Source organism: Triticum aestivum, chromosome 5B, assembly GCF_018294505.1.
Source record: "Triticum aestivum cultivar Chinese Spring chromosome 5B, IWGSC CS RefSeq v2.1, whole genome shotgun sequence".
NCBI lineage: Eukaryota > Viridiplantae > Streptophyta > Magnoliopsida > Poales > Poaceae > Triticum > Triticum aestivum.
In genome coordinates this window covers 35,631,073-35,703,161 of record NC_057807.1, presented here as the reverse complement: position 1 = coordinate 35,703,161, position 72,089 = coordinate 35,631,073, and positions in this window count along the sequence as shown.

The window sequence follows — 72,089 nt, the reverse complement described above, 5'->3', positions numbered from 1 at the left end:
TCCTGCCGATGGAGCTCCGGGGGGCAAGATAACCGGTAGGACCTCTCGCACCCACCCCAGCAAGCACACCTCTTTGGAGTGTTGTGCTCTCGCAGAGGACGTGCCAGAGAGCTCCACCGGCAAGAGCAAGAAGTCCAGAGTTGCACCACCAGAGACCAGGAAGGTGCCCTTCAAGGAGGACGGCACGGGAGGGGCTTTCACCATAAGCTCCTCCCTTGATAGCAAATAGGAAGGCGAGCTCGTCGCTTTCCTACGGGCGAATGTTGATGTATTTGCATGGCAAGCCTCCGACATCCCCGGCGTTCCCAGTGAAGTGATTGAGCAACATCTTTTTGTCTGTCCTCATGCGCGGCCCGTCAAGCAGAAGGTCAGGAAGCAAGCTCTTGAAAGGCAAGAATTCATCACGGAAGAGATCAGAAAGCTAGAACAGCAGGCTTGGTGAGGGGGGTACTCCACACGACGTGGTTGGCCAATCCAGTAGTGGTGCGCAAGGCAAATGGGAAGTGGAGGTTGTGTATTTATTACACGGTATCAATAAGGCATGTCCAAAAGACCCTTTCCCGTTACCGCGCATCGACCAAATTGTTAACTCCACGGCCGGGTGTGACCTGTTGTCCTTCCTCGACGCCTACTCCGGATATCATCAGATCTTCATGTCAAAAGAAGATGAAGAGAAGATGGCATTCATCACCCCATGTGGTACGTATTGCTTTTTGCGGATGCATTTCGGGTTGAAGAGTGCTGGCTCGACTTTTGCAAGGGCGGTCCAAATTGGAGCCCCAGCTCCATAGAAATATGAGGCCTATATGGATGATATAGTAGTCAAAACTAAGGACAAGGCAACACAGGTGCAGGATTTGGAGGAAACATTCACGAACATCCTTTAGTTCCTCGCCCAGCTGGGTGTTTGCATCTTGGAGAATATTCTTCTCTTGCCTCACCCTCGTAAGCATGCTCTCGGCGGCCTTTAACCGGCGCAAGAGTTGTTGCTTGTCCGGATCCACTCCGGCGCCATCTGCAATGTTATTGTCAGATTTGCACACATGCCGCACTTCACAAACAGACTTATCTTTCGAAGCATATATTACCAGAGGGGGTCTCCTAGGCCTCCCCTGCCGCGGCTACTGCGGCCTCAAGTTGGGCTTTGCACTCTTCCAGCTCCTGGAACAGTTGGGTATTATTTTCTGTATGATCCTGCATAACAAATGATCCTTAAATCAGTTATTCTAACTGTTTCAAGTCTCGGGGGCTACTGACATATATAACCATCAAATTTTCTCACCCGTATGTCTTTTACATACTGCTCTGTGGCTCTGGCTAGACCATTTTGAGTGGCACGGAGGTACGCATCTCCCGTATTGAAGGCATCCAATGCCTCTTGGGAGATACAAGCGTCACGAAGAACCGTCCGACGACGCCTGTGGTTCATGGCACTCTCCACCTCGGAATTGGTGGCAGACAGCCCGTCCGCATCCTCTGTCGGAGGAGCGTCCGGTGCGCGCCTCGTGTTCACCTCCGCTTTCGGACCTGGCCTTGGAGCCTGGCTGGTGGAGGCGTGATCGGCAACCTCTCTGGATATAGTCCGACGAGCGCTCTTTTTCCTGAAGAGAGCACAAGCGTTAGTATGCCTTGAGGGAATAAAACCTGGGAATAAAATGGCACGCCATACCATTGCGCCGGCATCTCAATCCGGACCACACTTCTTTTCAGCCTGCCGGGCCTTGATGCGCCTTGTTGGCTATCCACCGCAGGCTCGGCCCTCCGCCTCAAGGACTTCCCCTGCAAAAACGCCATTGGTATACGGTGATAAAAAATAAGCACGGATGGATCATCTTAAAAGTACTGGGACTTCGGTCTTGGTTACTTGTGAGGCTGGAAGTAGTCCGGGATAATCGGCCGTAATGGCCACTGAGGTGTTGTCCTTGCTCAATTGATGAAACACCCCATCGATCAGCTCCACAGATAAGTCCGGGTCCTCTTCGGAGTCCGGGTCGAAGGACCGTTCCAGGTCCTCGGGTTGTGGAGGAGGGTTGTTTATCTCCTTTATAGCCTGGCGTAGCTCCTGCGCTGAAATTGCTAGACTGAATACTTAACTATGGGAATATGAAACGTATGGGCGAGTGAATGTGTCCGCTTACCCAGCTTGGAGGATTGTACATAGAAAATCCGTCCCATGGGTTGACGTGGAGGAATTCCTCCTCTTCTCCCATGTACAAAGTGGACAAGATCTTTATTAGAGCGGCAACCGATTCCGGCCCCTTATGGCCGCACCGGGTGGCGTCATCCTCCCCTTTGAAATCCCACATGGGGTGGCCTCTATACTGAAGCGGCTGCACCCCCCGCATAATGCATGTGGCCATGACCCTGATCATGGTTAGTCCGGAATGAGCTAACAACCTTATCCGGCTCATCAGGTAAAGGACGTCCTTGTCATTTTCCTTCTAAGGGCTCCGTGGACGCCAGCTTAGGCGCTTCTTCAAAGGAGCATAATCGAACTCAGGGAGGCCGATCCGAACAGGGTCCGGCAGGGGGACATCTTCTATATAAAACCATTCTGAAGGCCAGTCTTCGGACGCCTTCTTTGGGGTTCCGGACAGATATCCGGTCCCGGCGATGCGCCATAGTTCGGCTCTGCCCACTTGATATATCGACCCCTCCTGAGAACGGGGCACAAGGCAAAACAGTTTCTTCCACAGCGCGAAATGGGCCTCGATGCCCAAAAATAGATCGCAAAGGGCTACGAAGCCCGCAATATGCAATATGGAGGCAGGTGTAAGGTTGTGCAACTGGAGGCCGTAGAACTCCAGGAGCCCCAGGAGAAACGGATGAATTGGAAATCCAAGCCCTCTTATCAAATAAGGGACAAGGCATACCCGCTCTCCTTTGGAGGGATTGGGGACGCTCTCTGCTTGCTCTCTGCCATTATAGGTGGCAAGCCCGGCTCAAACCGGGACCATGTAGGCTGGGGGGAGAAACCCCTTGGCTTGGAGCGCCACTAGCTCGCTGTGCGGGACGGAGCATCTCTCCCAATCTCCAGGCTCAGGGCTGGGGGGGGGTGAGAGGAGGAGTTGCGTCGACTGGCCATGATGGAATGGATCTCTGTCGAATGCGCTCCGATGAATGCTCGTTGAGCGAAGATGGTGTGATTTGGATCTAAATCCCCGTCTCTTCTATAGGCGGCTCATTTGCGCACCTAGGGGGGTAAATGAAAAAACACCCTGGCTTTTCGCATTCGTTTGACACGTGGAAGATGGCCATTATTGGGCGCAGAAGCCAAGGAGCGCAACATTCACCAGAAGCCGGACACTATTCAACAGGTATATGGAATTTGGGGAAGAACCCGCCTTGCAATGCCGAAGACAAATCTGCGCGCCGGACTCATCGTCATTGAAGCCTGGTTCGGGGGCTACTGAGATAGTCCCGGATTAGGGGGTGTCCGGATGACCGGACTATAACCTTTGGCCGGACTCCTGGACTATGAAGATACAAGATTGAAGACTTTGTCCCGTGTCCGGATGGGACTTTCCTTGGCGTGGAAGGCAAGCTTGGCGATACGGATATGTAGATCTCCTCCCATTGTAACCGACTCTGTGTAACCCTAGCCCTCTCCGGTGTCTATATAAACCGGAGAGTTTTAGTCCGTAGGATGAACAACAATCATACCATAGGCTAGCTTCTAGGGTTTAGCCTCTCTAATCTCGTGGTAGATCTACTCTTGTACTACCGATATCATCAATATTAATCAAGAAGGAGTAGGGTTTTACCTCCATTGAGAGGGCCCGAACCTTGGTAAAAAACATCGTGTCCCCTGTCTCCTGTTACCATCCGCCTAGATGCACAGTTCGGGACCCCCTATCCGAGATCCGCCGGTTTTGACACCGACAGTGTGCGAAGCCGTCGACCGCACTCCCCGCCTAATTTAAGGCGCGTGGGTATCGACCCACGCACGCACGTCTTCCCTTGTTCTGTGTGCCTGTCACTCACCCCACGCCGTGCATGCAGCGTACGTGGCGCGGGGGACGGGCATAATGGGACGCGTGGAGCGACGGTTCACAGGTACGGAGAGTAAATGAGAAGCAGCGCTGCGGTCTCAAAGAGACACGCAAGCCGCCTCTTTTCTGTTTACCGCGAATGACGCCGGCATGCTTCGATCACCTGCGCGCGTAACCCCCATGTCACGCATTCAACGAGGGTTGTGGGGAAGCGCAGCGGGAAAAAAGTTACTACGGTAAAAACCGCCCCGCCTGCCCGCGCACCGTTCAGGGCCCAACCCAACAACGCGTGGCGCTTATGTGTGGCCTAGGCCCGGGGGCTCTTGTCGGTGTACTGGAGTAGGGGAACTACTTTGTACCCCTTACTAGGTGCACGGGCAGTCAGAGCCGCGCGGCCACAACCACACCAAGCAGGGCAAGAGGAGGGGTTAAAGCCGCAGAACAGTCAACACAGCGCCAAGACCAGAAGACCAAGAGGGCAAGGCGATCATCCCCGGCAAGAGCCTTGCCAGGGCGGCTTCTGCGGCCCCAGCAAGAGCCTTGCCGGGGCAACTTGCCCAGCCCCATGCCAGCAGAACGCGCCACCCTTGAGCCCAGGGTTTCCAACTTCATTGGAACCAGGGCTCGGGAAGCACTTATGTGGTGGCATGCAGATCTTTGTGAAGACAAGAGACACTCCAAATCAGAGGAGGAATAGAAGGCAACGAACCTCGGCAAGATCCTTGCCAAGGAAGCACACAAGACCTCCGGCAACATCCTTGCCGGGGATGACTATGATGCCGCGACAAGACACTTGCCGGGGCCCCGGCAAGGCCCTTGTCGAGGACGTCTGTAACATACACAGTTGAGCCCGCGCCTGCCATGGTCCCGCCACCACTCCCCATGCAGCTGCCAGCCCACAGCTAGGCAGGCACCTGCGTGTCAACAGGAGGCTTCTAGGCCAAATCAGCAACGCCTACGTGGTGACATGCATATCTTCGTGAAGACTTCTCCACCGCGCCACCTCAGCTCCCTGCCAGCCTACATGGAGCCACCTCAGCTGCCTGCCAGCCTACATGGAGCCACCTCAGCTGCCTGCCAGCCTACATGGCACCACGCGCCCTATTGGCTCGGACGCGTGTCGAAGCAGGGTGGAGCGGCGACGGACGGGATGGGGGTTCACATTTAATGTGCCTTGTTCCATATGGTTAATGATAGGCTTAACTACAGTACCTCGATGCCACCTCTTGTGTGCCACTGTGGCGATCCCCTTGCCTATAAAAGGAGGCCCAAGGCATCCAGGAGAGGCATTCGGACCCCTGAGCAAGTGACTCGTTGTAGCTAGCTCAAGAACAGCAAGAACACTCAAATAGATATTCTAGGTAGGAGTAGGGTATTACGCATGACGCGGCCCGAACCTGGGTAAAGGACCAGTGTGCTTTGAATTGGCGACCGATCCTGCTCTCCTCTCAACCCTGCGCCCCTCAACCGCAGTAGGGATCCTGTCTTAATCCCATAGGTGTCATCTCCATCGACACCATGTTCTGTCGATTTTTCTCCATTGTGACCCGTCAGCGGGTGCTCTCAACTTCCCGTCTTTCTTACGGTCCTCTTTGTGCCATCACATCAACTTGGCATGCTCTTTGTTTCTGAACTAATGTTTCAACCGTGGTATTATAGGAGCATAGCACATCACGTTGGTAGGAACCCTCTTCCTGGGGTGCTCACCCTCAACATAACCATGGTCATCTCGTCTGATCTTATACCGCAATGCACCGCATATCGGGCATGCATTCAAATCCTCATACGCACCGCGGTAGAGGATGCAGTCATTAGGGCATGCATGTATCTTCTGCACCTCCAATCCTAGAGGGCATAGAACCTTCTTTGCTCCGTACGTACTGTCAGGAAATTCGTTATCCTTTGGAAGCTTCTTTAATATTTTCAGTACCTTCTCAAACCCGTCGTTAGATACACTATTGTCTGCCTTCCATTGCAGCAATTCCACTGTGGTACCGAGCTTTGTGTTGCCATCTTTGCAATTTGGGTACAACCCTTTTTTGTGATCCTCTAACATGTGATCGAACTTCAACTTCTCCCTTTCACTTTGGCATTGTCTCTTTGCATCAACAATGACCCGGCGAAGATCATCATCGGGCACATCATCTGGTTCCACTTGATCTTCAGCTTCCCCTGTTGCAGCATCACCGTATTCAGGGGGCGGATAGTTGTCATCATCCTCTTCTTCTTTGTTGTCTTCCATCATAACCCATCTTTCTCCGTGCTTGGTCGAAACATTATAGTGTGGCATGAAACCCTTGTCAAGCAGGTGGATGTGAAGGGTTTTCGAGTCAGAGTAAGACTTTATATTCCCAAAGATAGGGCATGGAAAACACATAAAACCATTCTGCTTGTTTGCCTCAGCCACTTCGAGAAAATTATGCACACCCTTAATGTACTCGGAGGTGCGTCTGTCACCATACATCCATTGTCGGTTCATCTGTGTGCATTATATATGACTAAGTGTGTCAAAAACCATTACAGAACATCATGAATAGAGAACTCACCAAATTAATAGAAGTTCATCATCACATTAAAACCAAAGTACAGTAGTGATCAAATGTTATTACTAAAAAAATAAATACATAAAGTTCATACATAGTTCTCATTGAACAACATATAGCTCTCTAGAGCATCTAATTAAACCATATATTAAAACTATCTAAAACATTTCAATGCAACAACAAATGCGATCATAATCGCAACTAAGGTAACAATTGATCCAACGACATAATGATACCAGCCTTAGTACGAATAGCATATTTTCTAATCTTTCTAATCTTCAAGCGCATTGGATCCATCTTGATCTTGTGATCATCAACGACATCCGCAACATGCAATTCCAATTTCATCTTCTCCTCCTCAATTCTTTTCAATTTTTTCTTCAAGTATTTTTTTTCTTTTTCAACTAAATTTAACCTCTCGACAAGAGGGTCTAATAGAATTTCTGGTTCACATACCTCCTAGATAAAAACATATATATCACGTTGGTCGGCATAATTGTCATAAACACTAAATGAAACAAATAGTTATAAAAGACAATATATACCACATCCGAATCATAGACACGATGAGGGCCGACGGGGCGGATACCAAAACCATCGCACTATATAATAACAAACAATAATAAAAGTAAGAAAATTATACAAGTATCTATCTATATCATTCAAGTAAGAATTTTTTCTTTTAGAAAGAAGATAAGAACAAGAGGCTCACTATGGTGGTGCCGGCGACGAGATCGGCACGGGCGATCAACGATAGTGAGGACGGGGACGGGACAGGATGGACCGCCAAACCTAGAGAAATCTTCAGGAAACTGGAGCTTGGACAAGGAGCTTGGAGAGGATAAAGCTTAAGTGTGGCTCAGGCATTTCATCAAACACCTCATGTGCATAGGAGGTGAGCTAGAGGAACACACACCTCTCCCACGGCCGGCAAATAATAACAGAGGAGTGGCTCTGTTCGCGGGCAGGGGCGGAGGTATATATAGGGATTCTCTTTAGTTCTGGTTGGTGGCTACAATCAGGACTAAAGGACAACATTTGGTCCCGGTTCCAGCCACCAACCAGGACTAAAGGTGTTGGGCCAGGAGCGAGGCCCATTGGTCCCAGTTTGTGTCTGGAACCGGGACCAATGGCCCTCGAGGCCCGGCCGACGCCTTGGCCTCACGAACTGAGACTGATGCACCCTTTGGTCCCGGTTCATGAGTGAATCGGGATTAATGCCCTTACTGAGGCCTCAACCAAAGTTGTGTTTTCTATTTGTGACAAAAGATGATCAGTAGTTAGGCATTTGTTTTGGACTCGAAGCCAACAATGGAATTTGCAATGCCCCTGATTCAAAGCCAACCCTAGCATTCCAGATCACACCCGGTTCAAGTTGGTCGATCATCCCCCCCAAACTATTAGTTGCGGGCCGAGAAGGCAGAGTAGAGGCCGTCTGAAGCGGGGAATAATGAGATGGAGTGGCACACCCAAACAAACACCACCTGCTAAATCAAATGCCAAACTCAAAAAACTAATAAAGTTCAAAGGCCGAGGACAAGTTCTGCAGGCTTTTCATCCAATCACCAATGTCAAGAGCATCCCAAACATAGTCGCTTGCCCTGAGCTAGAGCAAAAAAATTGGGTGCGAGTAGGGGCAAAGCTAGAAAATAGTTTGATGGGGTCATGTCTATGACAGGGGAGCCATATTCCTTACATGAACAACGATTTACTAAATTAGTGAAGGATTTTCTAATTTCATTGAGGTTAATTCACCCCAATGCACACAAGGCAGTTCTGTCCCTGGGTGCGAGCACTCTTGGACATAGGCTATTAAGCCATGCATGCTTCCGGAATGAGACCTTGGAGCCATCTCCAAGGTGAATCCTGATGCAAGTAGGGAACAACTCTTAGTCGAATTCATCAGTCGGAAGTGTAGTGCCCAACCAAGGCCGGTTGATAACATGCCATTGAAAATATTGCCAATAATGGCACATTACTCTACTGAACACGACAAGGTTCTTGACACCCATCCACCAAAGGTCTTTAGGGTACAAACTTGTTGCCAGTTTACCATGCAGCTATCACCAATAGCCTTATCCCCCCTTCTAGAGGAAATTACATCTAATCTTATCCATCTGCTTAATTGTCCATTTGTATAAAGGGAAGATGGTGATGAAGTAAGGCGTAGTTCTCGAGAGGATAACATTAACACGGCTCAATCTACAAGCCTTGGAGAGCAAGTGTCCCTTACAGTCCAACAACAGGCTGGACTTCAACATGACTGGGGCGTCCAACGCTAGGGGTGTTGGGAAACGTAGGATGCAATTTCAAAAAAATTCCTATGCTCACGCAAGATCTATCTAGGAGATGCATCGCAACGAGAGGGGGAGAATGTGTCCACGTACCCTCGTAGACCGAAAGCAGAAGAATTTGTTAACACAGTTGATGTAGTCAAACATATTCTCGTTCCGACCGATCAAGCACCGAACGTACGACACCTCCGAGTTCTACACACGTTCATCTCGATGACATCACTCGAACTATTGATCCAGCAAAGTGTCAAGGGAGAGTTGCATCAGCACGAAGGTGTGCTGACGGTGATGGTGAAGTGATCCATGCAGGGCTTCGCCTAAGCACTACGTGAATAAGACCGGAGGCGTAAACTGTGGAGCGGGCACCACACATGGCTAGGAATCAATATTGTGTCTTCTAGCGGTGCCCCCCACATATATATAGGTGGGAGAGGGAGAGGGGCAGCAAGGGGCGCCCCAAGTAGCAAGGATCTGTTGGGAAACGCATTAATTTCAAAACAATCCTAGGATCACGCAAAATCTATCTATGTGATGCATAGCAACGAGAGGGGAGAGTGTGTCGACGTACCCTCGTAGACCGAAAGCGGAAGCATTTAGTTAACGCGGTTGATGTAGTTGAACGTCTTCGCAATCCAACCGATCCACTTACCGAACGTACGGCACCTCCGAGTTCAGCACACAATCAGCTTAATGACATCCCTCGTACTCTTGATCCAGTTGAGGCTAAGGAAGAGTTTCGTCAGCACGACGGCGTGGCGATGGTGATGATGAAGTTACCGGCGCAGGGCTTCGCCTAAGCACTACGACGATATGACCGAGGTGTGTAACTATGGAGAGGGGCACCGCACATGGCTAAAACATCAATTTGTGTGTCCTTGGGGTGCTCCCCTCCCCCGTATATAAATGAGGGAGGGAGGAAGCGGCCGTCCTAGGGGGCACGCCAAGCATAGGGAGTCCTACTAGGACTCTCAAGTCCTAGTAGGATTCCCTTTCCTATTCGGAGTAGTAGAGAAGGAAAGAGAGGGAGAGGGAGAGGGAGAAGGAAATGGGGGCTACGCCCCCAACCCTTCTCCAATACGGTTTGGGCAGGGGGAGGCGCGCACCACCTCTTGGCCCTTCTCCCCTCTCTCCACTAAAGCCGAATAATGCCCATTACTTCTCCCGATGAATTCCCGTAACTCCCCGGTACTCCAAAAAATACCCGAATCACTCGGAACCTTTCTGATGTCCGAATATAGCCTTCCAATATATCGATCTTTACGTCTCGACCATTTTGAGACTCCTCGTCACATCCGTGATCTCATCTGGGACTCCGAACAAACTTCGGTCATCAAATCAAATAACTCATAATACAAATCGTCATCGAACATTAAGCGTGCGAACCCTATGGGTTCGAGAACTATGTAGACATAACCGAGTCACATCTCCGGTCAATAACCAATAGTGGTACCTGGATGCTCATATTAGTTCCTATATATTCTACGAAGATCTTTATTGGTCAAACCGCATAACAACATATGTTGTTCCCTTTGTCATCGGTATGTTACTTGCCCGAGATTCTATCGTCGGTATCATCATACCTAGTTCAATCTCGTTACCGGCAAGTCTCTTTACTCATTCTGTAATGCTTCATCGCGCAACTAAAACATTAGTCATATTGCTTGCAAGGCTTATAGTGACGAGCATTACCGAGAGGGCCCAGAGATACCTCTCCGAAACACAGAGTGACAAATCCTAATCTCGATCTATGACAACCCAACAAACACCTTCGGAGACACCTATAGAGCATCTTTATAATCACCCATTTACGTTGTGATGTTTGATAGCACACAAGGTGTTCTTCCGGTATTCGGGAATTGCATAATCTCATAGTTCGAGGAACATGTATAAGACATGAAGAAAGAAGTAGCAATAAAAGTGTAACGATCATGATGCTAAGCTAACGGATGGGTCATGTCCATCACATCATTCTCCTAATGATGTGATCCTTCTCATCAAATGATAACACATGTCTATGGTCAGGAAACATAACCATATTTGATTAACGAGCTAGTCAAGTAGAAGCATACTAGGGACACTATGTTTTGTCTATGTATTCACATATGTACTAAGTTTCCGGTTAATACAAATCTAGCATGAATAATAAACATTTAGCATGAAATAAGTAAATAAATAATAACTTTATTATTGCCTCTAGGGCATATTACCTTCAGTCTCCCACTTGCACTAGAGTCAATAATCTAGTTCACATCACCATGTGATTTAACACCAATAGTTCATATCTATATGTGATGAACACCATAGTTCACATCGCCATGTGACCAACACCCAAAGGGTTTACTAGAGTCAATAATCTAGTTCACATCGCTATGTGATTAACACCCAAAGAGTACTAAGGTGTGATCATGTTTTGCTTGTGAGAGAAGTTTAGTCAACGGGTCTATCACATTCAAAGCCGTATGTATTTTGCAAATATTCTATGTCTACAATGCTTTGCATGGAGCTACTCTAGCTAATTGCTCCCACTTTCAATATGTATCCATATCACATTTATATTGGTGTAAAAGCTTGCATCGATGTAACTCTTTACGACAAACTATTTATCACTCCCATAATCGAGAAACATTTGCTTAGTCCTCACTAAGGATAATTTTGACAGCTGTCCAGTAATCTACTTCTAGATCACTATTGTACCGCCTTGCCAAACTCATGGCAAGGCACATAATAGGTCTGGTACAAAACATAGTGTACTTCATAGAACCTATGGCTGAAGCATAGGGAATGACTTTCATTCTCTTTCTATCTTTGCTGTGGTCGGGCTTTGAGTCTCACTCAATTTTACACCTTCTAATACAGACAAGAACTCCTTCTTTGACTGGTCCATTTTGAACTCTTTCAAAAACTTGTCAAGGTATATACTCATTGAAAAGTCTTATCAAGCATCTTGATATATCTTGATGCCCAATACGTAAGCAGCTTCACCGAGGTCTTTCATTGAAAACTCTTATTCAAGTATACCTTTATGCTATCCAGAAATTCTATATTATTTCCAATCAACAATATGGCATCCACATATAATATTAGAATTGCTACAGAGCTCCCACTCACTTTCTTGTAAATACAGGCTTCTCCAAAAGTCTGTATAAAACCATATGCTTTGATCACACTATCAAAGCGTTTATTCCAACTCCAAGAGGCTGGCACCAGTCCATAAATGGATCGCTGGAGCTTGCACACTTTGTTAGCACCCTTTGGATCGACAAAACCTTCTAGTTGCATCATATACAACTCTTCTTCCAGAAAACCATCCAGTAATGCAGTTTTGACATCCATCTGCCAAATTTCATTGGGCAAGTCCACCAAATTCCACATACTTTGTTCTCATACATGGATCCCATCTCAGATTTCATGGCCTCAAGCAATTTCATGGAATCTCGGCTCATCATCGCTTCCTCATAGATTGTAGGTTCATCATGGTCTAGTAACATGATTTCCAGAACAGGATTACCGTACCACTCTGGTGCGGACCGTACTCTGGAAGACCTACGAGGTTCTGTAGTAACTTGATCTGAAGTTTCATGATCATCATCATTAGCTTCCTCACTAATTGGTGTAGGTATCACCGGAACTGATTTCTGTGATACACTACTTTCCAATTTGGGAGAATGTACAATTACCTCATCAAGTTCTACTTTCCTCCCACTCACTTCTTTCGAGAGAAACTCCTTCTCTAGAAAGGATCAATTCTTAGCAACGATTTTGCTTTCGGATCTGTGATAGAAGGTGTACCCAACAGTTTCCTTTGGGTATCCTATGAAGACGTATTTCTCCGATTTGGGTTCGAGCTTTATCAGGTTGAAACTTTTTCACATAAGCATCACAGCCTCAAACTTTAAGAAACGACAACTTTGGTTTCTTGCCAAACCATAGTTCATAAGGCGTCGTCTCAACGGATTTTGATGGTGCCCTATTTAAGGTGAATGCAGCTATTTCTAATGCATAATAACCCCAAAACGATAGTGGTAAATTGGTAAGAGACATCATAGATTGCATCATATCTAATAAAGTGCGGTTACGACATTCGGACACACCATTACGCCGTGGTGTTCCAGGTGGCATCAGTTGTGAAACTATTCCACATTGTTTCAAATGAAAACCAAACTCGTAACTCAAATATTCTCCTCCACGGTCAGATCATAGAAACTTTATTTTCTTGTTACAATGACTTTCCACTTCACTCTGAAATTCTTTTAACTTTTCAAATGTTTCAGACTTATGCTTCATTAAGTAGATATAACCATATCTGCTCAAATCATATGTGAAGGTAAGAAAATAATGATACCTGCCACGAGCCTCAACACTCATCGAACCGCATACATTGGTATGTATTATTTCCACTAAGTCATTTAGCTCGTTCCCTTGTTCCGGAGAACAGAGTTTTAGTCATCTTGCCAATAAGGCACAGTTCACAAGTATCAAATGATTCATAATGAAGTGATTCCAAGAAGTCCATCTTTATGGAGTTTCTTCATGCGCTTTACACCGATATGACCCAAACAGCAGTGCCACAAATACGTTGCACTATCATTATTAACTCTGCATCTTTTGGCATCAATATTATGAATATGTGTATTATCACGATCGAGATTCAATAAACCATCAACATTGGGTGTATGACCATAGAAGGTTTTATTCATGTAAACAGAATAACAATTATTCTCTATCTTAAATGAATAGCCGTATTGCAATAAACACGATCTAATCATATTCATGCTCAACGCAAACACCAAATAACATTTATTTAGTTCAACACTAATACCTAAAGTATAGGGAGTGTGTGATGATGATCATATCAATCTTGGAACCACTTCCAACACACATCGTTACTTCACCCTCAACTAGTCTCTATTTATTCAGTAACTCCTGTTTGGAGTTACTAATCTTAGCAACCGAACAAGTATCAAATACCCAAGGGCTACTATGAACACTAGTAAGGTACACATCAATAACCTGTATATCAAATATACCTTTGTTCACTTTGCCATCCTGCTTATACACCAAAATATTTGGGGTAACTCCGCTTCTAGTGACTATTTCCTTTGCAGTAGAAGCACTTAGTTTTAGGCTTAGGTCCAGCTTTGGGCTTCTTCACGCGAGTGACAACTTGCTTGCCATTCTTCTTGAAGTTACCTTTCTTTCCCTTTTGTCCTTTTCTTGAAACTAGCGATCTTGTCAATCATCAACACTTGATGCTCTTTCTTGATTTCTACCTTCGTCGATTTCAGCATCACGAAGAGCTCGGGAATCGATTTCGTCATCCCTTGCATACTATAGTTCATCATGAAGTTCCAGTAACTTGGTGATGGAGACTAGAGAACTCTGTCAATCACTATCTTATATGGAAGATTAACTCCCACTTGATTCAAGCGATTGTAGTACCTAGACATTCTGAGCACATGCTCACTAGCTGAGCAATTCTCCTCCATCTTTTTAGGCGAAGTATTTGCCTGAGGTCTCATACCTCTCGGCATGGGCATGAGTATGAAATACCTATTTCAGCTCTTGGAACATCTCATATGCTCCATGGCATTCCAAAACATTTTTGAAGTCCGGTACTAAGTTGTAAAGCATGGTGCACTAAACTATTAATTTGTCATCATATTGAGCTAGCCAAACATTTATAACGTCTGCATCTGCTCCTGCAATAGGTCTGTCACCTAGCGGTGCATCAAGGATATAATTCTTCTATGCAGCAATGAGGATACACCTCAGATCATAGACCCAGTCCGTATCATTGCTACTATCATCTTTCAACTTAGTTTAATCTAGGATCATATAAAAAACATAGGGAAGCTACAACGTGAGTGATGTCTACTACACAACATTCTTCTTGTAGACGTTGTTGGGCCTGCAAGTGCACAGGTTTGAAGGACGGTAGCAAATTTCCCTCAAGTGGATGACCTAAGGTTTATCAATCCGTAGGAGGCGTAGGATGAAGATGGTCTCTTTCAGGCAACCCTGCAACCAAATAACAAAGAGTCTCTTGTGTCCCCAACACACCCAATACAATGGTAAATAGTATAGGTGCACTAGTTCAGCGAATAGATGAAGATACAAGTGCAAAATAGATAGTAGATATGGGTTTTTGTAATCTGAAATAATAAAAAAAGCAAGGTAACAAGTGGTAAAAGTGAGCATAAACGGTATTGCAATGGTAGGAAACAAGGCCTAGGGTTCATACTTTCACTAGTGCAAGTTCTGTCAACAATAATAACGTAGATAGATCATATAACAAGCCCTCAACATGCAACAAAGAGTCACTCCAAAGCCACTAATAGCGTAGAACAAATGTAGAGATTATGGTAGGGTATGAAACCACCTCAAAGTTATCCTTTCTGTTCTATCTATCTCAAGAGTTCGTAGTAAAATAACATAAAGCTATTCTTTTCGCTCAATCCATCATAGAGTTCATACTAGGATAACACCTTAAGACACAAATCAACCAAAACCCTAATGTCACCTAGATACTCCATTGTCACCTCAAGTATCCGTGGGCATGATTATACGATATGCGTCACACAATCTTAGATTCATCCAACCAACATAAAAGTATTTCAAAGAGTGCCCCAAAGATTCTACCGGAGAGTCAAGAACGTGTTCCAACCCCTATGCATAGGTTCATGGGCAGAACCCGCAAGGTTGTCACCAAAACATACATCAAGTGGCACGTGATATCCCATTGTCACCACAGATAATCACGGCGAGACATACATCAAGTGTTCTCATAAAGACTCAATCTGATAAGATAACTTCAAAGGGGAAACTCAATTCATCACAAGAGAGTAGAGGGGGAGAAACATCATAAGATTCAACTACAATAGCAAAGCTCGGGATACATCAAGATCGTGCCATAGAGGGAACACGAGAGACAACACGAGAGAGAGAGGTCAAACACATAGCTACTGGTACATACCCTCAGCCCTGAGGGTGAACTACTCCCTCCTCATCATGGATAGCGCCGGGATGATGAAGATGGCCTCCGGTGATGGAATCCCCCTCTGGCAGGGTGCCGGAATAGGGTCCCGATTGGTTTTTGGTGGCTACAGAGGCTTGCGGCGGTGGAACTCCCGATCTATCTTCTGTTCTAGAAGTTTTAGGGTACAAGAGTATATATGGGTACAGAGGGTATGTCGGAGGAGCTACGCGGGCCCCACGAGGCAGGGGGCGTGCCCAGGGGTGGTGGGCGCGCCCCCCACCCTCGTCGGCAGCCCGTATCTCCCCTGACGTGCACTCCAAGTTCCCTGGGTTCATTTCCTTCCAAAAATAACTTCTCCAGTTGATTTCGTTCCGTTTTGACTCCGTCTGATATTCCTTTTCCTCGAAACACTGAAATAGGCATAAAACAACAAATCTGGGCTGGGCCTCCGGTTAATAGGTTAGTCCCAAAAATAATATAAAAGTGGATAATAAAGCCCAATATTGCCTAAAACAGTAGATAAAGTAGCATGGAGCAATCAAATATTATAGATACGTTGGAGACGTATCAAGCACCCCCAAGCTTAATTCCTGCTCGTCCTCGAGTAGGTAAATGATAAAAAAGAATTTTTTATGCGGAGTGATACTTTGGCATAATTTCAATGTCATTCTTCTTAATTGTGGCTTGAATATTCAGATCCGAAAGATTCAAGACAAAAGTTCATATTAACATAAAGGTAATAATACTTCAAGCGTACTAATCAAAGCAATCATGTCTTCTCAAAATAGCATGGTTAAAGAAAGTTATCCCTACAGAATCATATAGTCTGGCTATGCTCTATCTTCATCACACAAAGTATTTAATCATGCACAACCCCGATGACGAGCCAAGAAGTTGTTTCACACTTTAGTAATCTCAAACTTTTTCAACTTTCACGCAATACATGAGCGTGAGCCATGGACATAGCACTATAGGTGGAATAGAATGGTGGTTGTGGAGAAGACAAAAAAGGAGAAGATGGTATCACATCAGCTAGGCGTATCAATGGGCTATGGAGATGCCCATCAATAGATATTGATGTGAGTGAGTAGGGATTGCCATGCAACGGATGCACTAGAGCTATAAGCATATGAAAGCTCAACAAAAGAAACTAAGGGGGTGTGCATCCAACTTGCTTGCTCACGAAGACCTAGGGCACTTTTGAGGAAGCCCATCATTGGAATATACAAGCCAAGTTCTATAATGAAAAATTCCCACTAGTATATGAAAGTGACAACATATGAGACTCTCTATCATGAAGATCATGGTGCTACTTTGAAGCACAAGTGTGGTAAAAGGATAGTAGCATTGTCCCTTCTCTCTTTTTCTCTCATTTTTTTATTTTTTTATTTTTGGTGGGCTTCTTTGGCCTTTTTTTTTCTTTTTTTTATTTGGGCTTCTTTGGCCTCTTTTATTTTTCATAAAGTCCGGAGTCTCATCCCGACTTATGGGGGAATCATAGTCTCGACCATCCTTTCCTCACTGGGACAATGCTCTAATAATGATGATCATCACACTTTTATTTTTTTCTTACAACTCAACAATTACAACTCGATACTAGAACAAAATATGACTCTATATGAATGCCTCCGGCGGTGTACCAGGATATGCAATGAATCAAGATTGACATGTATGAAAGAATTATGAACGGTGGCTTTGCCACAAATACAATGTCAACTACATGTTCATGCAAAAAGCAATATGACAAAAGTAATGTGTGTCATATAAATGGAATGGTGGAAAGTTGCATGGAAATATATCTCAGAATGGCTATGGAAATGCCATGATAGGTAGGTATGGTGGCTGTTTTGAGGAAGGTATATGGTGGGTGTATGATACCGGCGAAAAGTGCGCGGTATTAGAGAGGCTAGGAATGGTGGAAGGGTGAGAGTGCGTATAATTCATGGACTCAACATTAATTAAAAGAACTCATGCACTTGTTGCAAAAATTTTGAAGTCATCAAAAACCAAAGCATTACACGCATACTCCTAGGGGGATAGATTGGTAGGAAAAGACCATTGCTCGTCCCCGACTGCCACTCATAAGGAAGACAATCAATAAATAAAATTGTGCTCCGACTTCATCACAAAGCGGTTCACCATACGTGCATGCTACGGAATCACAAACTTCAACACAAGCATTCTTTAAATTCATAATCACCCCAACTAGCATTGCTTTTATATTATCACCTCCATATCTCAGAACAATTATCAAGCATCAAACTTATCTTAGTATTCGACACACTCAAAAGAAAGTTTCACATATCTTGAATACCAAGTATATTAATATTAAGCAAATTACCATGATATTTAAGACTCTCAAAATAATCTAAGTGAAGCATGAGAGATCAATAGCTTCTATAAAACAAATCCACCAACATGCTCTAAAAGATATAAGTGAAGTACTATAGCAAATGACAAACTACTCCAAAAGATATAAGTGAAGATCAGAGAGTAGCTAAATGATTATGCAACTATGTGAAGACTCTCCCATTTAATAATTTCAGATCTTGATACTTTATTCAAATAGCAAGCAAAGCTAAAGAAAACTACAATGCAAGGATAGCACAACTCATGTGAAGAAGCAAAAACTTAGGCTCAACCGATACTAACCGATGATTGTTGAAATATTATCTTGGGGTGCCTTGGTCATCCCCAAGCTTGAGCTTTCGTGTCTCCTTAATTCCTCTCATATCATGGTTTCTCTTTTTATCAAAAGCTTCATTCACAACAAACTCAACAAGAACTCGTGAGATAGGTTAGTATAAACCAATGCAAAACCTTATCATTTTCTAATGTAACAAATCACTTAAATTATTATTCAACATTGCATACTAAATGCCTCTGTATATTTAATACCCCTATCCTCAAATAGAATCATTAAACAAGCAAACATATGCAAACAATGTAACCATAACAGCAATCTGCCAAAACAGTACAGTCTGTAAAGAATGCAAGAGTATCAATACTTCCCTCACTCCAAAAATTATTAACTAAAATTACCACTGTAATAAATTTATTAGAGCTCAATATGCAAAAAGATTCAATGTTATACCATTCTCTGACTTTTCTAGGGAATTTTTGCAATAGCGGTAAACTTTCTGTTTTCAAACAGCAACATGTATACAAGCAAAATAAGCATGGCAAAGGCTATCCTTGACTTTTTTATTGAAACCAAAGATTAAAAACATTATTCTAACTAACATCAAGCAAAAACTAACAAAATAAAATGACGCTCCAAGCAAAACACATACCATGTGGTGAATAAAAATATAGCTCCAAGTAAAGTTACCGATGAACGAAGACGAAAGAGGGGATGCCTTCCGGGGCATCCCCAAGCTTAGTTGCTTGGTTGTCCTTGAATTTTACCTTGGGGTGCCTTGGGAATCCCCAATCTTAGGCTCTTTCCACTCGTTATTCCATAGTCCAACGAATCTTTACCCAAAACTTGAAAACTTCAACCACACAAAACTCAAAACAAAACTCGTAAGCTCCGTTAGTATAAGAAAATTAAACCACCACTTAGGTAGTGTAATGAACTCATTCTAAATTCATATTGGTGTAATATCTACTGTATTCTAACATCTCTATGGTTCATACCACTTAATACTAGCCATAGATGCATCAAAATAAGCAAACAACACATAGAAAACAGAATCTGTCAAAAACAGAACAGTCTGTATTAATCTGTATAAAACGTATACTTCTGGAACCCCAAAAATTATGAAATAAATTGATGGACCTGAGAAATTTGTCTATTAATCATCTTAAAAAAGAATCAACCTAAAATTTCTCTCCAGTAAAAAATGGCAGCTATTCTCGTGAGCGCTAAAGTTTCTCGTTTTCACAACAAGATCATATAAACTTCACCCGATTCTTCCCAAAGGTTCTACTTGTCACTTTACATTAGCATAATCATGTGGACACACAAAAACAGTAAGGGTAAATATTGGGTTGTCTCCCAACAAGCGCTTTTCTTTAATGCCTTTTTAGCTAGGCATGATGATGACAATGATGCTCACATAAAAGATAAGAATTGAAACATAACGGGAGCATCATGAAGAATATGCTAGCACATTTAAGTCTAACCCACTTCCTATGCATAGGGATTTTGTGAGCAAACAACTTATGGGAACAATAATCAACTAGCATAGGAAGGTAACACAAGCATAGCTTCAAGAATTTAAGCACATAGGGAGGAAACTTGATAATATTGCAATTCCTACAAGCATATGTTCCTCTCTCATAATAATTTTCAGTAGCATCATGAATAAATTCAACAATATAACCAGCACCTAAAGAATTCTTTTCATGATCTACAAACATAGAAAATTTACTACTCTCCATATAAGCAAAATTCTTCTCATGAATAATAGTGGGAGCAAACTCAACAAAATAACTATCATGTGAGGCATAATCCAATTGAAAACTAAAATCATGATGACAAGTTTCATGGTTATTGTTATTCCTAATAGCATACAAGTCATCACAATAATCATCACAGATAGCAACTTTGTTCTCATAATCAATTGTAACCTCTTCCGAAATAGTGGAATCATCACTAAATAAAGTTGACACTCTTCCAAATCCACTTTCATGTTCATCACAATAAGATTCAACATCCTCCAAAATAGTGGGATCACTATTTCCTAAAGTTGACACTCTTCCAAACCCACTTTCATCAATATAATCATCATAAATAGGAGGCATGCTTTCATCATAATAAATATTCTCATCAAAGGTTGGGGGACTAAAAATATCATCTTCATCAAACATAGCTTCCCCAAGCTTGTGGCTTTGCATATCATTAGCATAAAGGAATTCATACTAACAACATTGCAATCATGCTCATCATTCACATATTTTATGCCAAGCATTCTATGTAATTCTTCTTCTAGCACTTGAGCACAATTTTCCTTTCCATCATTCTCACGAAAGATATTAAAAAGATGAAGCGCATGAGACAAACCTAATTCCATTTTTTGTAATTTTCTTTTATAAACTAGACTAGTGCTAAAACAAGAAACAAAAAGATTTGATTGCAAGATCTAAAGATATACCTTCAAGCACTAACCTCCCCGGCAACGGCGCCAGAAACTGCTTGATGTCTACTACACAACCTTCTTCTTGTAGATGTTGTTGGGTCTGCAAGTGCACAGGTTTGTAGGACAGTAGCAAATTACCCTCAAGTGGATGACCTAAGGTTTATCAATCCGTAGGAGGCATAGGATGAAGATGGTCTCTCTCAGTCAACCCTGCAACCAAATAACAAAGAGTCTCTTGTGCCCCCAACACACCCAATACAATGGTAAATTGTATAGGTGCACTAGTTCAGCGAAGAGATGAAGATACAAGTGCAAAATAGATATTAGATATGGGTTTTTGTAATCTGAAATAATACAAACAGCAAGGTAACAAGTGGTAAAAGTGAGCGTAAACGGTATTGTAATGGTAGGAAACAAGGCCTAGGGTTCATACTTTCACTAGTGCAAGTTCTCTCAACAATAATAGCGTAGATAGATCATATAACAAGCCCTCAACATGCAACAAAGAGTCACTCCAAAGCCACTAATAGCGGAGAAAAAACGTGCAACAAAGGGGAAACTCAATTCATCACAAGAGAGTAGAGGGGAGAAACATCATAAGATTCAACTACAATAGCAAAGCTCGGGATACATCAAGATCGTGCCATAGAGGGAACACGAGAGAGAACACGAGAGAGAGAGAGAGAGAGATCAAACACATAGCTACTGGTACATACCCTCAGCCCCGAGGGTGAACTACTCCCTCCTCGTCATGGATAGCGCCGGGATGATGAAGATGGCCTCCGGTGATGGGATCCCCCTCCGGCAGGGTGCCGGAACAGGGTCCCGATTGGGTTTTGGTGGCTACAGAGGCTTGCGGAAGCGGAACTCCCGATCTATCTTCTGTTCTGGAAGTTTTAGGGTACAAGAGTATATATGGATGCAGGGGGTACGTCAGAGGAGCTACGGGGGGCCCACGAGGCAGGGGGGCGCGCCCAGGGGGGTGGGCGCGCCCCCCACCCTCGTGGGCAGCCCATATCTCCCCTGACATGCACTCCAAGTTCCCTGGGTTGCTTTCCTTCTAAAAATAACTTCTCCAGTTGATTTCGTTCCGTTTTGACTCTGTCTGATATTCCTTTTCCTCAAAACACTGAAATAGGCATAAAACAGCAAATCTGGGCTGGGCTTCCGGTTAATAGGTTGGTCCCAAAAATAATATAAAAGAGGATAATAAAGCCCAATGTTGCTTAAAACAGTAGATAAAGTAGCATGGAGCAATAAAAAATTATAGATACGTTGGAGAAGTATCAGCGAGCTATTGATCTACAACACAATTTGAAAAATATTATCAGGACCAAGTTCATGATAAGTTAAAGTATAATTAATCATATTACTTAACAACTCCCACTTAGATAGACATCCCTCTAGTCATCTAAATGATCACGTGATCCATATCAACTAATCCATGTCCGATCATCACGTGAGATGGAGTAGTTTTCAATGGTGAACATCTCTATGTTGATCATATCTACTACATGATTCACGCTCGACCTTTCGGTCTCCAGTGTTCCGAGGCAATATCTGCATATGCTAGGCTCATCAAGTTTAACATGAGTATTTTGCGTGTGCAAAACAGGCTTGCACCCGTTGTATGTGAACATAGAGCTTATCACGCCCGATCATAACGTGGTGTCTCGGCACGACGAACTATAGCAATGGTGCATACTCAGGGAGAACACGTATACCTTGAAATTTAGTAAGGGATCATCTTATAATTCTACCGTCGTACTAAGCAAAATAAGATGCATAAAAGATACACATCACATGCAATCAAAATACGTGACATGATATGGTCATCATCATCTTATGCTCATGATCTCCATCACCAAAGCATCGTCATGATTTCCATCGTCATAGCATCGTTGTCGTCTCGCCAACTATTGTGACTACGACTATCGCTACCGCTTAGTGATAAAGTAAAACAATTACATGGCGATTGCATTACATACAATAAAGCGACAACCATATGGCTCCTGCCAGTTGTCGATAACTTTGTTACAAAACATGATCATCTCATACAGCAATTTATATCACATCATGCCTAGACCATATCACATCACAGCAAGCCCTGCAAAAACAAGTTAGACGTCCTCTACTTTGTTGTTTCAAGTTTTACGTGGCTGCTGCGGGCTTCTAGCAAGAACCATTCTTACCTACGCATCAAAACCACAACGATTTTTTTTCAAGTGTGTTGTTTTAACTTTCAACAAGGACCGGGCGTAGCCACACTTGATTCAACTAAAGTTGGAGAAACAGACACCCGCCAGCCACCTATGAGCATAAGCACGTCGATAGAACCAGTCTCATGAACGCGGTCATGTAATGTCGGTCCGGGCCGTTTCATCCAACAATACCGCCGAATCAAAGTATGGCATGCTGCTAAGCAGTATGACTATTATCGCCCACAACTCTTTGTGTTCTACTCGTGCATATAACATCTACGCATAAACCTGGCTCGGATGCCACTGTTGGGGAACGCAGTAATTTCAAAAAAATTCCTACAATCACGCAAGATCTATCTATGTTATGCATAGCAACGAGAGGGGAGAGTGTGTCCATGTACCCTTGTAGACCGAAAGTAGAACCGTTTAGTTAACGCGGTTGATGTAGTCGAACGCCTTTGCGATCCAACCGATCCAAGTACCGAACATACGGCACCTCTGCGTTCAGCACACATTTAGCATGATGACGTCCCTCGTTCTCTTGATCCAATTGAGGCCAAGGGAGAGTTTCGTCAGCACGACGGGGTGGCGACGGTGATGCTGAAGTTACCGGCGCAGGGCTTCACCTAAGCACTACGATGATATGACCGAGGTGTGTAACTATGGAGGGGGGTACCGCACACGGCTAAAAGATCAACTTGTGTATCCTTGGGGTGCTCCCCTCCCCCATATATAAAGGAGGGAGGTAGGAGGCGGCCGGCCTAGGGGGCGCGCCAAGCATAGGGAGTCCTACTAGGACTCTCAAGTCCTAGTAGGATTCCCTTTCCTATTCGGAGTAGGAGAGAAGGAAAGAGAGGGAGAGGGAGAAGGAAAGGGGGGCTGCACCCCCAACCCTTGTCCAGTTCGGTTTGGGTAGGGGGAGGCGCACGCCACCTCTTGGACCTTCTCCCATCTGTCGTGGTGGGCGCACGGTAGATTCCAAGGGATGGCTAAAGAGAGGAGGAGGCTCGAGGGCACTGGTGGGCTTGGGAGGCGAGGTTGATATGCGCGGGCGCGGGACGCCGGACATACCCAGCTTCGAGGCTCTCCGGAGAGATAACACCCCTAGTCCTGCCGAGTTTAGTTGGATGGTCGATGGTACAATGTCGCTCCTGGAGCTGTATCGAGGAGGAAGGAGGCTGGCCGAGGCTCGGGCTGCTCCTTCTCCCTGGTGTTGCTAGGTAGTGGCTAGTCCTATCTTGCTTGCTTTATCTCGAGTGGCTTTGCATGCCAGGGATCTCACGTATCATGTCGTGCCTCTCCTATACTTCATGCCCCTGTAGGCGTGGACTCCTGGGAGGTTGTATAGATCAACCCACCCAGGGTTACAATGGTAATATGCCGAGTCGGTGGGTCCATATTGTCGGTGTCCGGGACACCGGGCTGGATCCCGCTTGGGGGCTTGTGGTTCACCGGGTTCCCCTAGGGGCGGGCACCGCGCCTAGGGGGACTGTGCCTCGTCTTGTCGATCGTCATGGCGTGGCCGAGTCGAGCTGCGTATAGTGTTCTCCGTCAGGCCGCCGCTTGCTGTCGTCAGCGGTGAGGGCGGGGTCACTGTTGCCGTGCCAGCCCTAGTCAGCAGGTAGGTAAGGGGCACTGTTGCCACGCTCTGGCTGACCACGGGCATGGGCGGGGGCACTGTAGTCTTGGTCATCGGTGATTGCGATCTCGTCCCATCGTACGCCCTGGATGGGACGGGAGCTGGCCCATGGCTGGGTTGCCGTGGATGCCACGGGTGGGCTGGCTTGCTGGGGAAGCCAAGGTTGCGCCGGGTTGAGCTGCCTTGCACCGGCCACTACGGCCGGGTCGACATACCTTGTCGAGTCGAGGGTCTTGGCCGAGTTGCGCGCCTGGCCGGGTCGAGCAACCCGGCCTGGCACACGTCGGTTTGCGGGGCGATGTGGGCCCCGCTGTTTTTGAAATAGATCCGGGTTCTGTTGCCTGCCTCGGGTTCATCCCCCCGACAGCAGTCCCCGAAGCTGTGAAGGTCCGCCATCTTTGTATGAGTGGGCCTTCGCAGCTTCCCCCTTGAGCAAGGCGGAATCTGCGAACGCCGGGTCCGGCAACACCCACTGTGTGCCAGTTTTCTCGAAAACCGGATCACGGCATCCCGGCCATGGCAGCAACCGAGGAATCCATCGAATCTTGAGGCGATCCCTCGGGCTTCGCACGGGCGCCACGTGGTGCCCGGAAGTCGAATGGGCCTGACAGGCCACGCACATGACGGGACTGGGTGATGGGCCGGGGCCCGCCGCCGCTTGCCCCTGGCCACGCGTGCGGATTTATTGCAGCGTCTGGGGGCCGGTTGCACTTCCCCACGCAGTTAGTGCGTGTGTACATGCGCACTTATTGCGGGGTAGTGGAACGAGCGCGTGTAGACGATCCCACTTCCCCAAGTTTGAACTGGGGGTTATAAATCGAGGGGGCAAGGGGGCAGCGGACATTATTCTTGCTCGCGCCCTCCAGTCCCTCTCCTCTCGCTCTGCTTCTTGCTACCGACGCACAGTTGAGCCCGCGGCCTCGAGCAGAGACCTTCTCCGTCATCCTTCTTCCTCTTCTTCTTCCGGTGATGTCACTACCATCGGGCTCTTGGATGGGCTCGACCGTCACCGCCGACGACATCACCTACCTTCGGTCCTTGCGGCGCCTGCGGCGGGAGACGGACGTCGGCGTCCGTCTGCCGCACGGGAAGCAGAGGACCCGGCCCGAGGGGCAGGAGCACTCGTCTTCCTCACGCACTTTGAGCGCGGCTTCGGGTTGCCGGCGAGCACTTTCTTCCGCAGGTTCTTGGAGTTCTTCGGGCTCTAGCCACACCATCTCGGTGCCGGTGCCATCATCCAGCTCTCCGGCTCGTGACCCTGTGCGAAGCGTACTTGGGGGTCAAGCCCACCATTGACCTCTGGGCGCGCTTCTTCTCCTTGAAGCAGCAGGGCCCGTCGGTCGGAGAGTTCGCCGATTGCGGGGCCGCCGTAATCTCTAAGTGGTCGGGGGCGGACTTCCCCAAGATCCCGCTCGAGGATTCTGCCAAGAAGTGGGAGAACTCCTTCTTCTACGTCCGCAACCACGGCACGGACCACATCAAGCTTCCTCCTTCGTCGTCGTGCCTCCGCGGGCGAAAGCAAACTGGGGCTACTCGCTCCGGCACCCGTCGCAGGAGCTTGTCAACCTCTGCGAGCGGGTGACGGTGATGAGGACGCAGGAGGGGCTCACTGGCACTGACCTCCTCGCCGCGTTCATCACCCGCCGGGTTCTCCCGCTTCAGAGGCGCTCCTGCCTCATCGGCGAGATGATCGGGCTTCAGGATCCCAACCTGATGGGATCCACGCGGCTGTCTGCAGAGCAGGTCGCGCGAGGAGTGAACGACATCTCCAAGGCCAACCTTGGAGAGGACTGGCGATTTGGTAAGGCGCCGGATAGCCAGGTGAACCCGGCGCCGCGGGTGAGCATCTGGTCTTGCTACGTTTCCACCGCGCATCTTCTCATTCGTCCCAACGCGTCATGGGAGATTCTTCTGAACGCGAGCCGGCACCCTTACGCCCGGGCTCCGTCGCAGGTGGCGGCGGTAGCACGAGGGGAGCCCGCGGCTCACGGCGGCGAGGAGGTGGCCGAGTCCTACACCGGCGCTGGGCGTTGCATGGGTAAGCTTCGAGTCTTTATCTTCTTCATCTTTCTTGGATCGTTTGGCCGTGTTGCGGCGTTGGCGATGCTGACGCCAGTTGTTGATGTAGTGGCGTTGGGCGAGGGAGGCGGCGAGGCGGCGAGGCGGGTGGAGCCGGGCCCTCGCGTTGGATGGTGCCGAGCCGCCCGCATGGGAAGGACAGCGTCGCACCGTGACCCCGGGCCTCGAAGCGCACGGCGGATCTGGCCAGTCCTGGGAGGCCGGCCAAGAAGAGGCGCGGGAAGCCGACCCCGGTCCCAGTCTTGTCAGGGTAAGTCTTGTTTCTTGCTTGCGCCATGATTTCTTGGGCCAGCTGTCGGTGTCAAAACCGGCGGATCTCGGGTAGGGGGTCCCGAACTGTGCGTCTAGGCGGATGGTAACAGGAGACAAGGGACATGATGTTTTTACCCAGGTTCGGGCCCTCTCGATGGAGGTAAAACCCTACTCCTGCTTGATTAATATTGATGATATGGGTAGTACAAGAGTAGATCTACCACGAGATCGAGTGGCTAAACCCTAGAATCTAGCCTATGGTATGATTGTTGTTCGTCCTACGGACTAAAACTCTCTGGTTTATATAGACACCGGAGAGGGCTAGGGTTACACAGAGTCGGTTACAATGGGAAGAGATCTTCATATCGTATCGCCAAGCTTGCCCTCCACGCCAAGGAAAGTCCCACCCGGACACGGGATGGAGTCTTCAATCTTGTATCTTCATAGTCCGGGAGTCCGGCCGAAGGTCATAGTCCGGCCATTCGGACACCCCCTAATCCAGGACTCCCTCAGTAGCCCCTGAACCAGGCTTCAATGACGACGAGTCCAGCGCGCAAGTTGTCTTCGGCATTGCAAGGCAGGTCCCTCCTTCGAATATTTCAAAGAAGATGTTGAACACCAGGATAGTGTCTGGCTCTTCAAAATAAGTTCCACCTTCCACCGTAGAGAGAATAATATTTGTATCGATCGGATCTACTGACATATTCCGTGGCGTGACATCATGCCAAAGCCAGGCTTTTATTCATTTTATGGTTCCACCTCAGCGCATTTAGCGAGGAGGTTTTCTTGGCACGTCTTGTCAAAGCAGAGTTCGTGTCCCCTTATTCCGGGATTCTCATCAATACGGGCGTGGGTAACCCAACCGTGCCATCAACCGCGGCGCTTGGGGGATAAGCGAGTTTTATTAGGCTGGTGGTGGGCTCGTAGTTTTGGCCGCCCATATAAGGGGATAAGCATCCGCCCTTTCCATTCACGCCTTCTTCCTCTTCTGCTTATCCGTCCCTGCGTGCTCGAGCTCCAGCGCCCAAGCCCGCACTTCCCACCACAACCTTCCCCGACCATGTCCGGAGCGGGAGGCAGATGGATGGCCTCCTCCATCATGGAGGGGTGAATCATAAAGCTGAGGAAGGCCGGATACTTGTCTGGCGACATCGCGCACCGGCTTCCGGATGTAGGGCAACTCATCCCCACTCCCAGGCCCCATGAGAGGGTTGTTTTTCTTCCCCATTTCCTCCACGGACTGGGTTTTCCTCTTCACCCATTCGTCCTGGGGCTCATGTTCTACTATGGCCTAGACATCCACGATCTGGCCCCGAACTTCATCCTCAACATCTTGGCGTTTATCCTCGTGTGTGAGGCCTTCCTCCGCATCCAGCCCCACTTTGGCCTATGGCTGAAGATCTTCAGCGTCAAGCCGAAGGTTGTGAAAGGCCGACAAGCGGAATGCGGAGGTGCCATGGTGGGCAAGATAGCCAACGTCACCTGGCTCGAGGGTGCCTTCGTGGAAACCATCAAAGGGTGACAATCGGGGTGGTTTTATATCACCGAGTGCGTGACCCTAAATGGGCGGCGGCCCACGAATTTCGATCCGGCATCCCCACCCGGCTCACATCTTGAAAAGAGACGGGCCAGTCGCGGGGCAATCCGGCAGAGGTGACCGGACTCCAAACCTGCGTCCGAGACCTGGTGACCAAGAATGTCAAGCTTGTTAACGTGGTCCAGGTCATGCTCTTCCGCCGGATCCTCCCGTGTTAACGACGGGACTTCAATTTGTGGGAGTTCGACCTGGCCCAGCACCAGACTCTATCCCGGCTCTTCGAAACAAAGCACAAGGACGCCTGGAAGGTGCTTTTCAAGAGTTCCGAGGTCTCCCCTCCCGTTACCGAGGATCGCGGATTCTGCGCCGAGCGCCAAGCCAGCGCGGTAAGCTTGATTTTCCCTTTACGGGGTATTTGTTTTTCAATGCGGGATCTAAACTCCCATCTCCTTAACAGGACTGGCAGAAAAAGGCCGGACAGATCAACTGTCTGGCTCCCTTGCCCGAAGACCCAGCAGACACCCACTTGACGAAGCTGCTCTTCCCGGCACCTCACGTGGCGCCGGAGAAGAAGGCCAAGAAGAAGGCCACAGGGACTCAAAAGAGTTCCCGGCGCCTGGGGGTGTCGGATTCATCGCCCGACAACCCTGAAGCACCCTCCGCCTCTAAAGACGAGGAGGAGGAACAAGAAGAAGAAGAAGAAGCCTCTCCCCCTCCAATGGGGGAAGGGAAGAAAAGGAAGGCCGCCCCAACTGGGGAGGCGGGAGGGTCCAAGAAAGGGAGAACCCACCTTCCGGACTACACCTCCGACGCCGAAGACGACGGGGAGGAATGGCCATCCAGGGTCAAGCCCCTGGCAAAATCTTAGGCATCCGTTCACCTGAATAACTTATGATGCCCCTCCATTATTTGGCATTTTCTGACACCGGATTTGATCATGTAGTCTGCCCAAGGCCCAGCTCGATGATTCGACGAGCGGCTCCTTGGATTCGTCGGATGTGAATAGCGCTTCACTTCCGACGGCCTCCTCCCCTCTCCCTACGAACGACGCCGAGGTGGAGTCCCAAAAGGGACTAAACCAGGAGGAGGTGGTCCTGGAGGCACCACAAGGCGACCTTCCGGACTCTAGGCCCAAAGGGGGTAAAACCCCGGAGGGTTCTAAGTCCGGCCCCGGGCCGGACACTGCTCCGGAACCATCAGTGGTTCCAGAGCCCGACAGGCGGCGCCTTCACAAGAAGGGCAAGTCCACAGCGCCGGCGACAGGAGGCGCCGGACAATTTGCTGGAGGCGCTCAATGGCGCCTCTATCGACGAAGAACACCGCACTGTTATGAGTGCGGTGATTCAGAAGGTTCAGTCCGCCAAGAGCGGGCTGACGGAAGCCTGCACAAGCCTCTTAACGGGCTTTGAGGTATGTGTTCAAAAACATATATAAAAAATATTACCGCATAGACAGTAGCCCCTGATGCTCAGTTCGATGTTCGGAAAGAAAAGCCGAGCTGAGGATCTAAAAAGATATACGCAGGAGTTTAATAGAAATATGTCAATATGGGAATGCAGGCTGCGCTGCTGACCTCTGCCGCACTGACTGCGGAGGTCAATGCATTGAAGGAAAGCCTCGAGCGGTCCGAGAGCGAGCTCGGCCGTGCCAAGAAGCAGCTCGAGGATAAAGAGGGTACATAGTACCTCCTGTAAATGTATATAGAAATACTTGGTTGCAAAATAATAACAGGACCAACATTAATGTTGTAGGAGCCACGACCGAGGTGGCGACCCTGAAAGAGGCGGTCTCCAAGGCCGAAGAGAGTGTGGCCTTGGAGCGCACCGAGCGAGAGAAGCAGGAGGCGCGGGTGGCGGAGGTGCGGCAAGAGCTCCAGGCTCTCGTGGAAAAACACGAGAGTTTGGAGCGTGACTCGAAGACTCGAGAGTCCGAGCTTGCCTTGGCTCTTGAGAGTGCCAAGGGCCGCTAAGGCCGAAGCCCAGAAGGCCCTTTAGGAGATCGAGGCAATGAAGAAAATAGCGGCGGGTAAGGCATTCTTTATGCAAAGCAAAAATATAAAAGTTAATTATCTGCTACTTACCCGAATCCGGAGCTCTCCAGGAGCTTTCACCGATCTGCCCCATAGTGTGCCTGATGCCGCCGCATGGAAAAAGTGTTCTGGTCTCAGTATGCTGAGGCCGATCATCCGGTGGCCCTGAGCGACCAGCCGAAGCAGCTGGTCGAGCTCCACAAGGTGGCCGAACAGGCCATGAAGGGCCTCATAGCTCGGCTATGGCCTGGAGAAGTCATGCCTGGGAGCTACTTCGGTCTGGTGCGGCGGCTGGTGGATGCGTGTCCGTGGATTGAGGTCGTCAAGCGCTCCCCTTGTATTGAAGGTGCCCGTCGGGCCCTTGCCCGTGCTAAGGTGCACTCGGGCAAGCTAAATGCAGAGAAGCTGTTGACGGATGCGCCACCGCCGGGCAAGGAGTATCGTACGCCCGAGATGTATTACAATGGTGTTCTGAAGGGTGCTCGCCGCATAGTGGATGAGTGCTCCAAAGATGTAATTTTTTAGTAAACTCGCATTTGTTATCCTGTACGCTGAAGCTTTGTTCATATGTGTTAACCAACGCTTGTTAATTTAAAATATTACCTTCTGTGCGGCCGTTTATCAAATCTAAGAGATGCAAGTCGTCGGCTTCGACCCCCATGCCACGAGTGCTGGGGTGTTTGGGATAAACCTGAGCGCTCTTGTTCCCATTCTTGGGTCCATCTAGGGAGGCGTTCAGCACAACGAACTAGGCCGTTGGACTTATAATGCTTTATCACTCTCACTTTGCCATAGAATTCTATAATTTTAAATTTCGGCGAAGCCCCTAGTATTCGGAAGACCGAGTTCGGGGCGCTATCCACGCCTAGGCCGGATAAGTCCGGTTCCTCGCTTTAATAGGCATAAGTCTTTAAGGACTCGAAAAAACCTCGCAAACAGAGACCGGTCTCTCGCACTATCATGACAGTAAGTTTTAGCTTTCTCTACTGAGGTGTTAACCCAGCTCAACTGGGGCACAATCGCAGTAGTTCTCCCAGCGCTACCTTAGCCAACAATGCAGAACATAAGGTACCAAAACATGGGAGCCGGGCAAACCCAACTATTGACCAAAGACATGATTCGGAGCCGATGCATATAGTGTTATAAGTTTGGGGTGCCGCACTCGTGAGAGTGTTCGGTCTTCTCACACCATGTTATGGGGTGTTGTAAGCCCCTGGTGTAATGTCCGCACCAAAGTGTACGGTTGCTGAATATCATGACTGAACATATTTATAAAAAATAGATAAGTACAATAATAGGTAAGAGCTATATATTGTTCATTAAAAAGGGTTGCTGCGAAAGCAGAACGATACAAGAAGTGCGGTAAGCAAGAGATGGGAGTATTTGACATGTTCCCCTCCAGGGGCAAGCTGCTGGATTGTAAGTAAAACAGGTATTAAACTCGTTATAGAGACCACCTGGACTTTTGATGTGGCTTGCTCTCTCCCTGGCTGTTGCATCGTGGGTTCGGCGAATGTATTGCCGGACAGGCCTTCCAAATAGTTGGGTCCTGAAAGTGTGTAAAAAGCAAAACGGCAAAATAGGGAGCCCCTTAGTGCGGTTGAGCCGCATTCTAGGCGTGTCGTTGTTGTGCCCCTCCCCTTATGCCCATGGTATCTCTAAGGCGTAATTATGTACGCGTGGTACCAGTATCGCCATTTGGCGGGGGCTGGGGTTGGGGCCGCACTGCTATGCTTGCTCGGAACGTGCCAGCCGGATTTGTTGTAGGTTACTTCGGGCTCGCTTGACGTTGTCCGGACGTTTGACGCCTGGATTGGAGAACTGCCTTGAGAGGCTACTCTGTACTTCCACCGCCAGGGCCTCTGTGTGCTCCTCCGTGCGGAGAGAGCGTTTGGTGTTTCCGTTTACCGTGATGACTCCGCGAGGTTCTGGCATCTTGAGCTTGAGATATGCGTAGTGCGGCACCGCATTGAATTTTGCAAATGCGGTTCGTCTCGGCAGGGCGTGATAGCCGCTGCGGAATGGGACTATGTCGAAGATTAACTTCTCGCTCCGGAAGTTATCCGGGGATCCGAGGACCACTTCGAGTGTAACCAAGCCTATATAGCTGGCCTCTACTCCTGGTATGACACCTTTGAAGGTTGTCTTTGTGGGTTTAGTCCTTGAAGGATCGATGCCCATTTTTCGCACTGTGTCCTGGTAAAGCAGGTTCAGGCTACTACCGCCGTCCATTAGGACTCTGGTAAGGTGAAATCCATTGATTATTGGGTCTAGGACCAGTGCGGCGAATCCGCCGTGACGGATGCTGGTGGGATGGTCCCTTCGATCGAAGGTGATCGGGCAGGAGGACCATGGGTTGAACTTTGGGGCGACTGGCTCCAACGCATAGACGTACTTGAGAGCACGCTTCCGCTCCCTCTTGGGGATGTGGGTTGCGTATATCATGTTCACCGTCCGCACTTGCGGGGGGAATCCCTTCTGTCCTCTGTTGTTCGGCGGCCGGGGCTCCTCCTCGTCATTGCTACGCAGCCCCTTGTCTTTGGTTTCGGCACTTAACTTGCCTGCCTGCTTGAACACCCAACAATTCCTGTTGGTGTGGTTGGCTGGTTATTCGAGGGTGCCATGTATCTGGCACAAGCGGTCGAGTATCCGGTCTAAATTGGATGGGCCCAGAGGGTTTCTTTTGAATGGCTTCTTCTCTTGACCGGGTTTAGAGCCTCTGAATCCGGCGTTGACTACTGTATCCTCAGTATTGTCACTGTTAATGCGGCGCTTGTGTTTGTTGCGACGTGACCGGCCATTGCTGTCCTTGGTATCCGAATTACCAGGGTTCTTGGTTACGTTATTGCTACGAGCCAGCCAGCTGTCTTCGCCCACGCAGAAGCGGGTCATGAGTGTCGTGAGGGCTGCCATAGATTTCGGCTTTTCCTGTCCTAGGTGCCGGGCAAGCCATTCGTCTCGAATGTTGTGCCTGAAGGTAGCAAGGGCCTCGGCGTCCGGACAGTCGACTATTTGATTTTTCTTTGTCAGGAACCGTGTCCAGAATTGTCTGGCCGATTCCTTTGGTTGCTGGATTATGTGGCTTAGGTCATCAGCGTCTGGTGGTCGCACATACGTGCCCTGGAAGTTGTCAAGGAATGCGGATTCCAGGTCCTCCCAACAACTAATTGACTCTGCTGGTAGGCTGTTAAGCCAATGTCGAGCTGGTCCTTTAAGCTTGAGCGGGAGGTATTTGATGGCGTGTAGATCATCGCCACGGTCCATCTGGATATGAAGGAGATAATCCTCGATCCATACCGCAGGATCTGTTGTGCCATCGTATGATTTGATGTTTACGGGTTTGAAACCCTTGGGGATTTGATGATCCATTACTTCTTCTGTGAAGCATAGCGGGTGTGCGGCGCCCCTGTACTGGGCTATATCCAGGCGCAGCTCGGACGAGCTTGGTCTGTTGTATTCGGCCGGGACATACTTATTATGTCCGGCGTGACGGCTAGCGTCACGTGAAGCAGGGCGCCCATGCGATCCGTAGATCGATCTTGTTTGCCTTGCCTTATTGTCCAAGATGTCTTGCAGGTCTGTTGTGTCTCCCCGTACTCTGGTATGTTTTGAGTGGTGTCGGGGTGCGGCTTGGGTCGAGGTCCTGAAGGCCTCTCTGTCGAGGCCACGGGGTGGCCGATTGGGCGCATCGTACGCTGGTGATGTAGGTTTAGTTGCTTCCTCCTCAAGTTGGGGAAGCAGCCTGCGCTTCGGATAGCTCTTGGATGGGCGTTCTAGTTTATACTCTTCGGCCGCCAGGACTTCGGTCCATTTGTCGGCTAGCAAGTCTTGGTCAGCTCTGAGCTGCTGTTGTTTCTTCTTGAGGCTGCTTGCCATGGTTACGAGTCTGCGTTTGAAACGCTCTTGCTTGACGGGATCCTCTAGCACGACGAATTCATCGTCGTCGAGGCTTGCCTCGTCTTCAGAGGGAGGCATGTAATTGTCGTCCTCATCCTCTTTATCGGCCGCTCTCTCATGGGGGCTGGCTCCTTCGTTCTCCTGCACTGAATCCTGCTGGAGGGGGTTGTCTTCGGCTCTATCCGGCGTATTGTTATCTCCGTTTTTTCTTTGGCGGGACTTAGAGCGGCGCCGCTGACGTCGGCGCTTGGGTTGCTTCTTGGAGGGGTCATCCTCCGTTTTCTCCTCGCCATCCTCCGCTTTAGGGGTGTCCACCATGTATATGTCATATGATGAGGTGGCTTTCCAGTTCCCTATAAGCACTGGTTCTTGATCGTCTCCTTCATCGGTGTCCATGCCATCGATGTCTTCGGAGTCGAAGTCGAGCATGTCGGTTAAATCATCGACAGTGTCTACAAAGTGGGTGGTGGGTGGGCTACAAATTTCTTCGTCGTCCGCGTTCCAATCGTGTTGGCCGTAGTCCGGCCAGGGCTCTCCTGACAAAGAGAGAGACTTTAACGAATTCAGGATGTTGCCAAAAGGTGAGTGCTGGAAGATATTTGCGGCGGTGAACTCCATGACCGGGGCCCAATCGGGCTCGACCGGGAGAGGTGCGGGATTTACAGAGTCCGGATCGAAGTCCGGCACCTCGGAGTCACGGGCCTTGCGAGGGACTAGGCTGGTATCCGGCTCTATCGCCATAGATATTGCAGCTTCTGGGGTGGCGTCTAACCCTCCGTCCCCGACTAGCGTAGTGGGCTCCGAGCTAATGGTCGGAGCAGACACCTGAGCGACGCTCTGGGCGTTGTCTGATGACAGAGCTAAATCGTGCCCATCATGACAGTGCGGCACGCCCGGTTGTGGCTCGAATCCGTTGAAGATTAAGTCCCCGCGGATGTCGGCTGTGTAGTTCAAGCTTCCAAACCTGACCTGATGGCCAGGGGCGTAGCTCCCGATCTGCTCCAGATGGCCGAACGAGTCGGCCCGCAGTGCGAAGCCGCCGAATACGAAGATCTGTCCAAGGAGAAAAGTCTCGTCCCGGACAGAGTCGCCGTTGACGAGCGAAGAAACCATCGGGCCGAAAGGTGACGACACAGAAGAACTCTCAATTAAAGCACCAATGTCGGTGTCAAAACCGGCGGATGTCAGGTTGGGGGTCCTGAACTGTGCGTCTAGGCGGATGGTAACAGGAGACAAGGGACACAATGTTTTTACCCAGGTGCGGGCCCTCTCGATGGAGGTAAAACCCTACTCCTGCTTGATTAATATTGATGATATGGGTAGTACAAGAGTAGATCTACCACGAGATCGGAGTGGCTAAACCCTAGAATCTAGCCTATGGTATGATTGTTGTTCGTCCTACGGACTAAAACTCTCCGGTTTATATAGACACCGGAGAGGGTTAGGGTTACACAAGGTCGGTTACAATGGGAGGAGATCTTCATATCGTATCGCCAAGCTTGCCCTCCACGCCAAGGAAAGTCCCATCCGAACACGGGACGGAGTCTTCAATCTTGTATCTTCATAGTCCGGGAGTCCGGCCGAAGGTCATAGTCTGGCCATCCGGACACCCCCTAATCCAGGACTCCCTCACCAGCCTTGTATTGCATTTGCTCATTCTTCTGTTTTCTTCAGGTCGCCGATCGCGCTGGCGAGGGCGGCGGCGGAGGCCGCGGCCGTCGAGGGGGCCGCGTTCCATAGGAGCCGGTCTGACCTCGCCGGCATGGACGGGGAGGAGGGACGGGGCGACTCAGACCTCGTCCTGGACCCGAACGACGCCGAGGCCTTGGCCTGGCAGGACAGGAACCGGGCCGAGGCGGAGTTGGAGGCGGCGCAGTCCGGTCTTGGACCGACGCGGCGGTGGCATGGGCGCGAGGTGGCGCGGAGCCGGCCTGGCGCGAGATGTCGGAGGGAACGATGGTGGCAGCGACGGTTTTCGAGCCGTCGACACTGAGGGAGCACGGCCACGGAGGCCGGGCTGAGGTGGTGGTCGTCGACCGGGAGGTCGTGGAAGTGGGGGACGGAACCCCGCCGCGGGCCAACATGGTCGAGCGTGCGGGGACCGATGGTGGTGGAGGCGGCGTTGCTTTGGTGGAGGCACCGCAGGTTGTAGTGCCGGAAGTGCCGCCGGTTGTGGAGGAGGCACCGCAGGCGGCGGTGCCTGAGGTGGCGACGCAGGGCGTCCTAGCGTCTGAGGAGGTGACGACGTCAAGAGGGGCATCGGAGGAGGTGCTGGACGCGTCGCAAGCGGCCAGCAGTGGGCGTGCCTTGGTGCTCCGCCCGGGAGGGCGCCGAGCCGCCGTGCTTCGCGTGGGGCGCGATCGTCTTTGGGCCCCAAACCCAAGCGGAGGAGGCGCTAGACGCCGTTAGCTGCCGCCTTCGAGGTCGGACGGAGCGGCTTGAGGCCTTTGCCCAGGCCGAGGTGTAGTGGACGCGCGAATTGGAGCGCGCCGTCTTGGTTAGTTCTTCTTTCCTTCTTGCTTTCTTGTGATTTCAACTTTGTGGGGGCGCGCCAGCGCACCCACTGGTTGTAGCCGCCGAGGTTCGGGCCAACTATGTAGTAGTTGGGTCAAACCTTACGAGCGTTGGCCTTGTGTTGACTTTGGTCAACTTTTTCGGCACCTTGACGCCTTCCGGGTTGCCGCCTTCAACCGGGTTCTGGGCAAGCATCAGGAGCTCAAGGGGCACCTTGCCGCCAAGGAGGAGGAGCTTCGCGTCGCCGCAGGTACTTTGTTGTGTTCTTTTCTTCTAGTGGGGGCGCGCTAGTGCACCCACTGTGTGTAGCCCCTGAGATTTGGGCCAACTGTATAATAGTTGGGACAAATATTAGGTCTTGTCTTTTTCTTTCTGCTGAGTTTATCTTCTTCGCAGCCGAGATGCTGTCTTGGTGGACCCAGCTGTTCCGGGCTGGTCATCACTATGACCGGCTTGTTGCTGATTCTAGCCGCCTCGGCGTCGAGGCGGCGCAGGCGAAGGCGGAGGCGGACGCGGCCCGGCGGTCTCTTGACGAGGCGAATCGGCTGCACGAGCAGCTGGCGGACCACAAGAGCCGCCTCGAGGCCGAGGTGGAGCTTCTTAAGGCGGAGGCCGGCAAGGTGGTGGAGACGCAGTAGGCCCTGGTCAAGGCGGACCAGCAGCGCGGCCAACTAGTCGACGACAAGGGCCGGCTCCAGGCCGAGGTGGAGCGTCTGCGGGAGCAGGCCACCACGGCCGAGGAGGCCCGCCAGGCCGAGGCTCGCCGCCATGAGGCAGCCGAGAAGGCGGCCGAAGACAAGGATGCTGAGCTGAAGGCAGCCGACCTGGAGAAGGCGCTCGGGGAGCGGGACCATGTCTTGGAGCGGGAGCGACGTCGTACGTTGCTCGCGGTGCAGCACCTGGATCAGTCCTTCTCCAGTAATTGTTGCTTCTTTGTTGTTTGCCGGGTCGGGACCCGGCCCTTTCTTCTTTGTTGCTCTTCTGACTTGCTTCTTTTTTGGCTGCAGGGGCCTTTCCGGAGACGCAGCAGCTGGCGGAGGAAGCCGTCCATTATCAGCGCGACCCGATCGGCGTTGTTGGGTCCGGAACAGATCCGCTGACGTCCTGGACTTTCCCGGAGATCATTGCCGCTACTGAGGCCCGGTTGCGGGTCTTGGGGACGCAGATGGAGCGGCTGTCTCGAGACGGCACTGCGATGACGGTGGCCTTGTGGCCGGACTCTGTCCATCAGCGCAACTTCTCGTGCCTGGCGCACTGGTTGGAGATGGGCCCGGATCGCCTTAGCGACCGGCGCGTTTCCGCCGCCCGGGCTGGTGCTGAGAAGGCGCTCCGGATAGCGCTGTCTTGGCATCCGGATCTTCAGCTGGACGCGCTGATGGGTCAGCGCGCTGGCTCGAAGCAGTTGCTGCAGGAGCAGGCCGGCAGGATCGCCTCCCGGGCCAGCTATATCGCCGAGTTTGCCTTCCACGATGAGTTCCATCCGGAGCAGACGAACGACGGCGCGGTCGTGGATGGCGACGACTACGGCTTGCTTCTTCGCAACCAGGAGGGCAGCTCGGAGGAGACAGACGTGTATGGCGACGCGGAAGCCGAAGAGGACACCGGTGCTTCGCTGGACCCGGAGGCCGGCCGGGGGGAGCCGTCGACGTTGCGGCGCGGCGCTGGGAATGCCTGAGAATCTTTGTAGACAATTATGTTAAGTAGCAGGTTCACCCACCCTCTGGGGGTTTTCAGGGTGTAATGAACTCGGGCTGTGGGCCTTTGCTTGAAACATTTATGTGTAAATGTTGTGAGTGTTTATTTGATTTTTGCCTTCTGCTCTTTTCGAACTTATTTTTCATACGTTGCACCTCTCTGAAACTCCCCCCCCCCTGAGTCAGACGGCCGAGGCTCCGGTCCGTGACAAGGAATTCGTCTCTTCGAGAGGCGGCCGCAGGAGTTGGGTCCTTAGAAGCGTTGAGAGCGAGCGAAACACCCACTAGGCCGGCTGGCGGCAATCCGGCTTGGCCGGTTGGTGAGCAGCCGATCATGCGGCTAACTTAGTTGACGAGCATCGGGCCGGGTTGGTCGACCCGGCGGCTTTGACTTAGTGTATGAATCGTAGGGGAGCTTTGGCCCGTTGTGCTTGCCCGCCGTCAGCCAGAGCCGGATCTGCGGTTTTAGGGCGAAGTGGGGGACCGCGGCATCCTACCTTTATAAGGAATCACCAAGTAAAGCGACAGGGTGGTGATCAAGCCGGCCAGCCCCCGAGCCCCGGGTCGAGCTAGTCGAGCCGGCAGCCGGGTTCGGTAGTAAAGTGATGTGAAATGTGGACGCAATAAATTGGTTGGCAAAAGGCAGCGCCCGAGTCTCATTCGGGGACACCATAGTTTCATATGCTTACAAAAGGTGTTGATACATACATTCGTGCGGCTAACTGTAAAACGGACGGAGGAGTTCCACGTTCCACGGTCGGGTGAGTTCCGCGTTCCACGGTCGATGAGGTAGTAGGCGTTACGGTCGCGCAAAGTCCTACTCACGATGAACGGGCCTTCCCATGGAGAGGACAGCTTGTGCTGGCCTGCTTGCTCTTCGACGAGTCGGAGAACGAGGTCGCCTTCGCGGAATGCGAGAGGCTTGATCTTCTTGCTGTGGTAGTGCCTCAGGCCTTGCTGGTAGATAGCCGAGCGGCTAAGTGCTAGAAGGCGCGCCTCTTCGAGCAGGTCGACGCCATCTTCGCGTGCTTCTCTTGCTTCTGCTTTGGTGTACATCATGACGCGCGGCAAGTTGAACTCGACGTCTGTCGGGATGACGGCTTCGAATCCGTAGACGAGGAAGAACAGGGTGAACCTGGTCGACCGGTTTGGTGTTGTGCGCAGACTCCAGAGAACGGCGGGCAACTCATCGAGCCAACTGCCGGGTGAGCGGATGAGTGGCTCGACGAGTCACCGCATGATGCCGGATAGGATGAGTCTGTTGGCCCGCTCGACCTGCCCGTTGGACTGCGGATGTGCCACGGAGGCCAGGTCGAGGCGGATGCCGGAGACGGCGCAGTATTGCTCGAGCGCGCCCTTGGCAAAGTTGGTGCCGTTGTCGGTGATGATGTTGTTCGGCATACCGTAGTGCACTGCTATGTCCTTGATGAACCGGACGGCTATTGGCCCATCCAGTTTCTTGATTGGTCTTGCCTCGATCAATTTGGTGAACTTGTCTACTGCCACCAGCAATTGCGTCATGCCGCCTCCGGCGGTTTTGAAGGGTCCCACTATGTCGAGTCGCCAGACCGCGAAGAGCCAGGTGATCGGTATGGTGCGGAGTGCTGACGCCGGCTGGTGGTTGCGTTTGCTGAAATGCTGACATCCTTCGCACTTGAGGACGAGCGACTCGGCGTCTTCGAGGGCTGTTGGCCAGTAGAAGCCATGGCAAAACGCCTTGGCCACAAGGGATCGAGATGTGACGTGGTGCCCGCACTCACCCTGGTGAATGTCGAGGAGGATGTTGATGCCGCGGTCCTGCTCGACGCAGCGCTGGAACACGCCGGTAGAGCTGCGCTTGACGAGCTCGTTGTTGATGATGCTGAACTTGTCGGGCCTAGGTCTCGTCCATGGGGAGAACCCCGTTCTCTAGTGATTCTGATATCGGCACGACCCAAGACGGGGCCGTGACGGCGGTGAAGATGGACACCTGGGTGGGTTCCAAGTCGGCGGCTCCTGGGCCGGATTGACAGCCCCCGGGTCGGCGACGGCGACGGTCGGGTTCGGGGTGATGGTGACCGGGTTGAGCTGAGCAGCCCCTGAGCCGGGTTAAGCAGCCCCCAGGTTGGGTTCAGCGGTCCCCGGACCGGATTTAGTGGTCCCCGGGTTGGTGACGGCGACGGCCAGGTCTTCTGGGACGTGGATGGACTCGGAGTCTGGCGACGGCTTGACGGATGGCTTGCGCGGGTGCTCGAGGGAGACGCCAGACGGGATGGCTTTACATGACGAGGCGATCTTGGCGAGCGTGTCGACTGCCTCGTTCTCCGCGCACGGGACATGGAGGAACTCGGAGCCATCGAAGGATCCGGACAGCTTCTGGATGAGGAAGCGGTAGCTTGACATGTTGGAGTCACGGGCGTCCCACTCGCCGGAGCACTGCTGCACCACCAAGTCCGAGTCGCCGTAGCACAGGATGCGCCGGATGCCGAGTTCCTTGGCGAGCCGGAGGCCGTGCACAAGGGCTTCGTATTCAGCGACATTGTTGGAGGCGGCGAAGTGGATCTGCAGCGCGTAGCGGAGTCGGTCACCCTTCGGAGATGACAGTATGATGCCAGCCCCTAAGCCGAGTCGCATCTTGGACCCGTCGAAGTGCATGGGCCAATGTGTCGAGTCGGGAGGCGGCGGCAGGTACTGGGTCACAGTCCAGTCGACAAGGAAATCGGCCAGGGCCTGAGACTTGATCGTGGTGCGGGGCTCGTAGAGGATGGTGTGGTCGGCTAGCTGGATCGCCCATTTGGCGACCCGGCCAGAGGCATCCCGGCACCCGATGATTTCTCCGATCGGCGCCGTGCTGACGACGGTGACGACGTGCTCTTGGAAGTACTGCTTCAGCTTCTTGGCGGTGAGGTACACGCCATAACATATCTTCTGGTAGTGCGGGTAGTTTTGCTTGGAGGTGGAGAGCACTTCGCTCAGGTAGTAGACCGGTCGCTGGACGGCCTGGATCTTGCCCTTCTCCGGTCGCTCAACCACCAGCACCGTGCTGACCGCCCACGAGGTCGCGGCTGTGTAGAGCAACAGCGGCTCCTTGTCGGTCGGCGCGGCCAGGATGGGTGCGGTGGAGAGCATGCGCTTGAGGTCTTGGAAGGCTTCGTCCGCCTTGCCATTCCAATCGAACGGGCTTGTTTTCTTCATCAGCTGATACAGGTGCAGTGCCTTCTCGCCCAGCCGGCTCAGAAACTGGCTGACCGAGGCCAGGCAGCCTGTGAACTTCTGGACATCGTGCAGCCGGGTTGGCTTGCGCATGCACTCGATGGCCTTGATCTTCTCCGGGTTCGCCCCGATGTCGCGTTCCGAGACGAGGAAGCCGAGCAGCTTCCGGCTGGGACGCCGAAGACGCACTTTTCCGGGTTGAGCTTGACCTTGTATTCGCGGAGGTTGGCGAATGTTTCCTTCAGATCGTCGAGGAGTGTGAGGTGCTGCTTGGTCTTCACCATGATATCGTCCATGTCCACGTGGATGTTCTTGCCGAGTTGCGGTAGCAAGAATTTCTGCATGCAGCATTGGAAGGTGGCGCCGGCGTTCTTCAACCCGAACGACATGGTGATGTAGCAGTACGCCTCGAAAGGCGTGATGAAGGACATCTTCAGAGCATCGGCAGGATCTAGCTTGATCTGGTGATAGCCGGAGTAGGCGTCCAGGAAAGACAGCAGCTCGCACCCGCCGGTCGAGTCGATGACTTGGTCGACCACGGGAGGGCGAACGGATCATTGGGATAGGCCTTGTTGAGGCTGGTGTAGTCGATACACATGCGCCAGGCCTTGGTATTATTCAGGATGAGGACTGGGTTGGCCAGCCACTCGAGGTGAAACACTTCCATTATGAAGCCGGCCGCCAAGAGCTTGGCGACCTCTTCACCAATGGTTCTTCTATTCTCTTCAGAAAATCGACGGAGGGGTTGACGAACAGGCTTGGCGTCCTTGCAGACGTGGAGTTTGTGCTCGGCGTACTTCCTCGGGATACCTGACATGTCTTTGGGGGTCCATGCAAAGATATCCCGATTGTCACGGAGGAAGTCGACGAGCTCGCCTTCCTATTTGTTGTCGAGGCGGGCGCCTACGACAATGTACTTGCTGCACCTAGGGTCTTCCGGGTTCAGCTTCACTTTCTTAGTCTCCTTGGAGGGCTTGAAGGCGGCCTCATCTGCCGGGTCCAGGGTCGGGATCGACGCGTCGGAAGCCTCACCGGCCAGGGCGACGATCCGGTCGACCTGGCGCCGCTCCTCGACAATGACCAGCGACTCGGCCAGCTTGGCGCTGTCTCGGGCGCACTCCAGAGACTTGCGGTAGTCGTCGGTGATGGTAATGAGGCCCTTGGGACCCGGCATCTTCATCTTCAGGTACGCGTAGTGGGGGACTGCCATGAACTTGGCGAGCGCGGGCCAGCCCAGCAGCGCATGATACACGCTGGACAGGTCCACCACCTTGAACTAGATTGGTTCGCGTCGGAAGTGGCTACTGTCGCCGAACAGGACGTCAAGCCGGACCCGGCCAATGGGTGAACAGGAGAGGCCGGGTACGATGCCGTGGAAGACGGTTTGGGTCGGCTCCAGGTCCTCGGCCTTGAGGCCGAGCTTGGTCATCGTGTCGCGGTAGAGGATGTCGATGCTGCTACCGCCGTTGATGAGGACTCGGGAGAACTTGCAGGTGTGCCACGCGACGATGGTAGGGTTGAGGAGAGGGCATATCCACTAGGACTCGGCATGACTGCCGGGTGATCCTCCCGGGTCCAGGTGATCGGGCGATCCGACCAACGCATGAAATCGGTCTTAGCCGGGATGACGGTGTTCACCTCCTGCCGGAGGAGGCGCTCGCTGCGCTTGTCGTTGCCGAGGCTGGTGAAGACGACGTAGGCTGCATTTTGGTCTGGGTAGGCGTCGTTCCGCATCGCGCCGCCGGCGGGAGGCGGCAACGGAGGCTGAGGCGGATGCCCCGCACCTGGAGCCGGAGCCGGAGCCGGAGGAGGCGGAACGTCGCCCCTCATGATGCACTTGGTGATGGCGCACTATCGAAGCGTGTGCATGGAGGGTCTTGCGCCGCTATGATGCTTGCATGGGGCATCGAGCATCTCTTCAAAGCTCATGGAGGGTTGCCACGCCATCTTGCCGGTATGCCAGCGCTTCGCTGCCGGGTCTGCCGCAAGCTCAGCGGCCGCGACGAGCCGGTTGTCGTGACGTTGCGCCGGCTGCTCGGCCTTGCGCTTGTTGTTCTGGTGGTGCTGCTGCGGCTGCTTTCGCCGGCCGGCTTTTGAGGAGGGACGGGCTTCGCCTTGCCGGCCTCATCCAGCGCCACTTGGATCTTCATGGAGGAGTCGGTGTTGGCGTACTTGTCCGCCGTCACCATGAGCGCTGCCATGGTAGCCGGCTCGGAGCGTAGAAGCTTGTGCTTGAGGAGGGTGCCGTCTCGGCACCTGCCGACGAAGTATTGGATCGCCTGGACTTCATGGACGCCCTCGCAGCTGTTCCGAAGCTCGGTCCAGCATGCGAGGTACTCGCCGCCGGTCTTCGTCGGCCCCTGCACGCACATGGCGAGCTGGCTGGGGCGACCGGTCCGTCTGTACGTCCCTGTGAAGTTGCGGACAAATGCTTCCTCGAAATCGACCAATGCGTTGATGCTGCCCATCGGCAGGCTGTTCAACCATGTGTGGGCCGATCCTTAGAGCATTAGCGATGCGTAGCGCACGGCAAGACGACGATTGGCACTGGTGATGCCAATGGCCGTGATGTAGTCGGTGAGCCAGTCTTCTGGCTTCACAGTCCCATTGTACCTGGGGGTGTCGCGGGGAAGCATGAACCCCTTGGGGAAGGGCTCCTCCCGGATGCGTGGGCCGAAAGACGCCGGCCCGATAGCGCCGCTCTCCTCCACCTCCAGGGAGCGAGCGAGCTAATCGATGCGGTGGCGTGCAACGGCATCGTGGATGGCGCGCGGGCCAAGTCGACTGGCAGCCAGGCCCCGATGGGCCGGGTCGGCCAGAGCTGGACGCCGACCAGGCTGGCCGGGTCCGTGCTGGGTCTCTGGGGCGGACTTGTTACCCAGAGCATTGGCGGTGGTGCCGGCCGGGTTGCGCCGGGTCCGGGCTCGGCCGGAGTGTGCCTCGCCGGGCGGTGAGGAGGCCGTATGCAGGAGTTCACCGGGTCCGCCAAGGCGGGCGGAGCCGGACCCCGCCGTCTTCGCGAGCTGGTTGACGCGATCCTGCTGGGTGTTGGCGGCGTGGAGAAGCTCGCGCATCCGCCCGATGCGCTCCTTGAGCTCCTCGCCCGCAAGTTGGTCGAGGCCGACCACGTCTGCCTCCGCAGCGTGCATGTTCTTGACTGGGGTTTCATAGACGGTCTGGGCAGCGCCGAAGGCCCGGCCGATCGCTCCTCCCCGGGTGCGAGTATCGACCCGGCTTGGCTCGGCCGTGGCGGGCGCGAATCCGTGGGCGGCGTCGTGCTCCATCTGAACAGCTTCCACGCGGCGCCTGGTGGCGGCAAGCATTTCGGACAGGTCCAGCATCTGCTGGCGCCTGTCGTCGAGCTGCGTTCGGGCTTCAGCGACATTGGTGGCATCAACGTCGGTGCCGATAGGAATGCGGAGGCTCTGCATCGCGGCGCACAGCGGGCCGGACGGCTCCGTCCGTGCCGTGGCGGCCACGGCTTCAGGGACTCTTCTCGCCTTGCTCGACGAGGAAGAGGCGCCATCACCGGTGACGAAGACCTCCACGTGGGCGTACATCGCCCCGACAGTGAATCCGCCGCTGAGAGGAAGCGGGGAGTCGGAGTAGCTGAGCACCTCGCTGGGGTGCTCGTCAGCCGCGAGCGCGTCGGAGATGCGCAGCGCAGTGAAGGAGGCGACGAGCGTGCCGATGATGTCGTCTGCCAGAGCGACGGACTCGTCGGAGTAGGAGAAGGGCCCCGTCCGAAGCATGCTTCCCGCCAGCTCCTCGAGCTGCCCCACGGTGGGCGCCAACTGTCGTGGTGGGAGCACGGCAGATGCCAAGGGATGGATAAAGAGAGGAGGAGGCTCGAGGGCACTGGTGGGCTTGGGAGGCGAGGTTGATATGCCCAGGCGCGGGACGCCGGACATACCCAGGTTCGGGGCTCTCCGGAGAGATAACACCCCTAGTCCTGCCGAGTTTAGTTGGATGGTCGATGGTACAATGTCGCTCCTGGAGCTGTATCGAGGAGGAAGGAGGCTGGCCGAGGCTCGGGCTGCTCCTTCTCCCTGGTGTTGCTAGGTAGTGGCTAGTCCTATCTTGCTTGCTTTATCTCGAGTGGCTTTGCATGCCGGGATATCACGTATCATGCCGTGCCTCTCCTATGCTTCATGCCCCTGTGGGCGTGGACTCCCGGGAGGTTTTATAGATCAACCCACCCAGGGTTACAATGGTAATATGTCGAGTAGGTGGGTCCATATTGTCAGCGTCCGGGACACCGGGCTCGGTCCCGCTTGGGGTCTTGTGGTTCGCCGGGTTCCACTAGGTGAGGGCCCCGCGCCTAGGGGGACTGTGCGCTGTCTTGTCGATCATCATGGCGTGGCCGAGTCGAGCCGTGTACAGTGTTCTCCGTCAGGCCGCCGCTTGCTTTCATCAGCGGTGAGGGCGGGGTCACTGTTGCCGTGTCAGCCCTGGTCAGCGGGTAGGTAAGGGGCACTGTTGCCATGCTCTGTCTGACCACGGGCATGGGCGTGGGCACTGTAGTCTTGGTCATCGGTGATTGCGGTCTCGTCCCATCGTACGGCCTTGATGGGATGGGAGCTGACCCGTGGCGTGGTTGCCGTGGACGCCACGGGTGGGCTGGCTTTCTCTGGAAGCCAAGGTTGCGCTGGGTTGAGCTGCCTTGCGCCGGCCGCTGCGGCCGGGTCGACGTACCTTGCCGAGTCGAGTGTCTTGGCCGAGTTGCACGCCTGGCCGGGTCGAGCGACCTGGCCTGGTGCACGCCGGTTTGCGGGGCGATGCGGGCCCCACTGTTTTTGAAATAGATCCGGGTTCCATTGCCTGCCTGGGGTTCATCCCCCCGACACCATCTCTCCACTAAATCCCAATAAGGCCCATTACTTCTCCCAATGAATTCCCGTAACTCCCCGGTACTCCGAAAAATACCCGAGTCACTCAGAACCTTTCTGATGTCCGAATATAGCCTACCAATATATCGATCTTTATGTATCGACCATTTCGAGACTCCTCGTCATGTCTGTGATCTCATCCGGGACTCCGAACAAACTTCCGTCATGAAATCACATAACTCATGATACAAATTGTCATCGAACGTTAAGCGTGCGGACCCTACGGGTTCAAGAACTATGTAGACATGACCGAGACACATCTCTGGTCAATAACCAATTGCGGAACCTGGATGCTGATATTGGTTCCTATATATTCTACGAAGATCTTTATCGGTCAAGCCGTATAACAACATACGTTGTTCCCTTTGTCATCGGTATGTTACTTTCCCGAGATTCAATCGTCGGTATCATCAAATTACTTCAATCTCGTTACCGGCAAGTCTCTTTACTCATTCTGTAATGCTTTATCGTGCAACTAAAACATTAGTCACATTGCTTGCAAGACTTATATTGATGAGCATTACCAAGAGGGCCCAGAGGTACCTCTCCGAAACATGGAGTGACAAATCCTAATCTCGATCTATGCCAACCCAACAAACACCTTCGGAGACACCAGTAGAGCATCTTTATAATCACCCATTTATGCTGTGACGTTTTATAGCAAACAAGGTGTTATTACGGTATTCGGGAGTTGCATAATCTCATAGTCCGAGGAACATGTATAAGACATGAAGAAAGCAGTAGCAATGAAATTGTAACGATCATGATGCTAAGCTAACGGATGGGTCATGTCCATCACATCATTCTCCTAATGATGTGATCCCGTTCATCAAATGACAACACATGTCTATGGTCAGGAAACATAACCATCTTTGATTAACGAGCTAGTCAAGTAGAGGCATACTAGGGACACAATGTTTTGTCTATGTATTCACACATGTACTAAGTTTCCGGTTAATACAAACCTAGCATGAATAATAAACATTTATCATGAAATAAGGAAATAAATAATAACTTTATTATTGCCTCTAGGGCATATTTCCTTTAGGATCCTACTTGGGTGCCTCCTCCAAATCGGCCTCCCACCTTCCATAAGTGTCGGAGGGGAACGAAAGACAGAGGGGGGAGAAGGAAAGGGGGAGGCCGAATCCTCCCCTTTCCTTCTCCCTTCCCCCAATTAGGCCTACATGGGGCACACCAGCCCCTTAGGGGTGGTCTGTCCTCCTCTTGGCCCATTAGGCCCACGTAGTTTGCCCGGGGTTTCCCAGAACCCCTTTCCGGTGACCCGATATGTACCGGTACCCCCGGAACACTTCCGATGTCCGGATACCATCATCCTATATATTAATCTTTAACTCTCGACCATTTTGAGACTCCTCGTCATGTCTGTGATCTCATCCGGGACTCCGAAGAACATTCGGTTACCAATTCACATAACTTATATAATACAAATCATCATCGAACTTTAAGCGTGCCAACCCTACGGGTTTGAGAACTATATAGACATGACCGAGACACCTCTCTGGTCAATAACCAACAGTGGAACCTGGATGCTCATATTGGCTCCAACATATTCTATGAAGATCTTTATCGGTCGAACCATTATGACAACATACGTTATTCCCTTTGTCATCGATATGTTACTTGCCCGTGATTCGATCGTTGGTATCTTCATACCTAGTTTAATCTCATTACCAACAAGTCTCCTTACTCATTCCGTAACCCATCATCCCACAACTAACTCATTACTCACATTGCTTGCAAGGCTTCTTATGATGTACATTACCGAGAGGGCCTAGAGATACCTCTCCGATACTCGGAGTGACAAATCCTAATCTCGATCTATGCCAACCCAACAAACACCTTCGGAGATACCTATAGAGCATCTTTATAATCACCCAATTACGTTGTGACGTTTGATAGCACACAAGGCATTCCTTCGGTATCCGGGAGCTACATTATCTCATAGTCAGAGGAATATGTATTTGACATGAAGAAATCAGTAGCAATAAAACTGAACGGTCATAATGCTAAGCTAATGGATGGGTCTTGTCCATCACATCATTCTCCTAATGATGTGATCTCGTTCATCAAATGACAACACATGTCTATGGCTAGGAAACTTAACCATCTTTGATTAACGATCTAGTCAAGTAGAGGCATACTAGGGACATAGTGTTTTGTCTATGTATCCACACATGTATCAAGTTTCCGGTTAATACAATTCTAGCATGAATAATAAACATTTATCATGAATAATAAAATATAAAATAACAACTTTATTGTTGCCTCTAGGACATATTTCTTCAGTCTCCAACTTGCACTAGAGTCAATAATCTAGACTACATAGTAATGATTCTAACACCAATGTTGTCTTGGTGCTAATCATGTTTTGATCGTGGAAGAGGCTTAGTCAATGGGTCTTCCACATTCAGATCAGTATGTATTTTGCAAACCTCTATGTCTCCCTCCTTGACTAGATCATGGATGGAGTTGAAGCGTCTCTTGACGTGTTTGGTCTTTTTTTGAAATCTGGATTCCTTCGCAAGGCAATTGCTCCAGTATTATCACAAAATATTTTCATTGGACCCGATGCATGATACGTCTCCAACGTATCTATGATTTTTGATTGTTCCATGCTACTATATTATCTGTTTTGGATATTTAATGGGCTTCAATATGCTCTTTTATATTAGTTTTGGGACTAACTAATTAACCGGAGGCCTAGTGCCAGATTCAGTTTTTTTTGCCTATTTTAGTGTTTTATAGAAAAGGAATATCAAACAGAGTCCAAAGGGAATGAAACCTTCGCGAGGATCTTTCTAGGACAGAAAGCAATCCAGAAGACTTCGAGTTGAATTCTGGTACTCTACAAGGAGGCCACGAAGCAGGAGGGCGTGCCCCCCACCCTCGTGGGCCCCTCGTAGCTCCACCGACGTACTTCTTTCACCTATATATACTCTTATACCATAGAAACATCAATGAGAGCCACGAAAACACTTTTCCACCGCCGCAATCTTCTGTACCCGTGAGATCCCATCTTGGGGCCTTTTCCGGCGATCTGCTGGAGGGGGAATTGATCACGGAGGGCTTCTACATCAACACCATTGCCTCTCCGATGAAGCGTGAGTAGTTTACCACAGACCTTCGGGTCCATAGGTATTAGCCAGCTGGCTTCTTCACTCTCTTTGATTCTCAATAAAAAGTTCTCCTAGATGTTCTTGGATATCTATTCGATGTAATACTCTTTTGCGGTGTGTTTTCCAAGATCCGATGAATTGTGGATTTATGAACTTGATTATCTATAAATATTATTTGGTTCTTCTCTGAATTCTTATATGCATGATTTGATATCTTTGCAAGTCTCTTCGAATTATCGGTTTAGTTTGGCCTACTACATTGATATTTCTTGCAATGGGAGAAGTGCTTAGCTTTGGGTTCAATCTTGCGGTGTCCTTTCCGGTGACAGTAGGGCAGCAAGGCACGTATTGTATTATTTCCATCGAGGATAAAAAGATGGGGTTTATATCATATTGCTTGAGTTTATCCCTCTACATCATATCATCTTACTTAATGCTTTACTCCATTCTTATGAACTTAATACTCTAGATGCATGCTGGATAGCGGTCGATGTGTGGAGTAACAGTAGTAGATGCAGAATCATTTCGGTCTACTTGACACGGACGTGATGCCTATGTTCATGATCATTGCCTTAGATGTCATAATAATTATGCACTTTTCTATCAATTGCTCGGCAGTAATTTGGTCACCCACCGTAATACATGCTATCTTGAGAGAAGCCACTAGAACAAAAATACCAAAAATATTTACTTTACTATCTCTATCAGATCTCACTTTTGCCAGTGGTCGTGAAGGGATTGACAACCCCTTTATCGTTTTGGTTGCAAGGTTCTTGATTGTTTGTGCAGGTACTAGGTGACTTGTGTGTCGTCTCCTACTGGATTGATACCTTGGTTCTCAAAACTGAGGGAAATACTTATGCTACTTTGCTGCATCACCCTTTCCCATTGAAGGGAAAACCAATGCATGCTCAAGAGGTAGCAAGAAGGATTTCTGGCGCCGTTGCCGGGGAGATCTACGCCAAGTCAAGCCATACCAATTACCCATCATAAACTCTTCTCCCTGGCATTACATTATTTGCCATTCGCCTATCATTTTCCTCTCCCCACTTCTAAAATGATTTTCGAAAACCTTTGCCTTTTCTCCGCCCTTCTTTCGTTTGATATTTTGTTTGCTTGTGTTACCATGTGCCTTCTTTTTGCTTGCATCTTTTCTTGCTAAAACTTTATGGATCCTCATCCACTTGCTAATCTTTTTAAGAGATCCAATTATGATGATCCAAGTTCTAGTGATTTGAGTGCACTAGATTATCTTTATGAGGTTTTTCTTGAAATTCATGAATCTGAAAATTGTGATGAAGTGCTTTATGAAGTGATTGCAATGATTGGAATAAAAAGCATGATTGCAATGATTTTACTATAAATCCTATTGATGTCAATTACTTGTTCTTGTTAATAATATGCAAAACACTAAGCTTGGGGATGCTAGTTTTGCTACGTCCAGTACTTGTTGCATGATCATGATTGGGGTGATTTTTCTTATGATCTTGAAAATTTATTTAAGCCCCATGATGAATATGATATTGATAATAGTGTTCGCAATATTATTGAAAGTGGGTTTGGAAGAGTGTCAACTTTAGATCCCACATATTTGGAGAATGTTCAATCTTATGAAATTTTTGATAAAAGTGGGTTGGGAGAGGTCATGACTTTAGTTAATGTTGATCCCACTATTTTGGAAGAGTGTCAAGTTCGCATGCATGTGGATTGTGTTGAAAATATTTTATGTGATAGCTATTTTGTTGAATTTGCTTTTGATCCCACATGTAATTATTATGAGAGAGGAAAATATGGTTATAGAATTTTTCATGTTATTAAATTACCTCTCGTCATGTTGAGATTGCTATTGTTTCTTTCCGCTTCCTTGCATATGCTAGTTTTTGGTCGCTATGACAATTTGTTTGCCTATAATATGCCTATGCATAGGAAGTATTTTAGACTTATATGTGTTTGTCACGTGTTTCATGATGCTCTTTTTGTGCTTCAATTCTTGTCTTTCATGTGAGCATCATCGAAATCTCAATGCCTAGCTAGGGGCGTTAAACGATAGCGCTTGTTGGGAGGCAACCCAATTTTTTTGTGTTCTTTGCTTTTTGCTCCTGTTTAGTAATAAATAATTCATCTAGATTATGGTTAGATGTATGTTTATGTTTTAATTAGCGTTTGTCCCTAGTAGAACCTTTGGGAAGACTTGGGTGAAGTCTTTGCGATCTTGCGGTAAAAAAATAGAAACTTTTACGCTCACGAGAATAGCTGTCTATTTTTACTGGAGAGTGATTTTAGGTTGATTCTTTTTGAAGATGATTAATAGACAAATTCCTCACGTCCACCAATTTATTTCAGAATTTTAAGAGTTACATAAGTATTCTAAAGTTACAGATTTCTCTAGACAGTTCTGTTTTTGACAGATTCTGTTTTTCGTGTGTTGTTTGCTTATTTTGATGAATCTATGAGTAGTATCGGGGGGTATGAACCATAGAGAAGTTGGAATACAGTAGGTTTAACAACAATATAAATAAGGAATGAGTTAATTACAGTAATTTAAAGTGGTTGTTTATTTTCTTATACTAACGGAGCTCATGAGATTTTCTGTTGAAGTTTTGTGTTGTGAAGTTTTCAAGTTTTTGGGTAAAGATTTGATGGATTTTCTAATAAGGGGTGGCAAGAGCCTAAGCTTGGGGATGCCCAAGGAATCCCAATATAATTAAAGGACAACCAAAAGCCTAATCTTGGGGATGCCCCGGAAGGCATCCCCTCTTTCGTCTTCGTCTATCGATAACTTTACTTGAGGCTATATTTTTATTCGCCACATGATATGTGTTTTGCTTGGAGCGTCTTGTATGATTTGAGTCTTTGCTTTTTAGTTTACCACAACAATCCTTGCTGTACACACCATTTGGGAGATACACGCATGAATCATAATTTATTAGAACTAGATGATACCCCGCGTGTTGCTGTGGGAATTGGTTGCTATATATTTTAATGAGATTTGGTTGAATGAAAGTTTGGCAAGGTAATTTATTCAGAAGTATTCTTTAGCAATGCACGGTAGAAGAATCGATGTAGAATTAATGGAATCTGGCCAAAACAATGGTGGAACATGAGTTTACCTCCAGTGGGTAGTAAGAGGCCATGAAGATGAGATAGCCATCAATATTATGTCTTGAGACACCAGCTGTAATATAAACAACTCTGCCTATTTCACTGTTTGTACAACATTTTAAATTAGAATCAATGTGCAATGAGATAGTTGTAAATATATTTCCCTATTGAAATTAAGAACTACAAATGGCATGCAGCATAAAGATTTTACTTACTCTCATCTAGCAGATAAGATGACAAAGAGTTAGCCCACCATCTCAACTTGAAACTGAAATGCAATATTGACTGGAAACATCAATATGGGAAGTGAAAAGGGCATGAGAATGAATAAATTCCCTTAAAAATATGGACCAGCATTAAAATATAAAAAAACATGTGCATCCTGATGCTTACAAAAAAGTGGAAGATTAAATAGATTACATCGCCTCTATTTATGCTAAGAGAAACCTGGTATGTTTAAAGTTTGGCTCATATATGTCAAACAAATTGAATTATGGACCTCAGACGTCTCCATAGAATGCATAATAGATCCAAAAACAAAGCATGTGAGCTAATGTTTGGGATGACTTGCCTGAGTTTGAAGTGCAGAGAATTCAAACGGTGTCCACGATTGGAAGTAGTGCCTCCAATGGTTGGGTACCATGACACTTCGATCTGATGCTTAAAATTGATGTCCATACAACTCTATGTTAGACTTAACTGCTTGATTAGCCATACAGATTAGGATTGCTGGCTATAGCACGCATACATGGTCAGAAGTTTACTGGTTGGAGCATGGTGTGCTAAGGGATGATGAATCAGGTTGAACTTTACCTCTCCAGATAGAGTATTTGACTGGATAGGAGACTACAGCTGGATAGCAGTCGGCAATTGAGCAAATCTTGTTTCACCACAACTTCCCGCATGTCTCACCCATGGGGATGCGCCGAACGGGACTCAGAGGCTAGGCGGGATGGACACAGGTTGCCGCTGATTCGAGTCGCGCTACGCGGAAGGGCGACTTGAGCGGCATCAAGAACAGAATCTGCAGCCACAACATCATCACATTGGGGACATGAGATACTCCAATCGCCTGCACGGCACTCCTTCTATACCCTCCTCCCCCACCCCCTAACCCTTCTGCATCGAGAAAGATTCGAAGGGGATGAGGATGCGACCTGGAAGCACTTGCCATGATTTGGAGAGAGGTGATCGGTCATGTCTTTTCGGATGCCTACGTCGGTTCCAGAATATGGGCCGCCGGAAGATCGTGACTTGTGATTCATATGGGCATGTGCGACACGGGTAAAAGTTGCTCACGTGGTACTATCGTTGAGGATGTGGCCAGACAGCTGAGGTGGCGTCAGGTGGATGGTTGCATGTTGATTAGTGATGTGGATAGCCTGCATGTCAAGAGAAATAAGATAGTGGGGATGAACTATTTAAGTATTATAGATACTCTATGTGCTTCACTTATATCTTTTGAGCTAGACAATATTGCTCTAGTGCTTCGCTTATATCTTTTGAAAGCATGGTGGTGGTTTTATTTTATAGAAATTATTGATATCTCATGCTTCACGTATATTATTTTGAGAGTCTTTAGAACAGCATGGTAATTTCCTTTGGTTATAAAACTAGTCCTAATATGATGGGCATCCAAGATGGGTATAATAAAAAAATTCATAATAAGTGTGTTGAATACTATGAGAAGTTTGATTTTTGATGATTGTTTTGAGATATGAGGATGGTGATATAAGAGTCATGCTAGTACAATAATTGTGAATTTGAGAAATACTTGTGTTTAGGTTTGCAAGTCCCGTAGCATGAACGTATGGTAACCGTTGTGTAACAAATTTGAAGCATGAGGTGTTTCTTTGATTGTCTTCCTTATGTGTGGGGGTCGGGATCGCGCGATGGTTAACTCCTACCAACCCTTCCCCTAGGAGCATGCATGTAGTGCTTGGTTTTGATGACTTGTAGATTTTTGCAATAAGTATGTGAGTTCTTTATGACTAATGTTGAGTCCATGGATTATACACACTCTCACCTTCCACCATTGCTCGCCTCTCTAGTACCGCACAACTTTCGCCGGTACCCTAAACCCACCATTTACCTTCCTCAAAACAGCCACCATATGTACCTATTATGGCATTTCCATAGCCATTCCGAGATATATAGCCATGCAACTTTCCACTGTTCCTTTTATTATGACACGCTCCATCGTTGTCATATTGCCTTGCATGATCATGTAGTTGACATCGTATTTGTGGCAAAGACACCATTCATAATTTTTTCATACATGTTGTCGGTGTCAAAACTGGCGGATCTCGGGTAGGGTCCCGATCTGTGCGTCTTAGGCTGATGGTAACATGAAGCAAGGGACACAATGTTTACCCAGGTTCGGGCCCTCTCGATGGAGGTAAAACCCTACTTCCTGCTTGATTAATATTGAAGATATGAGTAGTACAAGAGTAGATCTACCATGAGATCGTAGAGGCTAAACCCTAAGAGCTAGCCTATGATGGTATGATTGTAATTATGATCGGCCTTCTAAGGACCAACCTCTCCGGTTTATATAGACACCGGAGAGCTAGGGTTTATATGGAGTCGGTTACAAGGAAGGAAATATAATATCTGGACCGCCAAGCTTGTCTTCCACGCAAAGGAGAGTCCCATCCGGACACGAGCCGAAGTCTTGAATCTTGTATCTTGACGCTTCTATAGTCCGGACGATGAATATAGTCCGGCTGTCCGGATACCCCCTTATCTAGGACTCCCTCAGTAGCCCCTAAACCAGGCTTCAATGACGATTAGTCCGGCGCGCGGTCTTGTCTTCTGCATTGCAAGGCGGGTTCCTCCTTCGAATACTCCAATGTACCCATCATGACGAACAGTGTCCGGCATCTCATCAATGTTGTACTCCTCGGCTTTAGTGTTTCAATAATGACCATTCCCATGTGTCTAGCGAATGCGAGGAGTCGAGGCATTTTTGCATTTGCCACCCTCGGTCCTTCGGGCTAGTCGTCTATTTGAAGAGACGGGGATTCCCAGATCCAAATCTCACTCCCCCTCCTTGAGCAAGCATCCAACAGAGCGCCCAGAAAAAACCATTCCAACATGGCCAGTCATCGCAGCTCTTCTGCTCGCTCCCCTTGCCCCAAGCCGGGAGACTGGGGAGAGTGTTCAGTTCCTCATGGCCATTTGATAAAGTTACAAACCCAAGGGCTGCTCCCGCCGGTGTTCATGGTCCCTGTTCGAGCCGGAGTGGCCACCTATAATGGCGGAGAACAAGCGGAGAGATCCCCAATCCGTCTCCAGAGGAGCGAATATGCTTAATTCCGCATCTCTTAAGGGGCGTCGGTTTCCTATTCATCCATTCCTTCGTGGGATTATGGAGTTCTACGGCCTCCAGTTGCACAATTTTACCCCAGCCTCCATACTGCATATAGCAGGGTATGTCGCCCTTCGTGAGCTATTTCTAGGCTGCGAGGCACATTTCGGATTGTGGAAGAAGCTGTTCCACCTTGTCTCCCGCAACCAGGGAGAATCCCTATGTCAAGTGGGCGGGGCCGAAGTATGGCGTATCGCTGAGACCGGATACCTATCCGGTACTCCCAAGAAGGCACCAGATAACTGGGCTTCAGAGTGGTTTTATATTGACGATGCTCCCCTTCTGGATCCAGTCCGAACAGGACTCCCCAAGTTCAGTAACACCCCACCGAGGGCACGTCTAAGCTAGGGCCCCTGAGGCCCCTGAGGGAGTCCTGGATAAGGGGGTATCCGGACAGCCGGACTATGTACATCGTCCGGACTATAGAAGCATCAAGATACAAGACTCAAGACTTCGGCTCGTGTCCGGATGGGACTCTCCTTTGCGTGGAAGACAAGCTCGGCGATCCGAATATTATGTTTCCTTCCTTGTAACCAACTCCATGTAAACCCTAGCTCTCCGGTGTCTATATAAACTGGAGAGGATGGTCCTTAGAAGGCCGATCACAATTACAATCATACCATCATAGGCTAGCTCTTAGGGTTTAGCCTCTACGATCTCGTGGTAGATCTACTCTTGTACTACACATATCTTCAATATTAATCAAGCAGGAAGTAGGGTTTTACCTCCATCGAGAGGGAATGAACCTGGGTAAACATTGTGTCCCTTGCTTCCTGTTACCATAAGCCTAAAATGCACAGATCGGGACCCCCTACCCGAGACCCGCCGGTTTTGACACCGACATTGGTGCTTTCATTGAGAGTTCCTCTATGTCGTCGCTTCGAGGCTTGATGGTGTCTTCAATCGTCAACAACACGGTCCAGGGTGAGACTTTTCTCCCCGGACAGATCTTTGTGTTCGGCGGCTTCGCACTGCGGGCCAATTGTCTTGGCCATTTGGAGCAGATCGACAGCTATGCCCCTGGCCACCAGATCAGGTTCGGAAACTTGAACTGCACGGTAGATATTCAGGGAGACTTGATCTTCGACGGATTCGAGCCTGTGCCAGGAGCGCCGGACAGTCACGACGAGCACGGCCTAGACCTGCTATCGGACAATCCTCGGAACATCATCCTTGCAATAGCCCCAGATCTAAATCCGGAAAAGGTTGCGTTGCCCGAGGACGGAGGGATGGACCCCACCCCGCAGGCCGCACGCTCATCGGCGGTGGAGCCGAACACAGGTCATATCTCTGTGGAGGCCTGTAACCCTGGGCCCCCGGACTCATATCCGGTTGTTGTCTCACGTCCGCACACTCTCGAGCCAGCCGAGCCAGGTTGGGCTCCGGTAATGGAGTTTACCGCCGCGGACACCTTTCAGCACTCGCCTTTCGGCGACATGATGAACTCATTAAAGTCTCTCTCTTTGTCAGGAGGCTCTGGGCCGAACTATGTCCGGCTTGAGTGGGAAGCAGGCGACGAAGGAATTCGTTGCCCACCCACCACCCACTTTGTCGCCACGATCGATGATTTAACCGACGTGCTCGACTTCGACTTTGAAGACATCGACGGTATGGACGACGATGCAGGAGATGTACAGGAGCCACGCTCATAGGATGGTGGACAGCCACCTCTTCATACGATATATACATGGTGGACACTCTGAAAGAAACCAATGGCGATGAGGCAACGGAGGATAACCCCTCCAAGAAGAAAGAAAAGCATGGGCGTCGCCCGCGCCGCTCCAAGCCACGCCAAAGCAATACCGGCACCGGAGACGAAGACAATCCAGATGGTGCCGACGACGAATACAACCCCGAACAGCCCGCCTTCGAGCAGGCCGAACACGAAGATGGGCATGACAGCCCAGATGAACAGGCGACGAACGGGTATCTGGAGACGGACAACTACATGCCCCTCTCCGAAGACGAGATTAGCCTCGGCAACGACGAGTTCGGCGTACCCGAAGACCCCGCAGAGCAGGAGCGCTTCAAGCGCCGGCTTATTGCCACTGTGAGAAGCCTGAAGAAGAAGCAGCAGCAGCTTCAAGCTGATCAAGATCTGCTCACAGATAGATGGACAGAAGTTCTGGCAGCCGAGGACTATGGACTCGAGCGCCACATGCCTGACCGGCCGCCTCGAGGTCGGGATAAATCGGCATATCAGCCCGAATACCAGCCCCCAGCCCCGCACCGGTTTACCACGGCCAGGGGCAATACTCAGGACCTGCGCGATAAACTGGACAACGCTGCAGGACAAGCAAGATCTATCTACGGATCACGGGGGTGCACTGCAGCACATGACGATGACCGTCATACCGGATACACTACCAGCAAATCCGGACGGGCCCAATATAACCAGTCAGACGCAGTCGGACTGCGTCGCGACATAGCCCGACACAAAGGCGCCACACACCCCCTCTTCTTCACCGATGAAGTGATGGATCATGAATTCCCAGAAAGGTTCAAACCCGTAAACATCGAATCATACAATGGCACTACAGACCCCGTGGTATGGATTGAAGATTTCCTTCTCCACATTCACATGGCCCGCTGAGACGATCTACATGCCATCAAGTATATTCCCCTTAAGCTCAAAGGACCCGCCCGACACTGGCTAAACAGCCTGCCCGCAAATTCCATTGGCAGTTGGGAAAACCCGGAAGACACATTTCTTGACAACTTCCAAGGCACATATGTGCGACCTCCGGATGCCGATGACTTGAGCCACATTACTCAACAGCCCGGAGAATCAGCCAGGAAATTCTGGACTCGGTTCCTAACTAAAAAGAACCAAATAGTCGATTGTCCGGACGCCGAAGCCCTGGCGGCCTTCAAGCATATTATCCATGATGAGTGGGTCACCAGACACCTCGGCCAGGAGAAACCCAAGTCCATGGCAGCTCTCACAACACTAAGGACCCGCTTTTGCACGGCCGGAGACAACTGGTTCACTCGCAGTAGCACTACGCCACATTCTGGCACCTCAGATGTCCGGGACAATAATGGCAAGCTACGGTGCAACAGACACAAGCGACGAAACAACGGCAACAACACCGAAGACATGGCGGTCAATGCCGGATTCAGCGGATCCAAATCCGGTTAGCGGAAGAAGCCATTCAAACATAACAATCAGGGACCGTCCAGTCTAGACCGTATACTGGAGTGCTCGTGCCAAATTCATGGCACCCCGGACAAGCCAGCCAACCACACCAATAGAGACTACTGGGTATTTAAACAGGCCGGCAAAATAAACGCCGAAAACAAGGACAAGGGGCTGCATAGCGACGATGACGAGGAGCCCCGGTGTCCGAACATGGGGGGACAGAAGAAATCCCCCCCCCCAGGTGTAAACGGTCAACATGATCTACACCACCCACATCCCCAAGCGGGAACGGAAGCGAGCACTACAGGACATCTATGCGATGGAGCCAGTCGTCCCCAAATTCAACCCATGGTCAGCTTGTCCGATCACCTTCAATCGTAGGGATCATCCTACTAGCATCCTTCATGGCGGCTCAGCCGCATTGGTTCTAGACCCAATTATAGATGGATTTCACCTCACAAGAGTCCTTATGGACGGAGGTAGCAGCCTGAACCTGCTTTATCAGGACACAGTGCGCAAAATGGGCATAAATCCTTCAAGGATTAAGCCCACCAAAACCACCTTTAAAGGTGTCATTCCTCTAGTAGAGGCCCGCTGTACAGGCTCTATAACACTGAAAGTGGTCTTGAGATCTCCGGATAACTTCCGAAGCGAAGAGCTAATCTTTGATATCGTCCCTTTCCACAGTGGTTACCATGCACTGCTCGGACAAACCACATTCGCTAGATTCAATGCGGTACCACACTATGCATACCTCAAGCTCAAGATGCCAGGCCCGTGCGGGGTCATAACAGTCAACGGAAATATGGACCGCTCTCTCCGTACAGAAGAGCACACGGCAGCCCTTGCGGCCGAAGTACAATGCGGCCTCCTCAGGCAAACCACCAATCCGGCAACGACAACCTCAAGCTCCGTCAAGCGAGGGCGGAACACCCTGCAACATGATCAACAGGCACGCCAAGAGCATGACTAGCAGTCCGGCCTGCGCTCAAGTCCCATCCAAGCAGCATTCATGCCACGCGTACACAATTACGCACTCAAAATACCATGGGCATAGGCGGAGGCGTAGCAGTGGCTCAGTCAACAGTACGGTATTGCTTCGTAACCTTTCCTTTTACCCTTAAGGACATTTCTTTAGTGCAGCTTCTCCAAAAGAGCCGGTTTGTCGGACTTACATAGGAGAGGAAACCCAGGAGGCAATAGGCTTCGAGCATAGCAGGAAACAGCCAGGTGGAATCTATTTACGATCATTGTTCCTGCTTTATCTATCTGTACGTAGCCTGCCCCTGGATAGGATATGTCAAATAATCCTATTTATCTCCGCTTAATGCATTCATTGTAAACATACGCTTAAATGTATTATTTATCAATGGGAGACCATATATAGCGTCAGCTTATTATTCTTATTTGAGCATTTTTTCTTACAAAAGTCTTTTAATATTGCATCCGTACACTTCGGTACGTTGAGTTTGCCAGGGGCTTCTTATGGCGCCCCATAATACGGCACGACAAGTTCGAACACTTTCAACAGTGCGGCACCCCGAACTTATAGCATTATATGCATCAGCTCCGAAACATGTCTTGGGTCTACAGTTGGGATAGCCTGGCTCCCTTGTTTTGGTGCCTTACGTTTCGTTAATTCGGCTAAGGTAGCGCAGGGAGAACTACTGCGATTGTGCCCTGGTTCTTTCGGACGAGCACCTCAGTAGAAAAAGCACAAAACTGACCGGCATGATGTGGTGAGAGCTGGTCACTGTTCGAGAGGTCTTAAAATCCTTAAAGATTTTTCCGCTTTAGGCGATAATTTGGCTTTGTCCGATATAGGCGTGTATAGCGCCCCAATTCGGCCTTTCGGATTCTAGGGGCTTCGTCGAAATTTAAAATTGTAGACTTGTATGGCTAAGTGAAGGTTATAAAGCCATATAGTCCGATTGCCTTGTTCGCTGCGCTGAACACCTCCTTAAGTGACCAAACATTTGGATAAAGAGTGTCCAGGTTTTCCACAAACACCCCAGTACTAGTTACACGGGGGCGGAAGCCGACGACTGGCCTACTTTCAGAATTTGATAAACAGCCGCACAGAAGGTAATATTTCAAATAACAAAAGCGCTACATAGCGCAAGTAGCTTCGTCTTTAAATTACAAACATGACAGAGGTGAATTCATTCAAAAATTATGTCTTTGGTACATTCATTGGCCACGAGGCAAGCACCCTTCATAACGCCATCATAATACTTCTCGGGGACTCGATGCGGCATGCCTTCTGGCGGCCCATCCTTCACCAGCTTCTCCGCATCCAGCTTGCCCCAATGCACCTTTGCACGGGCAAGGGCCCGACGGGCACCCTCAATGCAAATGGATCGCTTGATGACATCCAGTCACGGACAGGCATCCACCATCCGCTTGATCAGGCCGAAGTAGCTGGTGGGCAGAAGCTCACCAGGCCATATCCGGACTATGAGATGCTTCATAGCCACTTCGGTCGCCTTGTGGAGTTCGACCAACTGCTTCAGTTGGTCACTCAGAGGCGTTGAATGTTCGGCCCCAGCATACTGGGACCAGAACAGCTTCTATGTTGAGCTCCCCTCCTGGGCACGGTAGAACTCCGCGGCATCTGATACGCTGCGTGGCAGATCTGGGAATGCCCCTGGAGAGCTCCGGACTCGGGTAAGTAAAAGAAACGCCTCCTCCACATGTTTGCTTTGCATGAAAAATTTCTTACCCGCCGCTATCTTTTTGGCCTCCTGGATCTCCTGCTATGCCCTCTCGGCTTCGGCCTTGGCGTCTTTTACATTTGTAAGGGCCTTCGCAACCTCGGCCTCTTTTGCTTTAAGCTCATGCTCCACGGACTCGAGCTTCTTGCTGAGCTCCTGGAGCTCTTCTTGTACTTCTCCCACTCGGGCTTCTTACTTTTGGCGCTCCTTGTGTTCCAAGGCTGCTTTGTGTTCGGCCTCGGACAGCGCCTTCCTGAGAGACGCCACTTTGGTGGTGGCCTCTGCTACCACATCACGGCGCTTCGTCGTTAGCATAATCAAATTTTATTTACCATTCATTATATGAGAGAGGGGAATCATTCACCTTTGCTCTCCTCGAGCTGCCTCCTCATGAGGCCGAGCTCTCCCTGCGCCCGCTCCAAGTCCTGCTTTAGGCCGGCGATTTTGGCCGTACGGGCGGCAGCGGCCAGCAACACAGCCTGTTTATTCACATTCAAACTTACTATTAGACTCCTGCAGATTATAATTGACCCTCCGTTTGGTTTTTCCTTACGAACACCAACCAGAGTATCAGGGGTTACTACCTATCGGGTGGTAATTTCACACATTTTTACTGCTTACCTCAAAGCCTGTTAGTAGGCTGGTGCAGGCTTCGGTTAGTCCACTCTTGGCGGACGAAACCTTCTGAATCACCGCACTCATTAGAGTACGCTGCTCTTCATCTATGGAAGCGTCGCGAAGCGATTCCAGCAGACAATCTGGCGCCTCGGGCGCAAAGGAAGTCCTTGATACAGACGGCCCTCCCTCCCTAACGAGGGGCTGCCCGCCTAAGTCCGGAACCACTGAAGGCTCCGAAACAGTGTCCGGCTGAGAGCCCGGCTTACCATGGCTTTCATCAACACGATCCACGGGGATTTTGAACCCCGCAAGTCCGACGTCTAGGACGTCGCCTTGAGGCGCCTCCAGGGCCACCTCCCCCATCTCTGGGAGCCTTTGGGACAACACCTCGTGTCGTCTGCAGTCTGAGGAGACGTGGCCGTCGGGAGTGAGTTCATTGCTGACTCACTCAAGGACCCGTCCGAAGATGACACCTCGGTATGGGCCCTGGCCGGACTGCATACGAGTTCGGCATTATAACGAAACTATGAAGCAAAATTACGATTGAGTGCGGATACTTACGATCGCACTAGGGGCTTCTTCCTGGGAAGCCACCCTTCCTCGCTATCGGCGGCGGTGGCGGAGTAGTCCGGAAGGGACACCTTTCACTTCTTGGACGTCCGAGTCTCTCCCACCGGGGCGGCCTTCCTCTTTTTTTTCCCTCATTACGGGGAAGTGGAGTTTCTTCCTGTTCCTCCCCGCCTCCGCGGGAGGAATCTGCCTCGTCATCATTAGACAACAAGGGTATGATGGCCTTGCGCCGGGGACCTCTCCTGGTCCCCTGGTCCGCCGTCTCTGGCCCCCCATCCCTTTTGGATAGGGCGGCCTCCTCTTCTTCTCCTTCTTCCCCTTCGGGGGAAGAGTCTTCCTCGTCCTCTTCGGACGAGGCTTTTGGCGCAGCCTTACGCCGGAGACCCTTTCGGGTCCCCGGGGCCTTCTTATCGGCCTTCTTCTCTGGCCCCTTGTAGGGCGCCGGGACCAGCATCTTCGTCGGGAGATCAGTAGCCGGGCTTTCCGGCAGAGGAGCCGGACAGTCTATCTGCTCCCTGTCTCCACGTACTCCTGAACAAATATACACAATCACTTAGGAATTCCCCATGAACACATTGGGAAGAACTGAACCCAGTGGCAGCCTAAGAACTCACCTGGGTAGGGTGCCGCGCGGAGTGGAGCCCACGGTCCTCGGTTATGAGGGGAGGTACTTCGGAGGCCTTGAACAACACCTTCCACGCGTTTTTGTGCTTCATGCAGTAGAGCCTCTAGAGCGTCTGGTGTTTGGCCGGGACGAACTCCCATAGATTAAATGCTCGCCTTTGGCACGGCAGAATCCGGCGAATGAGCATGACCTGGATCATGTTGACAAGCTTGATGTTCTTGTCCTTCATGCCCTTGACGCAGTTGATGAGTCGGGTCAGCTCTGTAGATTCGCCCCATAATAGGCCCTTCTGTTCCCAGGAGGTGAGCTGCATAGGGGTTCCAGATCGGAACTCGGGGCCGCCACCCAGTTGACGTCGCGTGGCTCGGTGATGTAGAACCACCCCGATTGCCACCCCTTCACGGTTTCCGCAAAGGAGCCGTCAGGACAGGTGACGTTAGGCATTTTGCCCACCATGGCTCCTCCGCACTCCGCTTGCTGGCCGCTCACGATCTTCGGCTTCACGCAGAAGGTTTGGAGCCACAAACCGAAATGAGGCTTAATGCGGAGGAAAGCCTCGCACACGACGATGAACGCCGAGATGTTGAGGACGAAGTTCGGGGCTAGATCATGGAAATCTAGCCCGTAGTAGAACATGAGCCCGCGGACAAAGGGGTGGAGTGGAAACCCCAGTCCACGGATGAAGTGGGCAAGAAACACGACCCACTCGTGGGGTCCTGGAGTTGGAATGACCTGCCCACCATCTGGTAGCCGGTGCGCTATGTCTGCGGTCAAGTATCCGGTCGCCTGAAGACTTGCGATGTTCTTCTCCTTCATGGTGGAAGCCACCCATTTGCCTCCTGCTCCGAACATGTTTAGTTGTGCGGAGAAGACTTGGACTAGGGCGTTGGAGCTCGGGGAGGCAAGAGTGGGCAGAGGAAGAAGAAGGCGTGGGTAAGAATGGGGAACTCTTATCCCTTTATAGAGGCGACGAAAGCGGTGCGCCTCCCCACTAGCCTGTTGAGAATCGCTTACTTTCCAAGCGCCACGATTGATGGCACGGGGGGATTACCCATACCCGTATTGATGAGGATCCCGTGATAAGGGGACATGATCTCTGCTTTGACAAGACGTGTCAAGGAAACCGCCTCGCAATACGTGTTGTTGCTGGTTGTGAAAAAACGGTTTGAATAATGACCTGGCTGTAATGGCATGTCACGTCATCTAAAAGTTGTCAGCTGAAGTATCATTCTCTCTATGGTGGTATGTGAAGATCATTTTGTAGATCCGGACACGGCCTACGTGTTCGATAATAACCTTGGAGTATTCGGAGGAGGAACCCGCCTTGCAATGCTGAGAACAAGACTGCGCGTCGGACTCATCGTCATTGAAGCCTGGTTCAGGGGCTACTGAGGGAGTCCTGGATAAGGGGGTATCCGGACAGCCGAACTATGTACATCGTCCGGACTATAGAAGCGTCAAGATACAAGACTCAAGACTTCGGCTCGTGTCCGGATGGGACTCTCCTTTGCGTGGAAGACAAGCTTGGCGATCTGGATATTATGTTTCCTTCCTTGTAACCAACTCCATGTAAACCCTAGCTCTCCGGTGTCTATATAAACCGGAGAGGATGGTCCTTAGAAGGCCGATCACAATTACAATCATACCATCATAGGCTAGCTCTTAGGGTTTATCCTCTACGATCTCGTGGTAGATCTACTCTTGTACTACACATATCTTCAATATTAATCAAGCAGGAAGTAGGGTTTTACCTCCATCAAGAGGGCCCGAACCTGGGTAAACATTGTGTCCCTTGCTTCCTGTTACCATCAGCCTAACACGCACAGATCGGGACCCCCTACCCGAGATCTGCCGGTTTTGACACCGACAGCCCCCAAGAAGAGGATTCCAGGGAAGTACATTTCCTGATGAGCAGGATAAAGTTACTGGCAAAATCCGGACTGACGATAGTCGAGGCATGGCAATTTGCATAATGCGGGGAGTGCAACCGCTTCAATATCGGAGCAATCCCATGTGGCATTACAACGGGACAAACGATGCCACCCGCTGTGGCCGTAAGTGTCCGGACTCCCTCACCGCTCTGGCAAGGATACTGTTCGACCTGTACAAAGGAGAAGAGGAAGACTTCCTCCATATCGAACCGCGGGATGGATTCCACATGTACAATCCCCCAAACTGGGTAAGTCGTCATTTATTTTCTCACTTCACTTATTGGGGCGTTCTTTGCTAAAGTTACCTGCATCAATATTTCTGAGCAGGAACTGAGGAGAGCCGTGGAAGGAATCTCCAGCCCTTCCCCGCAGCCAAAGGACCCCGAAAGGGCCCTGGATCCAGGACTCGAAGAAGACCCAGATGCGGCCGTGGAGCTTGTTGACGGGATATTTTATTGGGCAAGCCGTGACGGCGCCCCAGTGGCTATCACCGCTGATTATCCCGGATAGTTACCTTCGTCACGTGTAAGCCAAGCCGAAGACTCGATCCTCCGAAGAGGACTCTTTCCTGATGTCACGCCTTATCCCTGATATGTCGTGCTTTTGCGGAAGCGACGTTCGGAGCACAGGGCCAAGCCCCTAGGGACCCGTCAGCCACAGGCGTCCGGATTGGGTAGGCTCAAGAGGAAGGCGATTAGAGCCGACACACCTCTACAGAGGTAAGAAAACAACTTGTCATGTAATTTGTTGTCATTTGAAGTATAATAGTGCCCTTTTTACATCCTGGCAGGAAGAGGAGTATCTGGACTGTATCCGGAGATCCTGCCAACCACGCGTCCACCAGTCGGGCTCCAGGACCAACTTCGTGAGTGGAGGCGGACGTAGGGCCGACGCCGCATAGTCCTCCGATAGAGGACACAGATATGCTCTCTGCCAGAAATTCGGAAGTAGAGAGCTCCATGCATCATCGGCGTTGATGGGCCGTGCTTCGCAACAACATAATTTCCGAAGAGGCATTTAATGCTTTCTATTCGGAAGAGGCATACATCCGAGCTGCTCAAAGCGGACTCGCCCGGGTGACAGTCCAGTATACCAAAGATATATGGGTAAGAAAGTTTGATGAGCATGTATAGTAGTAGCCCCTGAGACTTGAAACGGTTGAAACAACAGTTTAAGTATCAATTTGTGCGCAGGTTCTTGTAGATAAGAATGAGCAATTGTCTCGGGGGCTAGAGGATTGCAAGACCCAACTGAGGGCCACAGTTGCCAAGCTAGAGGAATCCCAGAAGGCCTCATATGGTAACATTTTATCTCAATTATATGAAAATATACCAGTTGGCAACTGGCTAGTATGACAAATTTAACATAAAGTTCTGTAGACAACCCCGGAGTAAATACGGAGGGCGGGTGGGATGACGAGTTGCATCTCTAGAGGCAACTAAAGGCCGGCGAGCGCATTCTTACGCAAGTGAAGCAGGAGAAGAATGCTCTCCAAGATGCCAATGTTCGGCTGGACGTGGAGTTGAAAGACGTCCGTGCGCAGCTGGCGGACTCCATAAAGGAGAACAAAAGGCTTCGCTGCGGCATTTATGGTAAGTGCCTAGACGAACTGTAGCATAGTTCGGCGAGGAAGTATATTGAAAAAGTTGTGTTTGTAGGAATGCTAACGGGTCGCCCTAAGGAGGAGATGCCCGCATCTGCAGGTGACTTACTGCAGGACCTCTCACAACTGCACGGGCGAGCTCGGCAGGTGATGGGGGGCATTGTGCAGTCTCTGTGGCCATCAAGCTCCCTGCCAAATGGCATGGGGGGGCTTGTGGACATGCTTCAAGGAGCGCGGCGGCGCTTCTGTTTGTGGAAGATATCAGCCTGCCGGCAAGGTGCAAGAGAATCATGGTCCATGGTGAAGACACGCTACACCAAGCTGGACCCGAACCATATGGCCGAAGTTGGACCGGCCAGGCCAGATGGGCAAGAAATTCCCGTGAGTCTGGTATATGACCAGGTGGCGTTAGCCGCAAAGTATTCTCAACAGGATTGTAAGCTAGATAGCCTGTTGGATGGTATAGAGGATGAATATAATCAGTGCAAATGACTGTGTAATTCGATGGACATAAGTAGCCCCTAGCCGGATTAAAATCATTTGTCATGGCGGACCTTTTCGCTTCAGCCCCCGGATCCTAAAGTCCGGGGTGTGTCCGAATACCCGCTCGGTTATACAAATCTGGAGTATGCGTGGAAACAAGGCGTAGGGGTCATAAGTGCTTGAACAGACAAGTACCCAACTAGTTATGTTATATTACATGGATAGTAAGAAACATCTTCTAGAGAGAATAGTTCCGTTAAGGGTTCCTTTCCTTGGGTAAGCATGTGTCAAGGCACATGTCCGGACTGCGAACCAAAGCGCAGGATACAAAACTTCTGGGGATTAATGTTATAATAAATGAAGACATCTTTTGTTCACAGACCGAATATTCTCTTAAGGAAACTAGGTTTCGGCTTCACCCAGTCTGAGGTACACATCCGGCTAAACCGGCAGTAACAATCGCAGAGGTGCTCCCCTTATGCCCTAGCGTAGGGCATAAACACAGGAGCCAGGCAACCCAGCTTGGCCACGTCTTAAGTCATATCGATGCATATAATGGCGAATAAAAGGCACACATGGAAAATACATGTATGATGGGAAAAAAGCCCTTTATAGGAAGTTATGTTTAGCTTCCGTACAGGAAGCCCCCAGGTATTACATGCACACATAGTGCGGCCGGAATAATCCGGGAATTCGCACTGTATTAAGTACTTTGTGTGAGGAGAAAAAGAGCGAGAAAGGAAAAGGGAGGGAGGATAATTGAAAAAGGAGGGTTAAGGAGACTAACACTGAGTTCGGCGCTAGGCATAGAATCTCCGGAGTCTGGCCGCGTTCCATGGATTAGGCTCGAGTCTATTGTCAGACGCATTGCGTAAGCGGTATGCTCCTCTGGTGAGAACTTTGTCAATGATGAACGGGCCTTCCCACTTGGGTTTGAGCTTGTCCTTCTTCTTCTTCTTCGTAAGCGTAGAACGAGTTCGCCAATATTATAAGTTTTGGCCCTCACTTCTCTGCTTTGGTATCATCGAGCCTGTTGTTGATAGAATGCGGAATGGGCTTTAGCGACATCGCGCTCCTCCTCCAGGGCATCCAAATTATCCTGCCGATCTAACTCGGCTTCCTTCTCTTCGTACATGCGTACGCGTGGCGAATCATGTATTATGTCGCAAGGTTAGTACTGCTTCGCGCCATACACCATAAAAATGGTGTATATCCGGTGGTGCGATTCGGCGTGGTCCGCAGCCCCAGAGTACGGAGTCGAGATCCTCGACCCAATGAGTATCCGACTCTATCAAGGATCGCACTAGTCTGGGTTTGATGCCGCTCATGATAAGACCGTTTGCCCGTTGGACCTAGCCATTTGTTTGAGGATGGTAGACGGAAGCATAGTCGAGCTTAATGCCCATTTTGCCGCACCAAGATTTCACCTCATCGGCTGTGAAATTTGAGCCATTATCGGTGATGATGCTGTGGGGGACACCGTATCGGTGTACGACCCCGGATATAAAGTCTATCACTGGTCCGGATTCGGCCGTTTTCACTGGTTTGGCTTATATCCATTTGGTGAACTTGTGTACCATGACCAATAAATATTTTTTCTTGTGGCTTCCCCCTTTAAGGGGTCCGACCATATCCAGCCCCCAGACCGCGAAGGGCCAGGTTATGGAGATTGTTTGGAGAGCGGTAGGGGGCATATGACTCTGATTGGCAAAGAGCTGGCAACCGACGCAGTGTTGGACAAGGTCCTGTGCATCTGCTCGGGCTGTCGGCCAATAGAAACCTATACGAAAGGCTTTGCTGACTAGTGCCTGAGCCGCGGGATGGTGCCCGCCCAGTCCGAAGTGGATTTCAGCCAAGAGCTGTCGCCCTTCCTCCTCGGAGATGCACCTTTGGAGCACTCCGGTGACACTTTTCTTATAGAGTTCCCCTTCATGGACTTTGTAAGCTTTAGAACGCCGGACGATGCAGCGTGCTTCATTTTGGTCTTCGGGGAGCTCTTGCCTATTTAGGTAGGCCAAGAAAGGCTCAGTCCACGAGGCGATGACAGCCATTATTTCGTGGGCTGAAGATGTTATTTCGGTGGTAGAGCCTCCGATTATGTCTGATAGTTCGGAATCTGGGGATGTATTCGGATCCGTGCTGGTATTGCCGGACTCCCCTTCCCATACCACGGATGGCTTGAACAGCCTTTCCAGGAATATTTTAGGTGGGACAGGGTCGCGTTTAGCGCCGATGCGGGCAAGGACATCTGCCGCTTGATTGTTTTCTCGAGCCACATGGTGGAATTCGAGCCCCTCGAACCGAGCTGACATTTTAAGGACGGCATTACGGTAGGCCGCCATTTTCGGATCCTTGGCATCAAAGTCTCCGTTTATTTGTGATATTGCGAGGTTTGAATCCCCGCGCACTTCTAGGCGTTGAATGCCCATAGAGACTGCCATCCGAAGACCGTGCAACAGAGCCTCGTATTCGGCTGCATTGTTGGAGTCTGTGTATAATATTTGGAGGACGTATTGGATCGTGTCTCCGGTGGGAGACGTCAGGACTACGCCTGCTCCCAATCCGGCCAGCATTTTAGAGCCGTCGAAGTGCATGATCCAGTTAGAGTACGTGCCGTACTCTTTAGGGAGTTCGGCTTCCGTCCATTCAGCGAAAAAGTCAGCTAATACTTGCGACTTGATAGCCCGCCGAGGCTTGTATGTTATGTCGAACGGAAGGAGCTCGATGGCCCATTTAGCGATCCAGCCCGTCGCATCGCGGTTATTTATTATATCGTTTAGTGGTACTTCGGAGGCCACCGTAATCGAACACTCTTGAAAGTAGTGTTGTAGCTTTCGGGATGACATGAAGACCGCGTATGCTATTTTTTGATAGTGTGGGTATCGGGATTTGCATGGGGTGAGGACCATGGATACGTAATAAACCGGCTTCTGTAGCGGGAATTTGTATCCGTCAACCTCTTGTTCGACGACGAGTACTGCGCTTACAACTTGATGTGTTGCAGCTATGTACAGCAGCATAGGTTCGCCGATATTTGGCGCTGTTAGGACTGGATTATTGGCCAATAAGGTCTTTATTTCATCGAGTCCGGCCACGGCTGCATCCGGCCACATGAAGTGTTCAGTGCGCTGAAGGAGGCGGTAAAGAGGCAATGCCTTTTCTCCTAACCTAGAGATAAAACGGCTCAAAGCAGCCACGCATCCAGCTAGTTTCTGGATATGTTTGAGGTCTATTGGTATAGCCAACTGCGACAAAGCTCAGATTTTTTCCGGATTAGCTTCAATTCCTCTATTGGAAACGATGAAGCCCAGCAGTTTTCCGGAGGGGACGCCGAAAATGCATTTCTTCGGATTCAGCTTGATGTCGTATGTTCGTAGGTTGTCAAATGTAAGCCTCAAGTCATCTATTAGGGTTTCGACGTGTCTTGTTTTTATGACTACGTCGTCCACGTATGCCTCAACTATTTTGCCGGTTTGCTTTTCCAGGCATGTTTGAATCATGCGTTGATAGGTTGCTCCGGCATTCTTAAGCCCGAAAGGCATAGTGTTGAAGCAGAAAGGGCAATATGGCATTATTAAAGCTGTTGCAGCTTGGTCGGGCTCTGCCATCTTTATTTGATGGTATCCAGAGTATGCGTCGAGGAAACACAGCGAGTCGTGTCTAGCTGTGGCATCGATGATTTGATCGATGCGAGGGAGGGGAAAGGGATCCTTGGGGCAAGCCTTGTTAAGGTATTTGAAGTCGATGCACAGGCGCTAGGATTTGTCCTTCTTTGGTACCATTACCAAGTTCGCCAGCCAATCTAGATGTTTGATATCTCTGATGAATCCGACCTCAAGTAGCTTCGCTAGCTCCTCCCCCATGGCTTGTCGTTTGGGCTCCAAAAATCGCCTTAGGGTCTGTTTAACAGGTTTGTATCCCTTCAGTATGTTAAGGCTGTGTTTGGCCAATTCGCGTGGGATGCCCGGCATGTCCGATG